Below are 72,089 nucleotides of genomic sequence, written 5' to 3' on the forward strand. Positions count from 1 at the left end.
TTGTTTTATTTCAGATATAAGACAACTTGCCTTCTGAGGTCACAATTAGGGTCATGCAATCACCTCAACAAATCTATCTTTTTTTTTTCTAAATGTAAAGTGTAATGAGTCGTTGCTATAAAAGACTGCCTTGGTGCAGAGACCAGTGAAAGAATCTTAGAGAAGGAAGTTTTACAGTTCATGTTTCCTTGATTAAGAAACATTACATGGCCGCCTGGAATTAAAATGTCCTCACAGACTAATTTAACAAATATGATGACCCGTTTTCCCTGCCTCATTTTAAAAGTAAATTCTTGCCTTTTTTTTTTTTTTCCAAGTTTTCTGTATCAACCATACCCAGCTTCACCCACAGATGGAAGCCTTAACACAGTTTCAGGCTAGTTTCCATGTAAAGGTCATTTAAGGATTCCTGCTGGTTGCCACATCGCCTTGGTGATGAAATACTGTTGCCATTGCTCCCGGGGAAGCACAGGTGGGACGGGTTTTTGGCAACCTCGGTCCCAGTCCACAGAGGACTCTTCCCTGAGCTGCATGCCTTGCTCTTCCAAATGGAAAAGTTCTCCCTTCACAACCATTATCAGCAGATTTCACACAAAGTGTTCAGGCATCTCTCACTCTCACTCACACATACACCAAAGGATGAGGCGAGGAGCTATTTGCCAAAGAGAAAATATCATGCTGTTTTCTCCCAGCCAAAAAAAAATGTCAAAGGGAGCCTGTTTTTAATTTCTTGCTTTGGTTTCCATTTAGACATGGGGAATAGTCCTTGAAAGTTGTATCATTGGGGATTCTGGATACGAAGGAGAAAGACTAGCCTGTGCAACGCTGGCATGGTTCAGATACCTCCCATGATTTGAATACCTCCCATATTTCATCTTCCAGCTCACAGCCCATTTTGCATGCATTTTCTCAGGTTGGCCTCCACACCGATGCTGTTGGAAGGCAAGGCAGGCAATTAGTATCGCTCTCTGTCAGTACAGAGGATCTGATTTGCCCACGATTGAAAGTTAGCCACTGGTAGAGTTGAGACTCAACCCCAGGTCTTGTACAACATTGCTCTGGTTTTCACTATCGCACATCACACACTGCTTCTTAATCACTTTTGCTCACTTGATATTCATCAATTGCCTTCAGCTCTTCATGGATATGTGTAGTCTCTGTCCAACTAAATTTTAAGTTTACAGACAGTGACTAGGTCTAATAAACTCACTGTTGCCACAAAAACTTACATATATAATAAATAATTAATGGTTAGATCCTTATTCTGTAAAGAATGAGAGTATTAAATGTGTTTTATTTATACACCCTTAAATCTAAATAAAACGGAATGCTTAGATTCTCCTTTTATGAAAGGGAAAAACACATCAGGACTGAAAAATGGACAACTTTTTCAAATTCATTTAAAATGGAAGAAGTATGTCAATTCAGGGCAGACTCATTTCCTATTCTATATCCATTGTGGGTTTAGGTTATAATTTTGATGACAGCAAAGACACTGGGGTGTTTTTCTGTTTTCCTTTGCTAAATGACATGATTTGGATACACGTAAAATTGTGTTTCTGTGGGTTCGCCTCCATATTTACTCTCTGCCTGACTCCCATTTTCCAGTGTTTCATAGTCTGGAGAGGAAGTGTGGTCTAGTGGTCAGAAAAATAGTTTAGGAGACTGGAGTCGTGGTTTCTATTCCTGTTTTGCTTCCTGACTCATCATGAGATTCTAAGAGAGTCACTATATCCTATTCACTTTTTTTCCTACCTGGAGATATTGCTCATAAGTAATCAGATCATCCAACAATGAACATGAAATGAGAAATAAGTTTGGCTCTAAAAAGAAACAGTAGAATCTGAATACAAGTCTTCATGAAATGGATAGTAATGGCTGCTGAAGACAAACAGGATCCTCCAGTTAATGTTACCAACTGACTGGAATGATCCAAGGCCCCTCTAGTAAGTATTGGTTCAGCTGGTTAAACCTGTCTGAACTAGTATCTAAAAAGCAATTTATGATGGGAAGAAAATCGAAGAACCCAGAATCGAAGGGAGAGGAGTGTCAGGAATTTGGTGATCTTGCACCTGGCCTCCAGGGGAAAGTGACTGAGCAGAAGAACTCAACCTTCACTTGCGGAATCACACTCTTAGGCATCCCAATACTTCCCATCTGGTCACACTACAAATTCGAGATCTACTTGAGATCCTGGTTTCTCTCCACTCTTCATTCTCATGGCATTCTTCTTCAAGTAGCAAAGCTACAGTGGATGTTATCCCTTGTTGAATTAAAAGGGTAGGACTCTTGCAAAATGAAAATCAAACCCCCAACTACTCACACATAGAGAATATTATTTATTCCATCACATAGTCTACTGGCTGGTTGATCAACTCAGGAATTCTCAGCCTCCAGTAGCTGACCAAGAGCAGGTTGTCTTCAGAACTTCCCTGTTGGTTCAATGACTACTTGTCATTACATTAGGAGTTGCTGTCATCTTTGTAAGATGAATCGACAGCTCACTATAATTCTGACACTGAAACTAATAATATTATTATAAGAATAACAGCTATTTACTAATATATACTAATTGCCAGAAACAATGCTCAACATATTCTATATATGACCTCATTTAACTTTCCCCTAGATCTGATAAGGTAAGATTTCCCCTATTTCCAAGGAAACTTAGACTTAGAAATAAAGTAACATGCTTGAGGCCACAGAATGAGGAATGAAACCCAATGCTGTCAGACAAGGTCATGATCTTGACCACTGAGATGTGCTGCCTTCCTCAACTAGAACAGGTGAAAGGGAAGCTTGCTCTAGGGCAGTGATGGCGAACCTTTTGAGCTCGACGTGTCAGCATTTTGAAAAACCCTAACTTAACTCTGGTGCCGTGTCACATATAGAATTTTTTTGATATTTGCAACCATAGTAAAACAAAGACTTATATTTTTGATATTTATTTTATCTATTTAAATGCCATTTAACAAAGAAAAATCAACCAAAAAAATGGGTTTGCGTGTCACCTCTGACACGCGTGTCATAGGTTTGCCATCACTGCCCTAGGGTGTGCTAGGGGAGAAGCAAAGGACTTAATACTCACTACAACTTATTTTCTAAGAAGTAGAGAAGCAAATAGGACTGTTTTTATAACTTGTGGGGATTTTCTGGGTTTCTTTTGGGGCTGGCAGCCCTAATTGGCCAAGGTGTTCTCCCTGTTTGAAGAGCAGGTAAAAAGGTAGAGCCAACTTCTGTCTGCATGTCTGCTTATTACAAAAAAAACAAGTGTTCTGTGGGGGTGGGGGAGAATGAAGAAAATAATTCCGGATACAAAATATTCTTAAAATACAGCTTGTTGGAAAAATAAGAGAAGAAGAAAAATAAGAAAAGACACTTGGAACCAGTTCACCTACACAACAGGTATAGCTCTTTCTCACATGGGCCATGAATCAGGACCTGCTGAGCATTATCCATAACCACACATGTTGCAGGAAAAAATATAGGAATCAGCACATTGAAACTAAGGGGTTGATGATCCAAGCGGGCAGGGGGAAGCCATGAGGATGGATGACACAGTCTGGTCATACGTGGATTTGACTTAGCCAGGAGCATGTGACTGGAAAAATCCCCCAAAGCTGGAAGTGCTGGTCAGGAAATTAAAGAGCCAGGGACACAGATGTTGTTTTTATCTTTATTTCCAACTTAGGATTTAGACTTCGAGAGAGGATACAGAATGTGAAAAGAAAACGTCAATAGGGTGATCATATAATTTAGAGCTCAAACTAGCTCATTTTGAAAACAAAAATAGGGAGGTGTTAGTTATTAACTACCCCAAGAACAACAGATAGACCAGGCAAACTGGGACATATGGTCACTCTAGCCTTTGGGGAAATCTATCAGTAAAATATTAGTAGAGCAATCTTGGTAACAGTAAATTATCTACACACACATAGACATATAAAAGTGTATATGACATAGGTAGAGAGCAACACAAGAGGAAATGTAATGATGAGAGCATGCTGAAGATATTGGTTAATCCTGACACTGATCATAAAATTAGCACATTGGCAACTTATGGAAGTAAGGAAAGACTTTAATTACCTGGAAATACTAGAAATTTCCATCTGAAAATCATGTTATCTGATGAATGAACTTAATTTGTCTTGCTTACAATTTCACTTCTGAGAAAGTAAAGGAAGTGGCAAAGGAACAGCTACTTTGGACATGATTCTCTTTAATAAAGAGGAACTTCTAGGAGATGAGAGATCTAATGCATGCTCAGATCTGTGTCCTGCTGCCCATCCCAACAGTTTCCAAGGAAAGAGAGGTAGGGTCTCTCAGACTGAGATTGTTCAAGAGGGAAGAGAAGCCCATGAAAATGAAAATCATACATCAAAGTCACAAATTATCTCTATACAGTAAAGGGCACAATACAAAAAAAAAATCAAATAAACATAGAGCCAGAGATGTCATATCTAAAACAGGTAAGGCTGTTGGAAAAAGTTCAAAGTCATAAAGGAGACTTTCTTTGGAGCACAATGGAAGACATTCTCAAACATGTCTCCCCTTGGCAAACCCCTCTCATATTGAATGAGCACAGTAGGTAGAAGAGATGAGTGTTGATCTTCATGATTTTGTTAATTTCCATATTTTTCAAGCCATGACAATTTATTAACTTATTTCCACTGAAGAATTCCCACTCTGAAGTTAGTCATCTCTCTCTCTCTCTCTCTCAAAAATCAAAACAAAAACCAAACAAACAAACAAGGAGAATTTAAGCAGAAGTCAGCCAGTAGGGATAAATTAGAGAAGAGATGTAAGGCAACTGACAATAGCAATGGGGCTTATGGGACTTGAATATGCTTTGATATGTGGAAGTTCTTCCCATAAAATTGAAAAAAAAATAGTGTATGAGATAAACTGAATGTGGAATATTTAAATAGAAGACTTCCAGGAACTGTATTGCATCATGCATTACCACATTCTCAGGTTCTTGAAGTCTTGCATTTTCCTGCTGTCACACAGTGCCATTCACATAGTAGTATTCTATAAGTATTTGCTCAATAATGTAGGGGTGATACTCTAAGATCAACATTCATCAATGTGGTACAACAATATCTGTAGTACAGTCCTCAAAGGACTTACCACTTTATTAGCAATCCAAAGAACCTTGAGTAAACATTATTTTTAAAAGATTCAGCCTGATCAGCATACCTCAGTGGTTGAGTGTCAACCTATGAACCAGGAAGTCACAGTTCGATTCCAAGTCAGGGCATATGCCCAAGTTGCAGGCTCCATCCCCAGTGGGGGTCGACAGAAGGCAGCTGATCAATGATTCTCTCTCATCATTGATGTTTCTGTATCTCTTTCCTCTCCCTTCCTCTCTGAAATCAATAAAATATTTATACTTATAATAGGGTGATATGCAAATTGGTTGAGACGCCATCATGTAACAACCAATCAGCAGGCTGCAAGCGCTTCAGGCACAGATGGGCAGGGACTTGCAGCATCAGGGACGGGGGCGGGGACTTGTGCCACCCGGGACATGAGGCTGCCTCCCAGCCCGGCACCTGGCCGGGGACCTAAGGCTGCCTCATTGGCTCCTCATGTGAAATGTGAGCTCAGATCCTCATTCTTACTCATTGTAGTGGAGCGTGGGAATTGGTTTATAGGATCTAGTCCCACTTAGGGAAATGTTACTACAGTCTGAGAGTAGATGTAAAATGGGGATCATATTTATTCACTCACAAGAACAGACAGAGTCACCATCCTCACAGAATTCAGGATGCCCCACATGCAAACATAGAATGAAAAGTCAGCAATACCCCACATGGCCAAGAACTAGAAACTGCCCTTTGAAAGGAGCATATGCAACAGAACTGTGATTCCCAGGAGGGTTAAGAGGAAAGATGTCCTTGTGGTTAATTTAAGAGTTTAAGGTGCAAAAATAGCATCAAAAAGTAGTGGCATAACACTGAGGCCATGCAGCACATGGCAACACTGAGATCATGGGACCCTTGATACAAGCGGTTATCAACGCCGTGAGAACCCCCTGCTCCCACCCTGGCCTCTGGGTGCCAGTTACAGACAACCACATGCACAGGGATGTGGGCTCCGGGCTTGCAGTGGTGGGGTTAGGGGACAGAGGACCTCCTCCCATAAAGTCTTCCCTAGCCTGCACAGCATCAGGCTGTGTGGCGTGGGTGCCCGCTGATGGCATCACCAGGTGACATCACCTAGAGGGGCCGCTCAGGCAGTTTCCCTGAAGAGGGGTGCGTGCCCAGCTCAGAGGCAAGGAGGTACAGGCTTGGGGGCCACGTGACTCTCTGCAGCCCTTGCAGCATGGCCAGAGCTGAAGCTGCAGGTCCGTCTGACTGTCGCGGGCCTGGACAGTGCAGTGTCAGCAAGTTCTGGGCTCCTGAATCCAGGGAGCCACCCAGACCCACAGGCCTTCCCAGCTAGACCGCTCCCCTCCTGCATCCCTCACCAAACCAGGGTCTGACCCTCATCCTCCCACCAGACCCTAGGGACCCAACCTCCCAAATGGTGACCTTTGACTGTGCGCCCTCACCCTAACATTTCAGTCTCAGAACCTAACACCTCCCTTAACCCCCTCACCTCTGATCTAACCTTTAACAGGAGGCATCGCCAACCACATCAAGTCCAGCACCACTCTCCCTCTTCTAGCCCCCAACCTTCCTCCATGGAAGCTGCTATTGCTTCTTGTGAACTCAAACAAAATAGGATTAATCAAAGAAGAATATGTCTGAGCAAAGACCTTGAATTAAAAAAGAAATAAAGTAACTAATAAACATGAGAAAAGTTAACTTCAAAGGTAATCAAGTACTTGCAAAGGAAAGATACCTGGAACATTTAAAAAATCACAATATTCAGTACTGGAGAGGGTGTGATGAAACAGAAACCTGATAGCACTGCTCCGGAGTATAGGGGACAACATTTCTGGAGACAGTTTGACAGGATGTAGCAAATATTCAGGCTCCTGGGCTGGATGATTACATTCCCAGGAATTTATCACACATCATAATCAAAAAGTTGGGCCAGATATCATGATAATAATAAAAGGCTAATATGCAAATAGTCATCACGGCATGACACCATAACAACCGAACAGCAGGTGGCTACATGCAAGGCAGGTGCGGGTAGGCGGGGCCTTGCAGCGTCGGTGGATGGGGACTTGTGCCGGCCCGGGATGTGAAGCTGCCTCCCAGCCCAGGGCTTGGCTGGGGGTATGTAAATAGCAATATTAAAATATTTCCTCTAATTAATTCCCTTTTACTGTGCACAAATTTCGTGCACCGGGCCACTAGTGTGTGTGTGTGTGTGTGTGTGTGTAACTTATGTGCCCATAAAACTGGGATCTGAGTGCATCAAGTAACTATAAAGTAAGAAAGTAAAACATAAGATGGGCAAAGTATACAGAATTTTTGAGAATAAATTGACTATCTCACTTGGAACAAAACCAGGTCCTAACAGTGGCCCCATGGAATGGGATGTGGGTCTCCCTCATCTCTCTATCTGCATTTCCTTTTACCCCTTCTCACACTTTCCACTCCAGCCACACTGTAGGGCCTTTGACCTTGCCATTGTCTCCTCTACCTGGAATTCTCCCCTCGCAATTACTGAATGACTGCTTCTTCTCTTCTTTAGGTCTTTGCTCAAATGCACCTTCTCCGTGATACCTTCCCTGGAAGCTCCATTTATATTTACAAGACCATCCTAACCACTGCTTCTCCGTCTTGGCTTGGGGTCCCGAAAGCAGAGCCTGAGCGAAGGCTTGCATGCAGGGAGTTATTTGAGAATGTGATCCTAGGGAGCAGAAGGGCAGGACCAGCCAAATGAAAGAGGCAATGAAGGAAGGGCCATTAAGGATGTGCAATCTAGCTAGCTGTCTCCATGTGATGACTATTCCTTCCAGGCACCTCCAGAGGGACCTTAGGAAATGTGTATCAGAACCGTCTCTCTGGGGAACAATAACAAGAAGTATTTATAGACCCCTCCTGCCTCTCTGGGCGCTAACTGCCTGTACTTCGGAGTGGTGTATCTCTGAGTATAGATGTAGTCCCAAAAGAGTGTCCCAGGCTCACCATCAGGTTCTGTGGAGAGCTGGCCAAAGTCTGGTGTTGGCAGCAGTGTCTGGAGTGAAAGGGAGGACAGTGAAGCAGTGCATAAAAGGAGTTCCATGCGGTCATGAATGGAAGACTTCCACCCCCACCAACAAGGTGTCACCCTTAGACCCGAGCCCCATCTCTCTTCCTTCCTCTGCGTTTCTCCATTGCTCTTGCCAGCATCTGGATCTTGTGCTAAGTATGTAATTATTCAGTATCTGTCTCTCCCCACTCCTGTGTATGCTCCACACAGGCAAGAATTGTTACAGATTTACTTAATGACTGTATCCCCAATACCCAGAAGTCTACCTGGCATTGAGTGAGCACTTTATATATAATCAATGAATGATAAGTGAATGAATTAATGCATTCATTTTGAAATATTGTGAGAGATTATATCTTAGTGAGATTTCATCAACAGAAACTCACAGGTGATGTTTATCATCACACATTATCATATTATATTCAAAATTTAACCATAAGTAATTCTTTTTTAATATATTTTTATTGATTTCAGAGAGGAAGGGAGAGGGAGAGAGAGATAGGAACATCAATGATGACAGAGAGTTATTGATTGGCTGCCTCCTGCATGCCCCCACTGGGGATTGAGCCGGCAACCTAGGCATGTGCCCTGACCAGGAATTGAACTGTGACCTCCTTGTTCATAGGTTGACACTCAACCACGAGCCATGATGGCCGGGCCATAGTAATTCTTCATTTTTTCATGCCATAACCAAGCACTGGCCATAATTAAAACCACAGAGACAGTAGACAAAAGCAACCAAAAATTCTTCAAAAGAAAATAGAAACATTTTTAGTACTTTCATTTCTCTAATTTTCTATCCAACTTCACCCAACCATATGCCATTTTGAGATGGCTAAGGGCAGCCACAAAACCTAGTTCCCTTTGCCAAATATTGTCCATGGCTTCCAACAAATATAGCATTCAGCCTTAATTGGCTTAATCAGCTTACATTTAATATATGTATGTCTAATATATATATTTATGTATAAACATTTTTATTTTTATATATAAATATAGTCACACAGATGCAAATTTTATGTCTTATTACCTTATTTTGCAAATTAATATCTCTTGCTTTCCTTTCTTCTTCCCACACCAGTTCATATTTCTAAGCCCTTTCCTCCATGTAGGACACATTTAAAAGGTCACCCAAAATATATTCAGCTAAACAATCCTGTGACTAGTAATTTAGGCACTGACCTCTTTGTGCCACATTTTTCACATCTTTGTGCTTTCTGTTGTGATTTTGTTGTTTATGGCCCTAAATATAAACATAGCACTGAAGTGCTTTCTAGTGTTCCTAAGATCAGGAAGGTTGTGATGTGCTTTATGAGGAACATACAAGTGTTAGGCAAGCTTCCTCAGGCATGAGCGATAATGCTGTTGGCCTTGAGTCCAATATTAATTAACAATATATATTAAATAAGCTGTCTTTCAAAAGAAACACATAAAACAAGGTTATGTATTAACATGTTGACTCGTGGCTCACAGGCCCCTAACCCTGGATTTCCTCTGAGAGCACTGAGGCAGCATTCACTAATTTAGTGTTCATAGTGACTTCCTAGAACATAACTACCACAACTAATGAGAATCAGCTGTATGAGGTACTCTAAAAGCACACAACAGAGATCTTCCCTGCTAGAGTGAATTGGTCAGTCCTCTGTCATATCCCCACAGACCCCACCTCTACATGTGGAAGGCTGCCTAGTGCAGTGCCGGTGACTCTGAGGCCTTCTATCTGACCTCAGGACATGCAGAGAAGCAGGTACAAGCAAGTTCAGGCCTCTGGAATGACGCTCAACCAATGACTTCTGGGGACTTATGACAGATACTGCCCAACTTCCTGGAGCTTTAACTGGGCTAACTCCGAGGCATACTCCCAGAGTTCCCCAGAGGAAGTGGACTCCAATGGCTTTGTTCCTTGCCTGTCCCACGCACCTGGGACCATCACTCAGATACTTGCACTCAAATCCTTGTCTCAAGGCCTGCTACATGTGGGAACCCAAAGACACATGATTACCTCAAGCATCTCAGCGGAGGTGAGGCCACAGCTAAGCCACCACCAATTCAATGACACCCCATACCCCACACCAAGCAAAGTATTACATGACTTAGAGATACACATAGCCCACAACACAAGGAGGGCACCATCACAAGGCTCCAGAACCCCACACTAGGGACCAATCTGCAGGCTAATCCCTTCTCAACCCTCTGGAGCTGCAGGAGAGTCTATGACAAGAGAGCGCCTGACAGTGTCTGGCATGTGACATGTGCTCCAAATCAGTTGTTCAGTGAATGAACATACAGAAGACTCTTTTTAGCATCATCGTGTGAGTAATGCAAAATCACTGTGGGATTTTGAGCAATGAAATAGTAATACAAATTGTGTTTCAGAAAAATTAATTTGATGTTGGCATAGAGGACGGGTAGGAAGCGAGATGCACTCTTATTTTCCAGTTAAATGAGAAAATAAAGCATTCATTTACATAATCAAAAGTAAGAGATCAAATTTTAAATGGAGAGAGAAAGAAAAGGGTGAGAAATGAAGGGAAGAAAAAGAGAAGAGAGGAGAGGAGAGGAAAGGAGAGAGTCAACATGAAAGGATAGAGGGGGGAGGGGGGGAAGCAGAGAGAAAGAGAGAGAAATCCGAGTTCTATAATGAGCCCAGCAAAGACTTCCACCCCCACCAACAATGTGTCGCTCTTAGACCCGAGCCACGTAAATAAACCTACAAAACAAAGGTCCAGTCAAAGCAGGGTCGGTGGGAGCAGCGAGTTCAGCCTGCACGGGGCTGTTGATAGCACACACAGCAGCAGACAGCTTCCTGTGCAAGGGGCAAACCACGGCGGGAAGCAGCCCCTGTCTTCATTCCTTTCTAAGATATTTATACACTCCACTGTGGCCAGCAAACATAACTGGTATAACTTGGACGAAATGTTAATTATACGGGATTTTAATGATTTAAGTTGCTGTGGGTGGACAGGGGAAGCCAATAAGGAGACAGCAAAGGTTCACCCAAGTGCAGCTGCCTGTTTCCCTCAGCCCTGTAAAAAACCAGCATTCCGGAGGAAGGTCTCAAGGTTCATGCGTAAGGTAGGAGAGAGCCACATAATTCTAGCTACTGGCTAGGGCACTGGCTTTGTCAATACTCAGTCTCACCACAACACGTCAACAAGTTTACAGATCTGGACTTGATAATCTTGCTATAAAAAGAAATTATGGGGATAATTGTCATCTCCATTGTCCCCATTCTATACCCACAATTTTCTTCTAGACCTTTTTCCCTTCTCTCCATTTCTGCTCTATTCTTTTGGACAACGCCTGTCCACACTCCTCTCCACTGTTAGGAGCTAAACCATGGGGAGACCACTCTGTTCTGCCCAGAATATGCTCATCCTTATCTTGCAAACAGTGAGAACAAGGTTGGCTAGACTGGCCTTACTATAGAGCTATAGATGGGGCTGGGTGAGACTTTCACCCGGCACTCACACTACAGACCCGTGCCTGGCCTGGGTTGGAACGAGGTCAGCACTTGCTCCAGTGGTACCTACCAAGGAGTTGAAAGGCCCTTTTAAAATTATTATGGAATCCTATTCTCAGATCTACACATCAGACTGCTCTGAACAGGTTTGCAAGATGAACAAGTTCACCACACAGTAATAAAGTATGTGTTTTCATTCATTCAACCATTTACAAATGATTAACTATTGTTCCAAATGCCTTGATGGCTACAATAAAGAATATGACTGAGATTAGATGTTCACATTGTTGATAATTTGTCAGGAAGCAACACATATTCTCAAACAATACAACATAGACAGCATCCTGACAGAGAAGTTGAAGTAAGACAACTCTCGGCTGCGAGTTCAGAAAGCATCACAGGCAGCATTTGAACTTGGCCTTGGAGGATGAATGGGGTTTCATATAGAAAAACAAAAGATTCCAGGTGGAATTAACAGAAGTAGGAATGTACACGTTGGAGTCAAGGAGGCATTCAGGCACAAAAAGTATTTCATTTTGGCCAAGATATACATATGTTAAAGGAGTTAAGGTTGAAAGAGTTAGATTAGGGCTAGAATTTTTTTTTACAGACAGTGAAGAGGCAATGAATTCAGAGCATCTAGTCCAACCCCTCACCTAGAGATTAGAACCCTGCACCTAGAGTGCTGCAAGTCTTTCCCAAGATTCCACAACAAGTTAGAGCTGGCTCTGGTTCCCAGTCCCAGGCTCCCTCACTGTGTGTGGCTATTTCACAATCAGAACTGAGCTTTAGGACAAATAATCTGGCAGCAGAATAAAACAGAGATGACAGAAGTGAAAGGCCGTAGGCACAGCAGCAGCCAGGAGGCCTTCACAGATGCCAGGAAAGGACTACGGGGCACCTGGACCAAGTTTTTGGCAGAGAGAATGTGAAGGAAGGTACGAGTCCAAGAGTAATTGTGGGGGGAGAATTTACAGGACACGGTGACTGTTTAGATGCGTGGGTTGTGGCAGGGGGAGGCGGGAGAGTTGCTTCCAAGGTCTCAAGCCCAAGTGAGTAGGAGTCCCTTTTATGGAAAAAGCAACTCGCCCACTCTTTCCTTCACTCCTGGCTGTGCACCTTCCACTCCTCCCCTCTGCTGCCAAGAGCACTCCCTCTCAGTCTTTCCTGGGCCCTAAGTCAAAGCTTCTATGTAGAGCCCTTGCTCCTAGACCCATGATGACATCGACATTGTTATCTGCCTCTCCTTTCTGTTAGCCTCCCCCTTCATGGATTTCTTGTCTCCATAGGCTTTTATTACTTGTTCTTTAATTTTTCATCAGCCCTATAAAAGTAATTGTTTTCTAAGTTTATATTCTTTTCTCTTTTCATAATACTAGGATATGACAGAAACCCAATTCAAGCTAGTTCAAGTAAAAAGGAAATTTATTGGCTTCAGAAACCGAAAAGCTCAGAGATATGTATGGCTGTAGGTACATCTGGATTAGAGGTCTAAATTGTTGTATTTCCTCTCTCTCTCTCTCTCTCTCTCTCTCTCTCTCTCTCTCTCTCTCTTTCTCTCTCTCACGCGCACACACACACACACTCACACACACACACACACACTCACACACACACTTTTGTGTCTGTTGGCTCTGCTCCTAGGCTGATTCCACTGGTAAGATGGCCTCCAGCAGCTCAGTGGCCTCCCAGCTCAGCTGCTGCAGCGGAAGGGAACACTCCAATAGTTCCAACAAAAGTGCTGGAATTTAGTTTTATTGGACCTAATTTCTAACCCAGTCATTGTGACCAGAGGGATGGAATGTGCTGATTGGCCAGGCCTGGGTGGCAAGTGGCCAGGGTTAGCTTCATCCAAGTCATATGAACTAAGAGTTGGAAGGGGATCCCCTAAAGGAAATCACATCATTGCCATCACCAGAGAAGAGTAGATGCTTGCTGGGGAAAACAACAGGTTTTTGTTGTTGTTTACATCTATTCCCGCCCCAAGTATGTAGTTTTGGTTTGTTTTTTTAATTTCTGGGCTCTTTACTTTCTCCTAAAGATCCCACTTCAAGCTCTATACTTTCTAAGGTGAGTGTTTCTCCCACTATATTTCCTATTTATCTATATCATGCCACTATATTCTAACTCATCTGCAATCATGACTTTGGAGTTATTTTTTATTCTCCCCTCCTTTACACCAGACACAGTTCCGCCCCCCAAAATGTGGTCCTTGCATATACAAACACACATAAACACATCCAGTCTTCTAATGCCTGCTCTGCTTCAGCTCTCACATCAGCCATCTCACCCAGTGTGATGGATTATAAAAAATGGCCAAGTATTTAATTCTTCTCTATCCACACCCTCTTTAATGTGATCTTCCACCTCTTCCTATCAATATGTAGAGTTTATTTCTAACTCAGTGCATCTGGGTTAACTTGCAGCTTTCTTTTGGCCAATCTGGCTGGTCTTCCTGATTTTGCTTATTACCTGCTCCCCTGTCTTCACCATGAAACTGGCTATGGAGCAGAGATAAACTGTCCCAGCTGAGCCTGGCCTAGACTAGCCAGGTACCAGATGACCTAGCAGTTGGTCACAGATGCTTGAGAACAGAGCCAAAAGCAGAAAAACTGCCAGGCTGAGCATAGTCTAACTTGATGACCCATAAAATCATGAGCTATAAAGAGTGTTATTTTTAAAGCACTAAATTTTGGATTTCTGTGTTACACAGCAAATGCTAACTGATACACCTTTCCTCCTTCTGACACTAATTTAATCCATACTTTCCATTTTCATCATACCTGGTTGGTGAGTTGTTTAAGCTGGTCTTGGAATGATTAGTAATAATTATTTCTAACATTTGAATCTAGACAGGATTCTAAGCATCTACATATAATAACTCATTAAAAGTTTCATAGCGGTAGACTGTGTCACTGTCCGGGATACAGGGAAACCAGAGTGCATGTGATAGAAAATCATTGGAAACATTATTCATTCCGGAAACAGAAGCCAAACACTCAGGAATATTAGGTCATCCAGGAGGCATCATGGACTTCCATGACCAATTTCATCTGATGTATACTATCTCTCTCCAGTATAAAACTGCCAGTCCAAGCATGCACTCTTCTTTAAAAACACACACACACATTAAGCCTTTCATCACTCTTAAAATACACAAGAATTGCATACAAATCAATGGGAATTGCCTATGTATCTCTGGGGACTAAATTGATCTTTATTAATTAATAAACCCACTCAAATGAAATATTATAGTACTAAAAGAAGGATTGCATTACTGTATTTTCTTGCAATGTTTATCAAAGTGGTTCTGCTTAACAGGCAAATTTAATCAACAAAATTACATGTTTTAAAATAGCAATAACAATTCTACTTTAAATAAATAGTTCAAAATAATAGAGATTGCCCCAGACACTCCTGCCTGTTCAATTAATCTGCCATTGTCCCCAAAATAACTCATATCCAAAATGCATACAGTGACCATTCTACCATGACAAGGTCTCCGTTGTAAAAGAATTCCCAGAGTAATGATGGAGGGGGGCAAGAAAGAGTTGGAAGTGTTTTAGAAAAATGCAGCATTTTAAAAAACTAAGTTAAGAATCAAATCTGAGAGATATTTGAGAATCTTACACAATTTAAGACTAGACTCAGCAGTGCCTTCAATGGTCCCGGATCTGTCTCTTGCTTCAACAGTGTTTGGACAAAACAGATCCAGGGATGCCCCTTCTTCCAGCCTCGGATCACTCTCCTGTCTTTATCCAGTCACCACCTTCAGACCCACCTCCAGGACCAGCCAACACACCAGTTGTTTTTTTTCTATCTTAACTCCTTATTGCCGAACAACCATGAGCTCCCAAATTCATCAGAATTATTCCACCCAGGTGGAGGCTGCTATCAACCGCCTGGCCAACCTGTGTCTGCGGACCCCACACCTACCTCTCTCTGGGCTTCTGTTTTGACCTGACCATGTGACTCTCGAGGGCGTTGGCCACCTCTTCTGAGAGCTGGTGAAAAAGAAGCCAAGGTTGCTGGGCATCTCTTAAAGATGCAAAACCAGCATGGTGGCGACATTCTCTTCCAGGACGTGCTGAAGCCTTTCCAGGATGAATGGGCAAAACTCAGGACACCAGGGAAGCTGCCCTGGCCTTGGAGAGGAACCTGAACCAGGTCTTCTTGGAGATGCAGGCCCTGGGGTCTACCCCTGCAGGCCCTCATCTCTGTGACTTCCTGCAGAACCACTTCCGGGGTGAGGAGGTGAAACTCATCGAGAAGATGTGCGACACCTGACTCACCTCCGCAGGCTGCTGGCCCCCAGGCTGGGCTGAGCGAGGATCTCTTAGAAAGGCTCACCCTCAAGTACAGCCAGGAGCCTTTGGAGCCCAGAGGCCTTTGAGGGGCCCCTCAGCATCCCTTGGTGTCCTGCTTTTACCTTAGCCTCTCCCCCAAACCACTAGCCATTCTTCTAACCACCCTGGAGCCCTCTCCCATGCATTGGACCAAATGAAACAAAGCTTTTTGCAGCAAGAAAACAAAACAAAACAAAACAAACAAAGAGACTAGACTCAATACTTTTTCTAGTTAATCCGATATTTCTAGTAGCTACATTTGTTGTTTTTATTCAATTCATCCAAGTATAGAAGAGAAGAAGAGCTGTTAACAGCCCTCTGTTAACAGGAAGGGTTGAAAATAAAAATTTTATAGCCAGTCATGAAAATGAGCCCAGTTAAGAATTTTATTTTTGTCAGAAAAAAAACCCACAGATAGATAGAGGTCAACATTAACAAGATCATAAAATAAGAAAAAGTTGCAGAATCAGTCTGGCCCTGATTCCCAGCACAAAAGAACTCATTGTGCTTGCCCTGCTCTCGAAATACGAGGTAGGCATTCTGTGGCCTGGAAAACATCATTTCAGTGTTGTTCTTGGAGCCTGTTTCATAATCTTTGTGCTGAAACACACACAACGTTCATTAAACATATATGAGCAGAGGAGCAATGAGGAAATAGAAATGGGGCAAAGATGACCTGATTTTGAAGGAATAAAATGAAACCTAAAATGATCTAATGTCACAAAACCATTAAATATATGTCACACAACTTGCCAGGTGTGTAATTATTTAGAATTATTTACTGTCCTATTGAGATATTCTTGTTATATGGCTTTTTTTTAAGTGTCATTTCATTTCTCATTATCGGTAATTGCAAAATGCAAGTGTTAAAAAAAAAAAAAACTTCCATAATGACTAAAACATTAAAAATGCCAAATAAGAAAAATCTCCTGGCTAAGGTGAGAAAAAGTGATGGTGGCAATGTAATGTCTTATTGACAGTCCAGCAAGCATTGAAACATGTTATAAATAGACAAGTTCCATTCTGTTTTACTCTACAATACTTTGAAAGAGCATACCAGGAAAACAAGGTAATCCTGCTTTCCACTTATTATCTATATCACATTGCTGGGTATACTTTATTGTTTCAAAATGCAACCTTGGGGTGATTTTTTAACCATTTCTTAGTAACTCTTAAAGACAAACTTAAAGCAAACTTAGCTCTAAAGGAGTTTTACTTTTCTAATCGCACAGCTCAGTGAATGCCCACAGTTAGACAATCTCCAAGACTTGCCCCAGCATCATTGCAGGGACTTCCTCTTCAGAGCAGAGCCGCTCTCTAACCATTTCTTAGTGGTTAAAATGGATCCTGCCAGCTACAAAAATAATAGCTGGTGAACAGGCTAGTCTTGCCAGCCATTGAGAAGGTATTCATCATTTCAAAACCCTAATGCTCCCCACACCCTCAATTTCCCATGTGGGTAAGAAAGTTTTAAGTTTCCATTGGTATAGCTATATAAATATTGCCTTATCATGTTGCTCTTGATTGATAGTGCTAGGCTTGGACATGCCCCCAGAGACCATCAGTCCTCATTTCATAAATGAAAAAATGGAAACCTGAAGAAAAAAAAGGGGGAGGGTGGTATTTTCCCCAGGACCACACTCCCAGCCAATTGCAGAGCAAGGATGAAAACTCAGATCTCTAGACTTTCAGTGCTCTTTCAAATTATGAGAAATAAGTGACCTTGAAGCTTCTGAAATGCACATGTGTTTCCTTGTAGCAAAGTTGATAATGCCCGACTGTGGAAAACAGGTATGTGCTTAGGAGAGCTGTGCTTTCTCAACATTTCAGAACATCTTGTAGAACACTTCTGTGGTTGAGTTAAAGAGAGCATCATTGAAAGTCATTGCAGGCATCCAAAAACGTTAAGAATTCTTGCTGCAGCCCAGCCAGCATGACTCAGTGGTTGAGCATCGACCTATGAACCAGGAGGTCACAGTTTGATTTCCAGTCAGGGCACATGCCTGAGTTGCAGGCTCGATCCCCAGAGTGGGGTGTGCAAGAGGCAGCCGATCAGTTATTCTCTCTCATCATTGATGTTTTTATCTCTTTCTCCTTCTCTCTTCCTCTCTGAAATCAATTAAAAAATATTTTTTAAAAATAAAAAGAACTCTTACTACAAAGGATATTCTGATAAGGGTAATCAAGGCCCCATGATGCTTAGACCACCTGACAGCATTGGTCACACGATAAATTGCTTCATAGAGTACCAGAAAGACCAGTGAATATTGCATAAGACTGCCAGGCATTCTTGTCATTCCTTTGGTTTTTCCCATCCACTCATATTATAAATTCTGGGATGGTCATCACTATCCTTGAGTTTCATGTGACTTGCTTGTCCTCCGAATACCGTTTTACACCAAAAGTTAATATACGGTGGACATTTCTATAAGTGACATAATAGCTCTGACAATTAAGTTAACATAAACTTGACCATCATTTAATAAACATCTGCTCAGTACCTGCATTACGCCAGGTACTGTATTAGGTGCTAAAAGTAATACAAAAAATAATAGCTTTGAAGCTTTGCCCTCAAGAATTTCACAAACTTTAACAAACTGTTAAGTGCTAGAAAAATAAATAAAATGCTAAGGGAACACAGAGAAGAGCTATTAATTCTGAGCAAGGGAGAAAACCAAGAGGTCGAAAGGGTGACCTTATAGAGGAGGTGTTTCCACTATTTATTATTGTTTAACAGACTGCCCACAACTTAGCAGCTTAAGACAATGATGACATTTACATTGCTCTCAAATCTGCAATTTGCTCAGGAGTCAGTGGGGACGACTTTGCTCTATTCTACTCAGCATCAGCCGAGGCTGTTGGAAGGCTTGGAACTGGAGTCATTTAAATATTCATCCACTCACTTTCCTGAAGATTGATGCTGATTACTGCCTGGGGCCTTACCTAAGACTGTTAATTAAAACACTTATATGCAGCATCTCCATGTTACCTGGGATCCCTCACAACATGGTGGCTGGATTTTAAGAAAGGGGGAGAGAGCCTGCCTGGTGTGGCTCAGTGGTTGAGCATCAATCTATGAACCAGGAGGTCGTGGTTTGATTCCTGGTCAAAGCGCATGCCTGGGTTGCGTGCTTGATCCCCAGTGTGGGGCGTGCAGGAGGCAGCTGATCAATGATTCTCTCTCATCATTGATGTTTCTATCTCTTTCTCTCTCTCACTTCCTCTCTGAAATCAATAAAAAATATATTTTTTAAAATAATAATCCTATCTAATAAAAGAGAAAAATGGTAATTGGTGTACGACGATACCCTTTTCATTGGCTAATCAGGGCTATATGCAAATTAACTGCCAACTAAGATTGGCAGTTAAATGCCAACTAAGATTGGCAGTTAACTGCCAACAAGATGGCGGCTAATTTGCATATGTAGGCACAATGCAGGGAGGCGAAAGGGAAAGCAGGAAGAAGCCCCCTGCCACTGACAGTGATCGGATACCCAGGGGGGATCTAAGAGCTGGGGGGCAGGGCAAAGGCGGCCCTGGGGCCGCCTTTGCCCTGCCCCCCAGCCATGATCGGAGAATCAGGCGCCTTTGCCGCCCTGGCCAGTGATAGCAGGAAGTAGGGGTGGAGCCAGCAATGGGAGCTGGACACGGTCGAAGCTGGCAGTCCTGGGAGCTAGGGGTCCCTTGCCTGGGCCTAAAGCGGAGCCCACGATCGCGGGGCCGCTGAAGCTGCGGGTCCCCGCTGCCCAGGCCGGACGCCTCGGCCAGAGGTGTTAGGCCTGGGCAGGGGTGGAGCCTGCAACTGCGGGGAGCTGGGGGGTCCCCTGCCCAGGCCTGACACCTCTGCCGGAGGCCTCAGGCCTGGTCAAGGGGCCGATCCGGTGATTGGTGATTGGAGGGTGATGAGGGTCAACTCCTCTGGCCGAGGCATCAGGCCTGGGTGGGGGGCGGAGCCAGGGATTGGGAGGATATGATGGTCCCCTTGCCCAGGCCTGAAGCCTGGGTCAGAGGCGTCAGGCTTGGGCGGGGGGTGGAGCAAGCGATCAGAGGGAGATGGGGGTCCCCTGCCCAGGCATGATTCCTGGGCCAGAGGCCTCAGGCCTGGGCGGGGGCCAGAGCCAGTGATCGGGGGGAGATGGGGGTCCCCTGTCCAAGCCTGACACCTCTGGCGGAGGCGTCAGGCCTGGGCAAGGGGCCGATCAGGCGATCGGAGGGTGATGGGGGTCTACGCCTCTGGCCGAGGCATCAGGCCTGGGCAAGGGGCAGAGCCAGCAATCAGAGGGGTCTGGGGGTCCCCTGCCCAGGCCTGACGCCTGGGCCAGAGGCATCAGGCCTGGGCTGGGGGCAGAACCAGTGATGGGGGGAAATGAGGGTCCCCTGCCCAGGCCCGACACCTCTGTCAGAGGCGTCAGGCCTGGGCAAGGGGCCGATCCTGCGATTGGAGGGTGATGGGGGTCAATGCCTGAGGGCTCCCAGTATGTGAGAGGGGGCAGACTGGGCTGAGGGACACTCCCGCCCCCGTACACCCAGTGCACGAATTTCGTGCACCGGGCCCCTAGTAATTATATAAAGAAAGAGAGGGAGGGAGGGAGGAAAAGGGGGGGGGCGGTGAATGAGAGAGCCATATGACCTAGACTCAGAAATCATGCATCATCAATGCCACTTTCTAGTTATTGACATGGTCACAAAGTCCTGTCCACCACTTGATGGAGAAATATTATGATTGCTGGAAGAGCTTGTGAGATCAGAAATATTGCTGTGGCCATATCTACCACAGCAGGTAATTTTTGAGCTAGACCTTGAAGGAGATAACTTGAGAGAGAATGATGTCATGGAGCCAAAAGATTGAGTGACCTATATCACAGAGGGCTAGAGTAAGATAGAACATAATGTGTCCTCTGGATTCGACATGTGGATGGTGATGAAGCAGAGGCCAGGTTACATGCAGCAGTTGGGTAGAAATTAAGAATGAGTGCAGCTAGCAAATGTGGAGTACTCTTTAGCAGGGGTCCTCAAACTCTTTAAACAGGGGGCCAGTTCACTGTCCCTCAGATCGTTGGAGGGCTGGACTATAGTTTTAAAAAAAAACTATGAACAAATTCCTATGCACACAGCGGCGGCAAAAACACCTGGCGGGCCAGATAAATGCTTTCAGTGGGCCGCATGTGGCCCGCGGGCTGTAGTTTGAGGACCCCTGCTTTAGAGTGTTGGGTCTCAAGCTGGTTCTCCAACCATCAACATCACCTGCGAACTTGTTAGAAATGCACACTCTTGGATCCTACCTCAAACCTATTGAATCAGAAACTCTTGGAATGGAGACCAGTAATCTGTGCTTTAACAAGTTCTCTAGATGATTCTGGTGCACATCAAAGCTTGACAAACACAGACCTGGCGAAGTTTATACCTGGAGAGAAGGAGAAGTAACTGTTGGTGAGGAAGAGGAGGAGAGTCAAGGAAGGGTTTTGTTTTCCAAAATGGGAAAGATTTTAAACATGTTTGCATACAAGGAAGAAAAGAATCTGTATTTAAAAAGAATGAACTGGATATACTGTACAGAAAAAGAAAAGTATTGGGGCCAAGTCTTGGGAGAACCAGAAAGTAGATGGTGACTATTTTGAGATATAAAGAGAGACAAGCAGCCCAGGAATTATATCCCAGTGTTGGTACCCACCTATCCATTAGGCAAAGCAAAGATGACAACGGATGTTTGTTTTGACAAGCCTGCTTCTAATACTTCAACCACTGCCTCCTCCAGGAATCTCTGTATTTTCATTTACTGAGTGACTAACAGCTGCAGAGCTTTGAGCATTTCACTTCATCTGAGTTTTAAAGTCTAGGCAGGTGACCAGCCCAGCTAGACCAGGTCTCAGGGCTATTGAAACACATGAGCTGGAATCCATCGTGCTCCGGCACCCTGGCCAAGGCCTTTGTCTCCACACTGGGTATGCTCCATACTTGGCCATGGAGCTCCAGCACTCAGAGTCATGGCCCAGCAAGGCTGGGAAGGGCAGTATTTTCCTAGGGCAGGGGCAAAATGACAAGGGATGTCTGGGACTTTTTCCAGACAAAGTAGGCAGGAGACGCTTACCCGGTGGCTTCAACAAAAACAATATTCCATCTTCTAGGGTGATTCAAAATGTCAAATACAGACAAAATTTTAAAGGGGAAAAAAGAGGTTTGTCTGATGGGGGAAGAAGGGAGGCTGCCGGTTATGACAGCCACCATTGGTGAAGTTTACCTGGTTTTTCCTCTGGTCGAGCTGGTCTGCAATGACCTGGCACACCAGGTGAGAGACAGTAGCAAAACAAGTGTCTGCACAGAGTCCTACAGGGAGAGTCAAAGGTTTTTAACTTTCATTAACCCCCATTTGACTTTCTTTTTCTTAAAAACATGGCACTAAGTCTTTGTGGTTAAAATCTTAGGTTCACAGCCTTTAATAAAGAAGTCCAGACACGGGGAACCCCAAAATAAATAGAACTCTGGACCAAATGACATTCCCCTTTGAAAGTTGCTTTTGAAAACGCAAGGGAGCACCATTTAGACACAGGAAAAGAAAAGTAGGCAATTAATTTCCTTTCAAGGGGTTTTTGGAATGTCTACCAGAATTGACCATGGAGAGAGAATTAATGCCACATCAAGATATTAATCCAGATCACCAATTAGTCAGTCTACCCAAAGTTCTGTCTGGTGGTAACTTCTGTTTACCACTAACATGGAGGAGGCATGAGAGCTGTAAAAAGAGCCCCTCTTCCCAGCACCACTCTGTGCACTGTCCAGTTTCAGCTGACACTAGTTTTTTTTCTTTCCCTTTCCCATCCACTTCAAGGAAAGGAAAGTCAAGTTTAGAGGCTACACATGGTAAATAAAATAAGAAGAAGAAGAAAGAAAGTAATGCATTCATCCCTGTCTGTATCTGAAGGTGAAAAAGGACACCTTCAACTCTTCTCTTTAGCCTTCTGACTATGGGGAGGCCGGGGGGGGGGGGGGAAGAGCTGGGCATGTTGTCATAAATCAGTGTGTCTGTAGGCCCGACTGCTCAGTACAGAAGAACTTCTTTCATTGTCAATGTTCATGAAAATGTACCACCACTGACTTTATTTTCTAGGAGTAGATCCAGTGTTGTTATTTTTTTTAACCAGAGATTAAAGTGTCATAAAATTAATTTAATGAATCACGGCTAGTATTTTGGATACGGATGGGATGGGATAGGATAGAATAAGATGGAATGGGATAGGACAGGATATGATGGGACAGGATACAAAATATCAGAACAAATCAAAGGGAACAAGGAGGAGAACTGGTCTCTGGAGCTTCTATTTAGCTTTGGTGGGCAAGTGTGTATGCACATACACAAGTGCATTTGTGTTGTACGTTACAATGTAAAATGGATCGTTCATAATCAAAAGTTTGAACACTACTGTAATAGAAATGAGACTCTCCACCTAACCCCCAGTATTGCCAGTTTCCTCCTGTAAATAAAGAACTGCTTACATTGGCTTAGCTTGTCGGCAAAATATTCATTGAGCAGTGTTTGAAGTCAAGAGTGGGCCCATCCAGGGGATTGTTAAGGGCGAAAAAAAAAAGGAGACATATGTAATACTCTTTGTAATACTTTAAGCAATAAATAAAATAAAAAGAAGAGTGGGCCCATCCTCGCTGAACATGGGCTCCCCAGCACTGTGACACTCCGAAGCGAGACCTCATTGGGATACTGTGGGGACAAATGTCCTGGAGGTGAAAGCAGAAAACTGTGGGGCTTCTTTCCAAGGTTTCTCAGAAAGAATGTGTCCAGGCCTATCCACACCTCAGCACCCCACAAAGGCAAACACCCAAACTCTGAAGACCACCCATCAATAAACTCATGAGCCCCAGGGTTTGCACTTTCAATTTCAAATGGTGTTTTAAGAAAACACTTAAGTATTACTTTCCAAGGTAATGGTTACAAGAGGCTCAAATACAAACACTCCCTGTATTTCACCCTCAGTCAAGACAAAAAGGACGGGGACAAAAATTTTCCTCTCCAGGCAGCAGAGTCCCAGCCCTGAGTTTTTCCACCACAAGCTGAACGATGTCCTGGTTGAGAAGCATGACCGCCCTCGCTGCCCCCAAATGGCTCTCCTTGTGGGTCCCGCTCCAGTTAGCTCACTGGATGTGCACGGGGGTCACTCCCACGTGCTCAAAATGTGGACAACATTGCTTTTTATTCTGGCAATAAATACTATTGCAAAGTTGCTTGGGTTTTGTTTTTTTCCCCCTTGGAATTATCTCAAGATAATTTTATTTTGAAAATAAAAATCAAAATATTTAAACTTTCCTTTTCCTCTTCACTGACAGTAACAGATTTGGAGGCCTTAAGACAGTAAAAAGCTAAGGGTTTTTACAAGGAATATCTGTCACGCTCAGGGAACATCAAAGCATCTTAGTGTGTGTTTAATGTATTCATATCAGCAGAACTTGTATTTTAAAAGTTACATTTGATGAAGTGCAGGCTACCCAAGAGATGAAAAGATCAAAAAAGCTTTTGGTAGAAGAAGAATTTGTATAACACCATCCGACAAACTCCACTTACCAAATAAATTGGATAACTATTCCCCTTTGTATTTCACCTTTGATGGGTCCATGTTTAGTGAGCAAGGAATCCACACCTATTCCTTTGAACTTAGACCTAAGTTCAAAGTTTCTTTCTTACTAGATATACGTTGCATTCATTCTCATTTCATTCATTTTGTATATTCTAGCATAATATATACTTAAAAGTATAAAATTTCTCAACAAACAAAAGGAACTATACGCATCAAATTTAACTTTTTTTCAGCTATAAAAAAATATAAAGTCACTATGAAAATCTCTAAGAATAAATATTGATGGACCAAGTGCACACTGTTCTAACAGAAACATTACCCATAAGTAAAGAACCTGTACCTACACAAATTATACTCATTCTGGTATCTTTTGAACGAAGAATCCTTCAGAACTAAACACAAATTACGAATTCTCAAAGACCTTTCTCTAAACCCCATTCTCCAGCAGCAAAGGCAAAGCGGCAAGGACAGCGAGAGTGTGGATATTCATTCTGTGACGCTTATATGACAAATAAGGAAGTTCTGCCTTGGAGTCTAGTGTCCTATCCAAGTATTAGGAACCGTGAGAGAGGGCAGCATGATCTGGGCTTTGTCTCACAGGCCGGTGAAGGACTCCACTTCGGATGAGAGAGCAGACCCTGCAGGCCTCTCAGGCTGGAGCCCTTACAATGAATCCACGGCATGGTCCTCCCAGATCGTTCCTTTTAAACCAGAGGCGAGTTTTTCATGACCAACGTTTAGTCTTAGGTGTCAACGCATCAAGGCAACATTACTCAGTGATTCAACCCCGCACTGGTCTGTTTTGTAGATGTGGCTAACACTACAGTCAGTTAACTTTAAAGAAAGGAAACCACCCTTGAGGGTGTGCGTGGACCTTTCCCAGTCTACCAAGGCCTTAAGCATAAAACTAAGTTTTTCCCCTGAGAGTTTCCATACAGTTCTTCCTGATGGCCTGTCTTCATAATACCACACTCGCTAGCCCTCATAGCGCTGGTTCTGTTCACCTGATAGAATCCTGACCGATATACCGGTAGACTGGTCTGGGACGGTGTCAATCTAAGTTCATCTGGGAATACAGGGCCTCATCATACCCTAAATTTTAGTCAGCTGACAAACCCCAAAACACTGGTCTTATAAACTGTGGAGCATACAGTAGCAGACCTTTAAAATGATTTGCGGCTGTGTTCTAAAATGTTCTTGAAAGATGGGAATAGTTCAGAATACACTCTATTAAACAACTAGTTAATCCCAATTTCTAGCAAGTTGAAGAGACACTTGAAATTGGCGCTTGCACCGGTTCAGTTTCCATTGTTAAGTGGCGGCTGCCCTTCAAGGCAGAAAGAAACCCACAGTTTCTGAAACGTTACCAAAACCAAAGTCATCTAAAATAAGTCGGACTTGGTGAATGTTAAAATGCAGTTGAGATTGGTTTCATCCCATTTCCTAAATTGCAGCTGTTATGATTCTACCTCACCTGCCTTATTTTGGTAGTTTCCTGAGGGCTGTTTTTATTTTTTTTAGTCCACATCTATGAAAGGATCTGTATTCTAAATCTTTCACGCAAACTATCACTGATGAGTCTTAACACCACAAAAGACTACAAATTTTCTTCCTCTGACATTCCTCTTTTGCCAAAATAGGCCCCTCTGACTGGGTGGTTTGGTTTTGTTCCATCATAAGGGAGTTTAATATCAGCCTGTCAAAAACAAGGGAGACAGCAATGACAGTTCAATGAAAAGTGGCACCAATTAACGTATTTATAGAACACCACAGGCAAACAGACAACAGATGAGGAGAGAACATTTATAAAGCAGAAGCGTACCAGCTTCAGCATTAATCAATTTTTCAGAAAGGCTGTACCCCTGACCTATTAATCAAAGAAAAACCTCAAAGTTCTAAACGAGGTCATTTGTCCTGCCACCTGACACTCCCTGGGGGGAAGTGGCACAGGGGTAAAGGTCATCAGAGAATGAATGGACTGACACCCTCTCAGTTACCCATTTGCTGAGGACTGTGGTCCATGTAGGAGATACAGGCCATCAAGCCACCTGGCCCCTCTGGTTTTCGTGGCAATAGATGGACCACTTGCCCCTGTGCTCTAGACACAGACAGACATTTACAAAACGTTGGCCGACTGTGCTCCTCTTTCCTGTCTTTTTCCCTCTGTCATAGCCTCTCCCTTCACCTCAGTCCTGCTCTTAAGAAAAAAATCTGACATCTGTCACTCATGGAAATTAATTATTTCCTATTCTGTGCTCTCAGACTTTTAAAAAGTTTAAACAGATTCCTCTAGCTGTGGAATCTGTTCCTTCTTGAAGGGATCTCTGGCATCAACATCGGGCAGGGTGAGGGAGAGTAAGAAGGCACTAAGGTAGGGCTCTCCTGGGTTCCTGAATGACACTCAGGCAGTCGCTCCCTGCATGGTGTGTGTCCCTCTGGAGCAGCGGGGGTGGTGAGAGGTGGCTCCAGTAGAGTGAGGTGCTCTCTCCGCACCACAGGCCACTTCAGAAGGAGGAGGGTCTGGAGTTGGCAATGGATTCACTGGGACAAAGCAGCCTCTCTACTGCTTCTCTCCATATACAGGCACTTTAAATACCTCAAATGCTATAGACTGAATGTCTGTGTGCCCCTAAAATTCCTATCTTGAAACTGAATCCCCAAGGTGATGGTCTTTGGAGGTATGGGAGCTGCCAAGCAACTAGGCAGAATTTGGGCACCAGATCCAAGAAAAAAGGGAAACCTACACGGGTGAGACTAACTTTCTGCATGCCCATTTCACGTTCAGGGTATGTGCCAATTCCTGGTACTGAGCCACAGACTGAGAAGCCGGGCAAAGGGCAGCTGCTAAGGCGCAGAGGAGGCAGCAGAGCTTTAAGCAATTTTATAGTTTAGGAAGACAGAATGGGATTGGAGGCTACAAAAGTGGCCTTGAAAGGCCAGGGGACCAAAGGGAAGGAGAGCACCAAGAATGAGTCCAGTATTCAGCAGTGATATACTCCAATGCGCCATGCAGAAGACTATAACACGAAAATACATAGGAATAATGGGCAATGTACATGTACAAAAATCTAAATGAATATGGATTGTACAAAACAGTAATAATATTGTCTTGTGGAAATGAGATTTAAATATGTGTAGAATTAAACAAGTATGACAAAAATCACAAATAGAGTGGGTAAATCGAGTTAAGTTGTTCTAAGGACAGCATTAACTTATGAGGGATAAAGAGCAAGGATAATTGTTTTAATTCTAGGATAGCTTCCAAACAAATAGCGTAAGACCTTTTTTTTTTAAAAGAAAAAACAGTAGAAGGAAATACTGAGCAATAAAAAAGTAGATGCCGAAACCGGTTTGGCTCACTGGATAGAGCGTTGGCCTGTGGACTGAAAGGTCCCAGGTTCGATTCCCGTCAAGGGCATGTGGGCACATCCCCAGTAGGAGATGTGCAGGAGGCAGCTGATCGATGTTTCTCTCTCATCGGTGTTTCTAACTCTCTATCTCTCTCCCTTCCTCTCTGTAAAAAATCAATAAAATATATATTTTTTTAAAAGTAGCTGATTAATCCAAAAGAAACAAAACAAAACAAAAAAAAACAACAAAAAAAGAACATAAAGATAAAGCAAGCATAACAAATAATACAATAATAGATTAAAAACTTACCTATTAGTAATTACATAAAATATAAATGGTCGTAAAAATAAAAGACTAGGAACCTACATTAAATAATAAAACCCAACTAATGATGTTTACAAGATCTACATGTTAGCCCTAGCTGGTTTGGCTCAGTGGATAGAGCATCAGCCATGTTCAAGTACGTTCAAGGGCACGTACCTCAGTTGAAGGCTCCTCTCCAGCCCTGGCCTTGGTCGGGGCTTGTGCAGGAGGCAACCAATCAACGTGTTTCTCTGACATCGATATTTCTCTCTGTCTTTCCCTCTCTCTTCCACTCTCTCTAAAAATCAATGGAAAAATATCCTCTGGTCTTTGGTTGAGGATTTAAAAAAAAAAAGATACACATGTTAAATATGAAAAGACACAAAGGCTCAAAGTAAACGGTTGGTAAATGTGTATCATGTAAACAGCAAAATAAAGCTTATGTAACCGTAGTAATATCAGACATGGTACAATTTAAAGCAAGAAACAAACACTAGAGTTAAAACAAAACATTTCATAATAACAAAAGCGTTAATCCACCAAGAAAATATAACAGCTATAAATGTGCATGTATCTAACATCATTGAGTAAAAAACTTAAAGCTACAAGAAAAAATAGAGACGTCCACAATATAGTGGAAAACTTTAACACGCCTGACTCTCTCAACAACTGGCAGACTGGAGGGAGGGGGATCAGTAAGGACATAAAAGATATGAATGTAACGATGAATAAGGTTGATCTAATTGCTATAGAGACAGCATGGCATCCAATAACGGAAGAATACACATTGTTTTCTAGTGCACTTGGAGCATTTACCAAAATGAGCCATATGCTGGGTCACAAATCAAATCCCAACAAATACAAGAAATTGAAATAAATTACAGTGTGTTTTCTGACCACAGTAGAATTAGACCAGCTATCAATAACAAGATGACCAGAATATCCCAACTGTTTGGAAATTGAGATTTTTAAATAGCTGTTAAGATATATGAAGATTCTCCCAGTTCATGACACACACATTTATTTTCTCAGCTGCTAGGGACACCATACTCCTGCCAGTACCACTCTTGTCTAAAGTTATACTCCCACCCTAGGGACATCCTGCATCTGGTGATGCACAGCTACAAAAGCCTTTGTCTTCATCAGACAACCCTGGAGTTCTCCGCAGTCCAAAGCTCTGCAGGAGATTGGCCAAGATCTCTGTTGCTAAGTCTGTTCGTCATCTTCTTCTGAACAATCTTACATCTCTCTCGCACAGCTATAGATCTTGAGAGCACTCTCCAATAAATCTCCTACATATAACTCTCCATCTCAGAATCTGTTTCCCATGGATCTAATTTAAGATCACTACTATGGATCCAAGAACAAATCACAATGACAACTGGACAATACTTTTAGTTTAATGGTAGTGAAAATATGATATATCAAACTTTGAGGGATGTGGCTAAAGCGGTGCTTAAGAGGATTGTGTCTTTAAAAATATGCTAGAAAAGAAGGGCTGAAATCTTAGGAAGTTAGAAAAGGAAGACCAAATTAAACTCAAAGAGACATGAAGGGGAGAAAATCAGAAAACAATGTATAATAGATACTATCAGCAAATTTAATAAACTTCTAACCAGACTGATTAAAAGAAAAATGCTACAAAATATAAATATAAGGAATGAGAAAAGGCATATCATTCCCTATTACAAGTATGTAAACAGATCTTAAGTGGGTCTTACAAACTTTATTCCAAAAATGTTTTTTGAAAATGCAGATAAAAGGACAGATTCTTTTTTTAAAACCCTAAAACTGACAATAAAATAAATATAAAATCTGAATAGTTATATTTATAATAAAGAAATTGAAACTGTATTCATAATGTTAACCCCATGAAGATTATCTCCAGGCTGATAAGAGAAAACCAGAGCCAGAAAATGGTTAGAACAGATTTTGTTCAGGAATTATTATAATTGGGGAAAAGAGACTTCAGTATAGAACTGGACTCAATTCTGAATATAGTAAAGCCATCTGGAAATTTGATTTTTTATAAAAATGGCACATGGGTAAGGAAAGAATGGCCTTTTTGATAAACTGTACTGGAGTAAATTGGAAATCTATATGGAAAGAAAAAAATACTAAACCCCTACCTCACATCAAACATAATTAATTCCATGTGGACTGTAGCTATAAAATACATAGAAAAAAATGAAGATTTTGGGGAATAAAAAAAGGAGAGTATCTTTATGACTTTGGGGTAGGTGAAAAAAATGCTTAAGAAAACACAACATCAATAACCATATATAAAATGATGGATTAAATTGACTAAACTTGAAAGTAAGAATTTTAGTTCAGCAAAAAGATACTATTAAGAAAGTGAAAAGACATATAACAGATTGGGGAGGGTTGCTATTCAGATATCCAATAAAGGACTTATATTCAATGTATTTCAAAACCCCCACAAGTTAATGAGACAACAAGGCCATTCAATAGAAAAATAGGCAATAGACTTGAACAGACACTTAGCAACAACAAAAACCACACATCCAAATGGCCATCTAACATATGCAGTCATTTATCATTAGTCATCAGGAAAATGCAAACTAAAACCACAATGAAATACTACTATGTACCCTTGACTATATGCTTCCTTCATGTCCAGCAATTCTACTCCTGAGTATAATCCCCAAAAGACAATGAGTACATGTGTACCAAAAGACATGTACAAAAATGCTCATAGCAGCACTCTGAATAGTAGCCAGAAACTGGAAACAACTTACTAGTTCATCAACCACAAATGGATAGTGTTTTGTTCATATAATGGAATGGTATGTGGTAATGGGACTGCACAAACCCACTAGATCAAGCCTGTTAAACTCGAGGCCCGTGGACTGCATGTGGCTCACAATGAATATTTTTGCAGCCCAGCCAATATAATGGTATATAAAAAACGTTTTAATAAAAATTTCGTAACTTAATTTTTACAATATCCTGTTATAAATAATTATTAATAACAAGCTACAATGTTCACTAATGACTGATTACTATAATCATGTTGCATTCATTTCCCTTATGCGCCTTACATGCAGGTGCACCATTTCTCTGCACTAATACTAGCAGCGAATATTTTAGCAGACAACTGCCACATCATTAGTCTTGGACTGACTTGTTTGGTGTGTGCAACAGGAAATATTTCACTTTCGGAGAACAAGAAAAATAGGTTTATTTGCATTATGCTTATTAATTTGTGCAGTTACTCAGTGTCTGGTAAGTTAATGTTTAAGAAAAAATATTAATTTTTATTAAAATGTTCTATTATTTTATGTTAACTACTACTCATTTATTTCACCCCTTGGTATTCAGCATGTCTCTATCGAAATAAGCCTACATTTCTACGAAAATTAAAGCTTTTAACCCTAGCTGGTTTGGCTCAGTGGATAGAGCCATGGTCAGCAAACCGCGGCTCGCGAACCACATGCGGCTCTTTGGCCCCTTGGGTGTGGCTCTTCCACAAAATACCACATGCGGGCGCACATGTACAGTGCAATTGAAACTTCGTGGCCCATGCACAGAAGTCAGTATTTTGTGGAAGAGCCACATTCAAGGATCCAAAGAGCCGCATGTGGCTTGTGAGCCGCGGTTTGCCAAGCCGCAGTTTGCCGACCAGTGGGATAGAGCATCAGCCTCTGGACTGAAGGGTCCCGGGTTCGGTACTAGTCAAAGGCACATGACTGGGTTGTGGGCTCAATCCCCACTAGGGAGGTACAGGAGGAGGCAGCCGATCAATGATTCTCTCTCATCATTGATGTTTCTATCTCTCGCTCCCTCTCCCTTCCTCTCTGAAATCAATAAAAATATTTTAAAAAGAAAAAGAAAATTGAAGCTTTTGTGTTTTTGAAGCTCACATAAACTTAACCTTGTTTATTTGGCCCGTGTTAGCCTTTGAGTTTGACATGCTTGCACTAGATTAACAACATAAATGAATCTCAAGGACAAATGTTGACTAACAGAAACCAGACACCAGAGAGCATTCTATCATTTCATTTATATTAAGTTCCAAAACGTGCGAAACCAACCATTACTGATTGAAGTCAGGATATTGTTACCTTTTGGGGAAGAAGAGGATTTACTGAGAAGGGTCCTGAGGAGGGCTTCGGAGTTGCCAGTAACGTTTTACATCTTGGCTTGGATGGCACTTACAATTTGTATTCACATTGTGAAAACCAACACATAATTTTCTTTACTTTTGTTATATTTTAATTAAACATTTATTTTTATTGTGTAAAAACATACAATAGTAAAAGTACATGTTCATTCTTATACAATGGTAAATGTGGAGGTTATTTCTTCAAAAATGTGTAGGTGTGTAGGACTACGTAAGGGGTTGAATTTGCCTGGGATTGCCCTGGGAGTTTAAGAAGGCTAGAAGACTACACAGATGCTTAAATTACTTGCAAAGACATTAGACAACTTGTTTGTGCATTTATAATAACCTCTTGTTACTGTATGTCTCATTCTATTCTTTCCACTCAATTTTCTAAATGCCCTAAAGAAAACTACATAATACGACAAATCGTGCTGTGTTTTCCTGGCCCATTGACATCCCGTTAAAGCTTAAGCTAAAAGAATTAAAATCTGAAACCCCCATCGTCTCACTTGATATCACTGCCACAGGAAGCACACAATGGCCCAGAAGTGGAAGCAAGCGTCTTGACCGGTTCCCTGAGGAAGGACGACCACAAAGGCTCATTGTGGCATTGCAAAGGACAAGGCTTCCAGGGCCAAACCCCTCAACAGGAAAAATGTGCCTCGCCCGGCTGTTCCAGCACAGCTTGGGCAGATTACACTGCAGAAGTGAGTCCTTCCTGCTAGGGGCTAGTCAATAACGATCAGAGGAGAGCATAAGAAAAGGAAGTAGGTAGCAGTATAGTGGAAAAGCACTACTGAATTTAATGTTTAGCTCTGTTTCTAACCAGTTGTTTAGTGCTGGCCAACTCATGAAACCTATCAATTTCTGAATGTCTTTGTGGATATATATGATTGGATGGTCACTAAGCCCCTTCCCAGTGCAAACATTGTTGGATACTCAGGTGAATCCCTTAAAGTGAATTTTGAAAATAATAATAAAAATTAAAAGCCCCGTCTTGCTACCATGGTTCTAAAGCTGGACTACCCGCTGGTGCCCTCCAGTGGATGGCATATGCCAATGCTTTGTTACACATAACGGAACGGGGGCATGTTGTAAAGTAGCCATTCTTCATTCATTCCCAGCCAGTGAACTTGTGTTGTGAGAACCTAATATTGTATTCCCCCTGCTAGAGTCTCAACCAGGCAATTGTACTATTTAAGCTCATGACTCCTAGTTCTTTGTTTTTTACATATCAGTGAATAAAATAGTACACAGTAGCAAATAGAATTCTTAAATGGGGCCAAAACCCAGGACAACAATTCTCTTTCTCTCTCTCTCTCTCTCTCTCTCTCTCTCTCTCTCTCTCTCTCTATATATATATATATATATATATATATATATATATATATATATATATATATATATTATATATATTAGAGGCTCAGTGCACGGATTCGTACACATTGAAAGGAAATTAATTAGAAGGTGGCTGGCAGGGCAGGACTGGGCAAGATGGGCTGGACACACCCTGGAGCCAACCTCCCACAGTGCCTCCTCAGCTGGCTGCACCAGGGGCAGCAGTGCATCTGTGGAGTGAGCAGAGTCCCTCTGGCAGGTGGGGGTCCCTCGACCTGGCCTGCGGGGATCGGCCAAAACCGGCAGTCTGACATCCCCCAAGGGGTCCCGGAGAGTGAGAGGGCCCTCTGCAAAGTTGCTGTCGCTTGGCAGCTCCTGCGTTGAGCGCCTGCCTCCTGGTGGTCAGTGCACATCAGACCTACCGGCTGGTCGGCCAGTCGGCCAGTCACTTAGCCTATATATAATCTAATCTATTATATATATATTATATATATTAGATTTCTTATATATATATTATATATATTAGATTTCTAATATATATATTAGATTTCAGAGAGGAAGGGAGAGAGAGAAAGAGATACAAACATCAATGATGAGAGAGAATCATTGATTGGCCTCCTGCACACTCTACACTGGAGATTAAGCCCACAACCCAGGCATGTGCCCTGACCGGGAATTGAACCCTGACCTCTTGGTTTATAGGTCTCCACTCAACCACTGAGCCACATCAGCCAAGCCCAGCACAATTCTCTTAATCCACCAGTCAGATGGCCATACACAGGGAGTTTTTACTTCCCTTAACTTAAAGTTATATATTTGCTAATCATAAACAACAACAACAAAAACAACCCCAGCTCTAATGACAGCTGTATTTTTATAAAGATACAACACTGGGCTTTGAGTTGGACAGCAAAGCCCTGCAATGGAGATAGGGAGTCACTTTCAAGGCTGTGTACCTTGAAGTCAGCTATCATTTCAGTAGAAGGGGTTTTTTAACTTTCGGAAGTAGCAATGAGAGATCAAGAGACAAGCAATTTGCATAAATAACAGAGATGCTTTGTTATCTGGTGAAAGCTAACAGTACTGGCAGCTTTGATAACCTGTGACATTTTCCACAGGAAAGTCCTGCTTGGCTCCATGACCCTGACATATCTATCTATCTATCTATCCTTGATGCATGGTTGTATGTACTGAAATAAGGCAGGACTGGTGAAAATGAGAATTTTGAACAATGTATTATAACATGTAGCTCTAAATGCAACTTTGCATCATTGGTTACAGGGTCTAATTAATGCATGTGGTTTTGAAGCCATCATGTTTTTCAGATACATCATTTAGAGTTGATTAAATAGGAGGTCTTGTCATTTCTATGAAAATTTGATCATCAGCATAATCCTCTCTCATACCAATATTTCCAAGTACAAGTCACTTCAGATAATAGCCCCTTTCCTGAATGTAAACTCCCCTAAATGGTGTGTATGTGTATTGGCAGACCCTCTTTTAACTCTAAACAAATAGAAAGACATCTAAAGTTAACCTTCATTATTTTCAGTCGATCTTAGGAGTCCATTAAATAATGCAATCTTGTCATTCTCTCCAACCTACACTTTTGTGTGAGGATTTGATAAATGTCACATCGGTGAGTAAGGTAAAGAAACGGAACTATATTTAACGTGACAGATATAAGTAGCTGTCAGGTTGGGGATTTCAGGTGAGGTAATCCTTTAGTTCCTGCCTCTATGAATATCTACAGAGCATGTAATTCCCCTGAGACCATGAAATTGGGAGGAAAGAGATTAATAAATATGGAGATTCTGATTTGTATTGTCTAGTAGACTTCAGGTTTCTTTATTTGTCTTAACTGTTGTTTATTTTTATTTCGGATACCTAATAGAATTAAAGCAGAGAATAAAAATATACCACAGCACCCATTTGCTCAAATCCTTATGAAATAGGAAAGGGATAATGAATTCCAAAGGTTATTTTGGAACCACGCTGATGTCACAGTTTCTAACCTGCTGAGCTGCCATATATGCTGAGAAGCAAAAAGATAACCCAGAAATAATGCTTAAGATAAAAGTATTATCTGATTTGATTTGGTTTGACAGGTTAGTTTTCCACAGAAAATGTATTCCGTTCCTTTAAGACCCGGGGGTCTGTGAGCATAGGAGGCAGGTTTTCCAGCTCGCTGAGGTCTCTTCATCTTTCCACAGAGGTGCTGGGAAAAACAGCGTGCAGGTGGCTGTTTCAGGATATTACACCAGCTACTTCACTTCCTTGTACCTTCAACCCGAAATGTGCTCTGGGAGGAATTAATTTTCCCCTCAAGAGATGGCTGCAGTCCATGAAAGAAATATCTACCACTTGTATCTTTTTTAATTCCAATGCCTAATGGAAGAACAGTCTCTATCGGAGATCTCTGCCTGCTCTAACTATATTAAAAACAAAAATATGAGGCAAGAATCATGCTCTGAAATTGAACTTTCAGAAAATCTTTTCACAAAAGCCTATAATATAGCTGCTATTCCCGGGGCAGGGGGAGTGGGGGGGGGGGCTAATGACATCAGTGACTTGAGTGGGCAGCATTTAAAAATGTTCTCTGTTGACTAATTTGGTCAACCTCAAGCTTCTTTTCATTTCTCTATAACATACTGTTTCTGAACACAGTTTTATAAGGCTTCTCAAAAGGAATTCTTCTAAGGCATATAAAAGGGTTCTTGCTAAGTAGTTTGAGATTTAGGGTAAAGGTTCTATGAAAGAGAGAGGAAAGAGCCATTCCATTGCCACTGCTAGGAAACACTGACCACTTTTTTCCTATGGACTTCTTGGAGCCATTACCCTTAATTCCACTTAGATAACTATTAGTCATGGTTCATGATTGCGTGATCAGTAGATACTTTTCTAGACGATATTTTGTGCTTTGTCATAAGCATAATGAGCTGTTCTTGTCGCAACATCAAACGTTCATTCAAATGTAAGAAGAGGGACCGAAGTCAGTAGAAGAAAAAGGCAGAGGCTAAGGGCTATTTGATAAGCAGATTCCAGTCATCCAGGGAAACTGGTTTAGGTAGGTTGTCCAGACCAGGAATGTACCAGAAGATTATCTCAGTTGACATTGGAAGCTTCAGGTCCTCAAATATTTCCTTCAGAGGATCCAGTAATAGAAATGGGTCTTCATTCAAGGGCAGCCTTAATAATAAGCACTGTCTTTGTGGGTTTGTAGGTGAAGACACAAAATAAATAAGGATTTGTCTTATTCCAACAAGCTTTCATCAGGAAAGCACTTTCCATTACATCACAACACACACTATCTAGCTCATTGTTCCCTTCTCATAAAATCAGAATTGTTTTCTTTCTCAAGGAACGGATAGGGATGTCCTTATCTAGGTAGTTGTCCTTTTGACAATGGGCAATGGTGTTCCAGTCTCCATTGACTGCAAGCTGGTACAAGAATAGCATTTAAAATAGACTCTGTAAATTGCCAGGAAAGAGATGCAGAATTTTAGAGCTGCCATTTCTCTCTTGTCAAGAACTTGAAGCTCATATTTTTCTGCAAAAGTCATTATAAGGTATAACCAATAACCTCTTGGCTTTCCCTTGCCAATCCAAAAAGAGTAGAAATTTCCTTGCATCTCAATGTCATTTGGAATTATAGACTCAGTTTAATTGAAAAACAGAGAATGGGTGGGTAGTTTAAAATATATTACTACAGTACTTTGTCTATCTGCACATGGAAATAAGGCTTCCATTCCTTGGTTTCACCTCACTTTCCTATTCTTATTTCCTCAAAGAAATAATGAGCTCAATAGTACTTTCCTCACTTCAACCTCAGCTCCACCAGAATACACTAATCTCACATTGTGCTTTTTTTTCCTGTTGTTCAGAACAGCACACCCATTGGTACATAGTAAAAGCTGTGGTGGTGATAGCAGTAATAGTAATAGTAGTAGTGATTAACATTAATTAGGAAGATTCATTATAAAATTTAATTAATATCTTCTTTCTACATGCCAGTCACTGGGCTAGGTACCATCCATACATTATCTAATCAAACCCTCACAACAAACTTACAAGGCAAGTAGTATTATTATACTTAATTTTCCATAGTGGATATTTAGGTATGAGAACCTATTTATGTTGTTCAAGGTCACATGGCTGATAATCAATAAAACACCAACATTTGAAGCCAGGTAGACTAACCCCAGAGCACCCCACTTTTAAGGGTTTTGATGTAGTACTTTGAGCGAATTAATAAATAAAGAGAAAGAAGAACCTACCAGATGCCATTCCCAGAGACTCCCTTATTATTATCAATGTTCTTTGAATTTCCAGGATGCTAACATTATCAAAGTACTGTTAATACTAACACTTAGAAACATATTAGAATCTCACATATATTTTTGGAAGCTAAGAAATAATTTCCCAAAAGGCCTACTTTGTAATTTGCATGCAAAATTATTGTAATGAATATATTTGCATTGGGATGGATACTCCAATTAGAAAAACAGAGAAAGTACATTCCGGCCTTCACATATCTCCCCAGAAACTACATAGAAATCTCAGAATAAAACAATTTAATGACAACATATAATAAACAATGTCAACAAAATAGGCACTAGACTATTGATTTTTTCGTACTGGTCATGGCCTACCTGAGTGGCTATATGTGCAAAAGGCCAAGACTTTGCCATCTCCATCAATGAAGCAGCCTTAGAAAGAGTCTACTTCGAAGAGTTTCCCTGAAAGTTACATACTGTCAGATGTCTTAATCCTTCCAATCACTTATTATAGTAATTTTGATGGTTGACTCCTCAAAATCTATCCCACCCCAAATGGCCAGCTATGGTGACCCCGACCCCATTCCTCTTGCTGGCAATTGGCTTAGAAGTGACATCCAATTAAATCTTGGCAAAACAAAACAAAACAAACAAACAAACAAAAAACCTTTGGGGAAAGTTTACCTTTCTTGCTTTAAATAATGCCTTGTATACTTCAATACCTGAATTGCAGCCATGAGGTCAACCCACGGTGAAAGTCAAAGTAAATAGAATTTACAGAAATGTATGAGAGACTCTAATGTGCTTCCAAGTGTTGCTATTAACAAGATTTTGTTACTGTTGTCATTCTGGAAATTCAAAGAACTCAGAAAGCAGAGCTAGGGCTCTGAGATAACACAGCAGGAGCCAACCTACCTATGAAATTCTTGTCAAGAAACATGAAAAAGTTCCTTACATTTCCTAACATTTAAATCAGTTTGAGTTGGAGATTTCTGTTACTTAAAACCTCAGTTGTTCTAACAGCTTCTCTTAATATTTAAAACCTCAGAAATCCTTTTTAAAAAAAAAACACTCATAAATTCTTTTTTTTTTCATTTAACACTCATAAATTCTTAATAATCACTGAGGATGTAGAAGGCATTCAGAACTGTACTTATTTATGAAGAAATTAATACCTGCAAAAAACTCACAGACTAGCCAGCCAAAGGCACCTTCATAGAAACTATTGAGAAATGGGATGAATGAGGAGTGGGGAAAATCCTTTTTCTCCCTATCTTTTGCACATCTAAATACAAAGAAAAAAATCAAACCAAGGAAAATGTCACAAGTATGACTGAAACAGTCTTTTTACTAATTCTTTTCACAGAGCTTTACACCATGAAAAGTGTCTTTAAAGTACTTCCCGTGCATCACATTTGATGTTCACCACCACCCTGAGATTCAGGTGGGATCTGTATTGATACTTGTGCCTAGTACTTCGTAGATGCTCACAGGTGACTCTCATTACTTTTATCATTGTTCCAATATATTGTCCTCAATGTCTTCATCAGAGGGATGAACAAGCAATCTTGCACTGGAGAGTGATCATTAAATGTAAGGTCTTGCTACAGTTGACAAGTAACTTTTGCCACGTTTACCTAAACTGAATCATATCTGATTTTTAACCATCATTACTTTTAGCCCTTGGAATCATAAATGACATTCATATGATTGAGTATGTTCCTGTAATAGCTTTCCTTATAGTGGTGACTGCTTTGATGTGAAATTACTTATCAACAAAATGACAGAGAGTAAAACCATTCCTAATGAGAAGGGTTATCTTTCTCAGTTTCTGCTAATCCCTGGAGACTAGTCCAGACCAAATCTCAGGTCTTTTCCACATTGTGTGGGCCCCGGTGGAACTGAGATGGTCCCAGGCTGCCTTGTTTTTCTGTGAAGTCTGAGGGGGACACAAGAATGGCCAAAAAGATCTGAGCTGAAGCCAACTCCCCTTCACCCTGGTCTCTGCATGGACCTAAACCCACCAGCTCTGTCTGGGCCACACTCAGTATCAAATGGATTTGGGTTGACCTTCATGTAGCCTCACATCACCAGGACAAGCGACTCTAGGAAAGAATATAGGAAAACTGGAAAGGGCTACCACTATAACAATGAACTATAACCTCACTTTCCTCTCCATAGAAAATCTGACTTAAAGCTTTGAAGAATAAAAATTTATCTTGTTACTAATTTTTTTCCAGGATAACACAGTGGTAATAATTAGGAAAAACACTCACGTGGTCTTAGTGATCTCAGTTAGAATGACCAGCCATCTCAGTTTGTCCAAGACAATACTGGTTTATGGCTGTTGTCCTGGCAAAATTAATAGTGCATCCCTTCTTTCTCAGAAATGTACTGATTTGGACAATAAATTATGTGGTTCCTAAGATTTAGTTGCTAGGGAAATGACCATCTGTCTCTTGGTCTAAATATTTATTGGTAAAACTATACCCAAATCACCCCCACGAAGCTCTTGTAGAAGAAATATGTCAGAGAACTCTGCTTTAAAAGTTGTTTTATCATTTCTTATAATGACTAATTGCTCTAGCATTGGCAAGGAACAAGATATGCAATGTAAGTATAAAATTAATGAAATTGAAACTTTCTTTTCTGAAGACTTTTTAATTTTATGTTTGATTTCATGTTTAAATGTACTGAATGGCTTACATTAAACATAACTTGATTTCTCATTGCTAACTCAAGGTCATCATAAACGTTATTGATTGCATTGATATGGTCACTGAAGTAATTAGCATTTCACTTGCCCTGTTACTGAACTCCTAACTCTGTTTTTCTTCCACATTCTTCCTTGTTGTCAATTGTCATTTCCCTAAGTGTTAGCTGATGGCAATTCCCAACTCTCTCACTGCTTTTAATTCATTATCTATACCAAAAAAAGGGTAATATGCTAATTAGACCAGACATCTTCTGGATATCCTTCTGAACGTCCTTCCAGACAAAGCCTTGGTAGTGGAGGCTGAGGCAGAGGCAGTTAGGGGCAACCAGGCCAGCAGGGGAGAGCAGTTAGAGGTGACCAGGCCAGCAGGGGAGGGCAGTTAGGGGCAATCAGGCAGGCAGGCAGAGGCAGTTAGGGGCAATCAAGCAGGCAGGCAAGCAGGGTGGTTAGGGGCAATCAGGCAATCAGGCAGGCAGGTGAGCAGTTAGGAGCCAGCAGTCCCAGATTTCGAGAAGGATGTCTGACTGCCGGTTTAGGCCTAATCCCACAGGAGTTCCGGATTGGAGAGGGTGCAGGCTGGGCCGAGGGATCCCCACCTCCCCCGCACAAATTTTGTGCACTGGGCCTCTAGTATGTTATAAAGTAGAAAAAATACACATGCCTATTGAAAACATCAACCTGACTAAATCAGTAACCCTAATTTTAGAAATGATTCTTAGTTAATTGGTTCTTACCAGAAAGTAAATCTCATCAATAAGACACAGCTTTGTTCCTTCTAAGAGAACTATTCCAATTTTTCTGTGTTCTTAGATATGTTCAAGATAGCAATTTGCCAAAACACCTAACCTCAAAAAGGGTGGGGCATTATTAAACCGCTGCCTTTAGTTTGTGAAATGGAATAAATGAAAAATGTTCTGCAAAATCCATTACTTTTGGTAGAATGTTGACTAGAAATGATGAAAATGGGCATTCTTGTCTTGTTCCCATTTTCACCACTATTATTCAAACTTGTACTGGATGTCCTACCCAGAGTAATTTGGCAAGAAAAGTAATAAGAAAAGGCATCCAATTTGGAAAGAAAAAATTAAAACTGTATTTACTTGCTGATGGCATGTATTCATATAAAGAAAATCTCAAAGAGTCTACCCAAAAATGACCAGCAAAGTTGCAGGGTATAAAACCAACACACAAGAGTATCTGTATCTTTATATATTAGTAATGAACAATTCAAGGAAAAAAACTAAGAAAACAACTCTATTTACAATAGTACACAAAATAATAAAACCTAGAAATAAAATTAACCAATTAATTTTGAAAGAAAACCTAAATAAGTGAAAAGACATCCTGTGTTCCTGGTTAGGGAAACTTAATATTGTTAAGATGACAATACACCTCAAAGCAATCTATAGATTAATTGCAATTCCTATTAAAATTCCAATAGCCAAAATAAAAAAATTAAATAAATAATTCCAGTAGCCTTTTTTAGAGAAATGCAAAAGCCATATCGGAAGTGCAAGTGGCTCTGAATTGCCAAGACAATATTGAAAAAGAAAAAAACTTAAAAGACTCACACTTCCTGATTTCACAACTAACTATAAAGCTACAGTAATCTAAACAGTATAGTACTGGCATGAAGATAGACATATAGACCAATGGACTAGAACTAATAGTCTAGAAATAAACCTAAGCATCTATGGCCAACTGACTTTTCTTATTATTAGTTAAATTCTTTACTGTTTAAAGTATTATGTAAGTCTCCTTTTCCCCTCATTGACCTCTCCCCGGCCATCCCCACCTCCCAGCACATGCCCTCACCACCACACCCCCTGTCTGTGTCCATTGGTTATGCTCATATGCATGCATACAAGTCCTTTGGTTGATCTCTTACCTCCTCACCCCCTCCCCCCCCCCGCCTTCCCTCATAGGTTGGACAGTCTGTTCGATGCTTCTATGACTCTGGTTCTATTTTTGTTCATCAGTTTATGTTGTTCATTATATTCAACAAATGAGAGAGATCATGTGATATTTATATTTCTCTGACTGGCTTATTTCACTTAGCATAATGTTCTCCAGTTCCATCCATGCTGTTGCAAATTGTAAGAATTCTTTCTTTTTTACAGCAGCATAGTATTTCATTGTGTATATGTACCAGTTTTCTAATCCTACTCATCTGCTGATGGGCTCTTAGGCTATTTCCAAATCTTAGCTATTACAACTTGTGCTTCTATGAACATAGGGTGCATATATCCTTTCTGACTGGTGTTTCTGTTATCTTGGGATATATTCCTAAAAGTGGGATTACTGGGTCAAATGGAAGTTTTTAATTTTTTGAGGAAACGCCATACTGTTTTCCACAGTGGCTGTACCATTCTGCATTCCCACCAGCGGTACAAGAGGGTTCCTTTTTCTCCAAATTCTCGCCAGCACTTGTCATTTGTTAATTTGTTGATGATAGCCATTCTGAGAGGTGTGAGATGGTACCTGATTGTTGTTTTGATTTGCATCTCTCAGATGATTAGTGACTTTGAGCATGTTTTCATGTGTCTCTTGGCCTTCTGTATGTCCTCTTTCTAAAAGTGTCTATTTAGGACCTTTGCCCATTTTTTTTATTGGATTGTTTATCTTCCTTTTGTTAAGTTGTATGAGTTCCCTATGCCAACTGCTTTTTGACAAGGGTGCTGAGATCATTCAATGGGGCAAGTTTTTGGGTCCATTTCATAGTCTTTAGAAAGAATTTTCAACAAATATAATTTTAAAATTTTGTTTTCTACCTATTATTTATGTTCTGCACTATTTACAACAGCAAAAAGTAAGAAACAACTTAAATGTCAAACTATATGACACTGTTTAAATCAAACATGGTATATAATGTCATAGAAAAGTCTTTTTTCCATTTTCTTACTACTGTATCTAGTAATTTTTTAATCTCTCTCTTTCTCACTTTTTTATTTTTAAATCTTTACTATTGAAAGTATTACATATGTCCCCCTTTTTCCCCACTGTCCCTTTCTAAAACACACACACACACACACACACACACACACACACACACATACACACTTCCCACCCCAGGCCTTTACCACCCTATTGTCTGTATCCATGGGTTATACATATATGCATAGAAGTTCTTTGGTCGATATCTTCCCACCCAACCACCCACCCCTACTTTCCCTCTAAGATTCAACAGTCTGTTCCATGTCTCTGCCTCTAATATAGATAAATGACAGCTTATCTCACCACTTCCCAAGATCATTTGACCAAGAAACAGTCTTAAATCCTAATAGGATTAAGATAAAATACTATCTTGAGTTGCTATACAAAATGATCCCAAATTTATTTGAGATTTGTAACCTTTCTCTAAATATATTTTTTAATTGATTTCAGAGAGGAAGGGAGTGGGATAGAAAGATAGAAACATCAATGATAAAAAAAAATCATTGATTGGCTGCCTCCTGCCTGCCCCACCCTGGGAATCAAGCCCACACCTAAGCATGTGCCCTGACCAGGTATCGAACTGTGACTTCCTGTTTCATAGGTCGACACTCAACTACTGAGCCACACCAGCTGTGCAAGATTTGTAAACTTTTTATGGGACAAAACTAAATTGAGAAATAAAAATGTTTTTATTTGCTAAAGGACGAATGATGTTGTTAAAATCAAGCTTGATGTAAGAGGCAGCATGAATAAAAAGTAATAAAAATAGCTACTCTGCCCTGGCCACTTACTGCATACCAGACACTGCCTTAAACACTTTACATTTCAGCCTTGGAACAAACCTTTGAGGCATCTGCTACTGACTTTTTCATTCTGTAAGTGAGAAAACAAGTTTAGTGGGCTTAAGTCATGCCCAAAGTGAAAGTAAGTCACTGGAGTCTGGATTTGAATTCATTTTGTTATACTATATCCCAGGATCTCAATAACTATGCAGTTCCCCCAAGTTTACGAATCTCGTTTTCACTAAAATGTGGTATTATGAAAAAGTCTTTCTCACAAGTACACTGTAGCAAATCAGAGATGTGAACTGCTGAGGTTATAAAAAATATGGGTAATCATGAATTAGGCTGCTTTAAAATGCATAGGTTATAATTTTATAGAAACCAAAGACACTGATTACTAATATTCTCTTTAATCCTGTTTCAGCTCCTGTAGAGTGAACATAGTTTGAATATCCCAATAGCTCACTTTTCTGTTTAAATTTTCTCTGTCATCTACAGACCCTGGGAAGTGAGTTTCTGTGATGTAATTGGTAACTAGCCTTCATGCATGGAATAACATGACTAATGTATATTGTAAGTGAGAGTCAGGGTACAAGGCATAGATCACTGATCGTCTGAGAAAGTGTTCACGTTAAGTGGACATCTGCCTCCATGTCATTGGCAGGCAGAATGTCATGTGTGCTAAGCAGTCTTCTTACATCTAATTTTTCAATAGAATTTAAAGGGCAAAAATCCATCCACAGCTGGCATTTCCTTTCACAGAATGATGAAAAGGAAACTCAGATGCTGCCTCTAGCTAAGGCTTGCTTACATCTTTCATCGAAAACAAAGTGGTTAATACTTGCAATAACGGCTCTCTATTTCTGAAAGATTATTCCATTCACCATCTGTACCTGGTGGCTCCCGTCAAGCAGCTTTTGTTTGTTTGGAAAGCTACAGGAGAAGAGAGAATGTAGCTTACTTTCCGATTTTTTGAAGTAAAGAGAAAGCATAGGAAAGTCCTTTAGCCCATTTAGAATTTAAACTAGTTATGAAGAAATTTAATTCCACCTAAATCCTGATGAAGTTGTCACAATTTAGTATTATCCAGAATTAGAAGTCTGTTTTCCTTCATTTGGGTAATGAAAATATTGCAGGCAAGAACGGCTAAAAGGAGTTGAGCAGCTAATATGACTGGAAGCCTTAATGATCCCAAAGTACCAATAATAATATTTTGTCTCCATGAAGCAGCTCTCAGGCACGACGCTCACAGCTGAATGTAGTCAGAGATAGGAGAACCCCTAAATGTTCCTGAGATGCACAGACTAGCATTTCGGGGTGGTGAAGCTGCTGGTGAGGACTGGGTGTCTGAGCAGGTTTGGACGGGGAAAGCCCCAGAAGGAACAGTGGCAGTCCAGTTCCCTGCCCCTGCTCTTACCAGCTCACCAGACCAGTGCCTCACAACCCAGATGAAATCTTACCTCACTCGACAGAAGTACCGTACCCTCAGCACCCTGACTTATAGCCATCTTCTGTAACAAGGTGGGTGACTGACCACTTTGCACTCATGTTGACCATGATTCCACTTCTCCTAAGGTAACGACTGGAGTAATTCCAAAGGGGTTGGTCTCCCATCGGGAGAATCAGAGCTTCATAGGGGAGTGAGCCCAGTGGGGTAAAAAGGACAGAGATCCAGAGCATAGAAAATGGGAAGTGGGACCCACTTAGGACTTGACCACTGAACAATCTCCTTGAGCCTCAATGTCATCAACAGCAAAGCAAGGAGGATAAGGGATGGCCCCCAAGGTCTCTCCTAACGCCAGCAGCTGAAAGCCCCGAGAGAACTGCGGCCTCTGCCCAGCACGGTGAGCCAGCTGGGACCCAGCCCTGCCTGTGGGGCACATAATGCAGAGACGGGATATGACTAGGTCGCAAGCACAGGGTGAGTCAGCCTGGAGGTTAGGGAAGGCCGGCTGTCCGGAACTCAGCCCACACTGGGTAAGGATGTGTGGGAGGTGGAGAAGCTCTCTCACACCAGATCTCTCACCACGGCTGCCTGCGTTCCACCTTCTTTGCCATCCCCGGAGATGAGATGCAACGCTAGAAAAACATTCAGAAGGCAAGGGTGGTGATTAAGCCCTGTCAGCACTAAGGGGACTCCACTGCTCTCTACGGGCTTTACCCAAGCCTCAGGTCCCCTTTTAAGTCTCTTGACTGTGAGCTGAGGATGCCCTGGCTTTTGTCCAGAGTCCAGTGGCTGAAACAGTAAAGAGAATATTGGGCAGCTTCTCGGGTAATTCTGGTTCTTATTCCTGCAAAGAAGTAAGTAACATTTTTGTTTTTAAAAAATCAGCCTAATCCATCATACACTACACATTGTCTGTGTGACTGAAGACTTGTGTTCCACATTCGCAAACCTCTTGGTGCACACACCTGGTTTTAAACTTGAGCTTATGAGTAAAAGTTTTATGATGTGCTTGTTTGTAATAGTGACAAGTTTATGAGAGTGGGTGAGTATGTTTCACAATTCTTGTTTATAAGAGAAGCCACGGGTAGATATTTAAAGCAAAAGTGACAGGCTGACAACCTCTCCTTCCTATAGTTAGAATGATAGGAAGTGATTTAAACAGTGTCGTCAGAGTTAACTTGGCTAAGCAATACTGGCTTTTATCTCATTTAGCTGGCATGGTTTTAAACTCTTGGCAAACTAAAATAAAAAGTATAATCTTCCTCTATTGTCAAACAATGAGAATCACAACTCAAAAAAGTTTTTAAAAAAATTAAATGGGGGTTTATATGTATATAACCTTTCAAAACTTTGGCCTTAGATATATAACGAAGTTATCTCAGTCAGGTATGGGCGGTCTATAACTCATATCTTTGGGGGCATGAGCTAATTCCTAGAGAGATCAGGAGAGTTTGACAATAAGAAGCTAATATGATTTTACTACTCTCTAAATGTCAGATGTGGTCTGCACTTGAATGCAAAATATCAGTAACAACTGCAATGGAAATATCAATAAAAGAGTAAAAACTTCATTGCTTTCGGATGATCAAGCCTCCTTTCCAACAATTAATTCAGACACAAGTTACCACCTTTGTTATTTCGGCCCAATTTTCATTCCTCCACAGAAATCCCTGGCACACCTCTGAGGCAAACCACTAATTAAAGTGAGGTTTGTATCTTACATAATAGAGATTCTCTAATATTTGTTCATTTATTGTCCTACAACTTTACTTCATACCATTCACATTAACCAAGGATTATTGTCTTAACCCTAAAATAGAATAACATATTTGAATGTCATTAGAAGTAAGTGGATAAAAATCTCAGTGTATTACCTTAGCTGGTTTAGCTCAGTGGATAGTGTTAACCTTTGGCCTGAAGAGTCCTGAGTTCAGTTCCAGTCAAGGGCACATACCTCAGCTGCAGGTTTGATCCCCGGTCCCATTCAAGGCACATGTGGGAGGCAACTAGTCCATGTGTCTCTCTCACACTGATGTTTCTGTCTTTCTCTCCCTCCCTTCCACTCTCTCTAAAAATCAATGGGGGAAAACATATCCTCTGGTGAGTATTAACAAAACAAAATAAAAACATCTCAGTGTAGTAACAACATCTTATTAATAAAACTTCATTGTTAAATTTATTTAAAATTTAAGACATATAAGCTTTCAAATGACAGTGGCCAAATAGCCCCCATCAGTAAAAATTAAGAATTGTTCAAAAATCTCACGGATGGATGTATGAATTATAATATGACAACACCATAGAATATTAACACAGAGCCATTAAAAACAAATTGGAAATAAATAAAAATAAAGTAAATAAATATATAAATTTTAAAAGTGAATTGGAGCCTAGCCGGTGTGGCTCAGTGTTGAGTGTCGACCCATGAACCAGGAGGTCACGGTTCAATTCTGGGTCAGAGCACATGCCCAAGTTGCAGCCTTGAGCCCCAGTGGGGGAGCATGGAGGAGGTAGCCAATCAATGTTTCTATCAATCCTTCTCCCTTCCTCTCTCTAAAATCAATAAAAGTATATATTTTTAAATGAATTGGATTTATTCCAATTGACTGGGGAGGGGAGACTTTCCAGGAGGTATAGTAAGTCCAAAAAATAAAATGCAGAAACATGTTCCTAGTATGATCCCATCACACACAAAAAAATTTTGTAAATGTATTTACATATGTATATATCTAAATGTTTGTATGCAGGCATATGATGTATATATGTCTATATGCATATTCAAATATATTTCTATATGGTCACATAGTAAAAAGTACTAATGAGGTTACTAACATTTTACCTGAGAGAGTAGAAGGTGGGTGATAAGGGAGAGGGTAAAAGATAGAAGAAAAATTTAAAAGAAAACAAAGACCAAAAAAGTGTGATTTTACTTGTGTGAAGTTATATGAGTATGTGGCTTAGGAATACTAAAAGTTAAGTTGCAGGCCTGGCTGGCATGGCTCAGTGATTGAGCATCGACCTGTGAATCAGGAGGTCAGGGCTCAATCCCCAGTCGGGGCACATGCCCGGCTTGCGGGCTCTATCCCCAGTGTGGGGCTGCAGGAGGCAGCCGATCAATGAATCTCTCTCTCATCATGGATGTTTCTATCTCTCTCCCTCTCCCTTCCTCTCTGAAATCAATTTAAAATTTTAAAAATAATAACAATAAAAGTTAAGTTGCAAAGTAATGTGTCTGGTATGCTTCCTGAGCATTTTCTCACAACAAAATATATTAGATGGAAAAAGTCAAGATTATCTGTAATTCTAATAACCAGTGCAGCCACCATCAAATTCTTGTCCCTTCCAAGTTTTCCAGCTTTTGTATTAAGGAAATATGACCATGTGCATGACACTCTAATCTTCCTTTACTGGGTCAAAATAAATCACTAGTAACACGTGGTCAGGTGTTCCTCCTCGCTGGATTCTGTCTAGCACATCCTCCTTTAGCTCTCAGCCTTGTTGGCTCTTCTTTGGCCTCTGCTGAAGGGCCACTTCCTGCTCTCCTACTGGCCTGAAACTCAGTTCCTTTTGCATGTCCGCCCCCCCCCCCTCCATCACTAGGAGCTCCAGGGAAATTCTAGGCCCCATTCATGCCCCTCCAGAACAAGAACAACTCAGGCAAATGAAGTCCTGGCCCACTCTGTGTTTCCAAGGTTACTTCCACGTGGATGTCCCCAAGACAACCTCCTCCTAGACCTCCAAACACAAAGTTGGAGCAAAGACCCAACAGTTTCAGCGTTGCCTCAACGTAGTAACACCCCTTCTTTCTCTGGAATCTCTCCCAGAAAGATGCAATCAAGACAATGTGGAGTAAGGGGAACCTTTGTGCATTGTCATAATCTGGTGCAGCCACTATGGAAAACATAGAGAGGTTCCTCAAAAATTAAAAATAGAACTGTGGTGGCAGTTAGATGGACATGAGCAGAGCAAGGACCATGGGCCTGGTACAGAAGGTCACCAGGGTGAAAAGCCCCAGTTAATTGTCCATTGCTAGGCACCTGGGGGACTTTCCTGGCTTAATACCTTCTGTACCTGGCACATCATCCTTGCTCTGCTCATCCAAAGTCTAGTGTACGACCCGTACCATATATTTGTCCCCCTTTCCCCACTTCCCCCACCCTCTACCTAGTCTCCTCTGGTAACCATCCTTTTATCTGTATCCATGAGTTTTTTGTTTTGTTTTGCTAGTTCATTAGTTACTTCTTGTTTTTTATTCCACAGATGAATGAAATTATGTGGTTTTGGGGTTTTTCTGCCTGATTTATTTTACTTAGCATAATATATACAATTTTTAATTGTCAATTATTCTTCAAAAAAAGCTGGAAGTAAGGAAAGACTACAGCCTTATTTCTTCCTTTTCTTGGCCTTTCTCTCCCTCTTCTTCCCACAAAGGCTCGGGTACAAAAGGGCTGGGTTTCAGACTTTGATAACTTAGGATCTTCTGTCAGCAAACCCTGGCCTTCGAGCCTGTTGTTTGGCAGTAAGAAACTATTTGGACTGTCAGAAGTTGAGGATTAATTTTTAAATTTCTGTTGACATTTCTGTTGTAATGGCAACAGAAATCCCCTTACTTACCCCAGTACACACCCATGAGGCAGATGGATACTTCAGGGTCATTAGCAAGAAGGTAACTTACCCAAAAGTTCAGAAGAGAAAGTACATTAATTTTTTCCTAATATTACTTTCATTTCACAAGGAAATAACCTTTCAGTAATCGATATCCTTAATATTCTCTAAATGTATTCCCAATCCTATATAATAAAAGGCTAATATGCAAATCGACCAAACAGTGGAACAACCAGTCACTATGACACACACTGACCACCAGGGGGCAGATGCTCAATGCAGGAACTGCCTCCTGGTGGTCAGTGTGCTCCCACAGGGGGAGCACCACTCAGCCAGAAGCCTGGCTCTCAGCTGGCGAGAACAGTGGTGGTGGCAGGAGCCTCTCCTGCCTCTATGGCAGCACTAAGGACATCGGGGGATGTCCGGGCTGAGGGAACCCCCCTTGCCCCTCAGTGCACAAATGTCATGCACTGGGCCTCTAGTTGCTTTATATTCTTAGTGACATTGGTTATACTACAACAGTAATTTAAACCGAAAACTAACTCCTTCAAGAGTAAAAACAGAAGATACCCAACAAAGCAGATATGACCCGTTAAACACAGACCAAGAGCACAGCTTTAATCTAAAAGGTATAATCAAAGTATACCAAAGTATACGTTCATTGAATGACATTTCTGGATAGGAGGTTGGATTTTCATATTTTGATGAATGATGGGAGAGAGAGAACTTAGAAATCTTGGGTTCAGTGTGGAATGACTGAATGGTGTAGGGGTCATGAAACAATGTCAGGAATGAGGGCACCACTTCTTTTAGCCAAACAGGCTCAAGTCAGGCAGCCAGGCCAAGGACAGGACCCACAGGGAAAAGGCAATGGTTGGGTCCCCAGACCAAACCAGAGAAGGTTCCAAGTCAAAACATGACATCCAGAGGCCCAAGCTGGGCAGTGGGCGGTAGATTTAAACCTGGACAAAGCTGAGGCCAGAAAGCCAGCACCCAAGAGTCCACATTAAGCAGGGAGGCACAGATCCAAAGAGGCTGGAACCCAGCACAGAAAACTGGTAAGAGCAAAAAGGCAGGTCCTCAGAGGATGGCACAAAGGGGACCCTCCAAGGTGACTGTGGTCTGCCCTCTGCCTGGCTGAAGCAGTCTCCTGGTGGGGCAGACAATGGCTGGCAGGCAGGTGTTATTCATCAGAGCAAGGACGGGCCCTGAAGCTGTTCGTGATTGCAGCACATCTCTGGGGAAAGAAATACAGACTTCACAGGAGGAACATCGGAACAAGTGAGAACCTGCCTTTAGAATGACATGGGGCTCTGACACCAGATATGCCCTCTCTCTGCCAGAGCCTCCATCTACTGCAACTCACAGGGTGGGGGCAAGAAAATTATTAATGAAATGTAGGGGTGCCTCCAAGCTACAAAAGTTTTACCTCCATGGGATCAGAAGCAGTTACAGGGGAGGGTGCTTCTGCAATACGTAGAATGAATCATGGTTAAAGAAGAAAGATGAAAGAGACAGAGACAGAGAAACAGAGATGGGGGGCTAGCTCCAAAGCTACGGTAGTAGAAAAAGGTACAGACCTCTGAGATGCAAAAATTCTGAATTAAGTGCCATTTTAATAGATCTCTATTAAATATAGAAAGAAACACACGGTAGAGCCAAACAGATGGTACTCAGAAATTCAAATACAGTGAACATCGTGGCCATTCTAAAAACACCAGTTCCTAGCAACAGCTGGTGCCTGGCCAACATTCTCAGCTGGAAACCATAAACTCACTTTATTTGGGGACATCTAAGGCCTCAGGGCAGGATATGATGAGTCCAATAAGTGCCCACGATCCTCCCTACAAATATTTCCAGAATACATCACCTCCAGGCCATTCTCACCACCTGGGTTTGAATGTAAGCCCTCACCGGTTCTCACCTGAATTACTAACACAGCCTCCTCCCCAGGCTTGCTGTGCCAAGCTCATGCCTCCACCCCCATCGCCAGATGAATGCCACAATGTGCTTTTTATTAAGGCTCCAGGAGCCACTCTGACCCAGGGAAGTGAAAAATGGATGTGCCAGGGGTTTTCTCTCCTTGGGTGTCCTGACACCCCTGTGGGTCCCGTGTGGGTGGATCCACATCCAGGTACTACCGCCTGCTGGGGAGAGGTGGAGGGAAGAATATAGGGGCTCTGTAGAGAAACCACCATTCACATGGGCACCTTCTGGGGCTCACATTTGGCCCTCGCTAGGAGGCTACTGGATGGGGCTTATTAAAGCTATTCCCTGACCTCCTTCATCATGAAAAAAGTTTACTCATTGATACATCTCTTCCTTCTCTCCTCCATCCATCCATTTACCCATTCATTTAATAACTGTTCAGCAAGCACCAAGTAGGGTGCAGGCACTGCTCTAGGACCCGGACATAGACCACTGAACAAACATTGAAGGGACTGTGACTGCCCGCATCCTTCATGGCCCATGGCTATGACCCACATGCTTCTCAGCAGAGAAAATGGCTTCACACTTTAAACACAAGAATGATGGGCCCAGAGAGAAAAAATATTTCAAAATTGGCCTGCATCGAAGCCACATGCCTGCAGAGTGGGATCTCACATGGGTCTGGATTTTAACGTTGACTCTTGCCTTTGGCACCGTAAACTTGTCCCTGGTTCCCCCTGGTCTAACAGTGAGGTCCTCTGGGCAGTCCTGGGGTGGCCTCACCAGCACTCCCTTTTTAGACACAAAGTATCACTGGGGACATCAGCGGAGCATTGTTAGCTTTTACAGCAGCTCTCCTGGCTCCCTCTTCTCTGCCCATAAAAGAGGAATGAGGTTTGGATTTGGGAAGACCTGGGTTCCACTCCCAGTCACTCACTTGCTAGCTGTGTGGTCCTAGACAAGTTAATCCACACCTCTGAGCCTCTGAAAAATTAGAATTGTAATAATTGCTATTAACATATACATGGTATACCTTGTGGAAAGCCCCGATCTAAGTTCTTCACATATGTTACCTGACCCAGGGCTCACAACCACCCCTCAGATGCCCACGCTTGTTATTGTCATTTCATAGTGTGGGGGGCGGGAGGGAAAGGAACTTTTCCCTACCCTCTAATTCTTCCGGCTGCTCTAATAATCAAATGAGACAGATTAGCAAGAGAAGATGACCAAATCTACACTAATAAAAGAGAAAAATGGTAATTGGCGTACGACGATACCCTTTTCATTGGCTAATCAGGGATATATGCAAATTAACTGCCAACTATGATTGGCAGTTAACTGCCAACAAGATGGCAGTTAATTTGCATATGTAGGCACAATGCAGGGAGGCGAAAGGGAAAGCAGGAAGAAGCCCCCTGCCACTGACAGTGATCAGAAACCCAGGGGGGAGCTAAGAGCCGGGGGGCAGGGCAAAGGCGGCCCCGGGGCCACCTTTGCCCTGCCCCCCAGCCATGATCAGAGAATCAGGCGCCTTTTCCGCCCTGGCCAGTGATAGCAGGAAGTAGGGGTGGAGCCAGCGATGGGAGCTGGGCACGGTCAAAGCTGGCAGTCCCAGGAGCTAGGGGTCCCTTGCCTGGGCCTAAAGCGGAGCCCACGATCGCGGGGCCGCTGCATCTGCGGGTCCCCGCTGCCCAAGCCGGACGCCTCAGCCAGAGGCGTTAGGCCTGGGCAGGGGCGGAGCCTGCAACCACGGGGAGCTGGGGGTCCCCTGCCCAGGCCTGACACCTCTGCTGGAGGCCTCAGGCCTGGTCAAGGGGCCGATCCGGTGATTGGTGATCGGAGGGTGATGAGGGTCAACTCCTCTGGCCGAGGCATCACGCCTGGGCGGGGGCTGAGCCGGGGATTGGGGGGATATGATGGTCCCCTTGCCCAGGCCTGAAGCCTGGGTCAGAGGCGTCAGGCTTGGGCGGGGGGTGGAGCAAGCGATCAGAGGGAGATGGGGGTCCCCTGCCCAGGCATGATTCCTGGGCCAGAGGCCTCAGGCCTGGGCGGGGGCCAGAGCCAGTGATCGGGGGGAGATGGGGGTCCCCTGTCCAAGCCTGACACCTCTGGCGGAGGCGTCAGGCCTGGGCAAGGGGTCGATCAGATGATCAGAGGGTGATGGGGGTCTACGCCTCTGGCTGAGGCATCAGGCCTGGGCTGGGGGCAGAACCAGTGATGGGGGGAAATGAGGGTCCCTAGCCCAGGCCTGATGCCTCTGTCAGAGGCGTCAGGCCTGGGCAAGGGGCCGATCCTGCGATTGGAGGGTGATGGGGGTCAACGCCTGAGGGCTCCCAGTATGTTAGAGGGGGCAGGCTGGGCTGAGGGACACTCCCACACACACACACACACACACACACACACACACACACACACACACCCAGTGCACGAATTTCGTGCACCGGGCCCCTAGTTTAATCATATATGTAGATGTTCATCCTGCCCTATAGATAGCTCATGAAAAGTAATCTCTGGTTAGAACTCTTATTATGCTCAAAGGCCCTAGTTTAGATTCTTTTTTTCTTTTTAATATATTACTGATTTCAGAGAGGAAAGGAGAGCGGGAGAGATAGAAACATCAATGATGAGAATCATTGATTGGCTGCCTCCTGCACACACCACATTGGGGATCGAGCCCGCAACCCAGGCATGTGCCCTGAACCGGAATCAAACCCAGGGCTCTTCAGTGCACAGTCAGACGCTCTATCTACTGGGCCAAACCAGCTAGGGCTAGTTTAGATTCTTTAGGAAAGAGGTAGAAGCTTCTCAGTTGCCTTCAGCTCAGAATAATCCACTTGCCAAAGTGAATCACTGTTCCGTGGGAAAGTCACTTCCCATATTTCTAGAAATGTTTTTTAATACATTTTATTTATTCAATACCTCTTTATTTCATGTCTACTTGAAAAGAGAAACCAACATCTGGGGAAAGCCAATTCTGAACCCCTCCAGCAGGCAGGGAAACTGAGGCACAAAGAGGTAAGTGACAGGGACAAGATAGGAAGCCAGGCAGTCTCTCTCCAGAGCCTCTGCTCCCAATTCTACTGCTTCCCTGGCTTGTCGGCCAGCAGCAGCAGACTCCCAGTGAAGGACAGGCACATACACACCAACACACTGGCTCTGGCGTGCCACCCTGCTCCTCCGCCACTGCCCGCCACATCCACCAGGCTATCCCGATGCACTGCCCAGGCTTGAGTCACCCTCCAGGACTTAACACCTACTCAGATATAAGTCTGAGGAACAGAGGCTATTGAAAAATAAGCCTTTATTTTATCTCCTCACACAGAGCCTGTTGCCTTGTTTATGGAACATGAAAAATAAAAATTGCCTTTTGCCTGCTGAGGGTAGTCTACTATTTTGAGACAGGTCTTTAAGAGTAAGTAAAAATTATTGCTTTCATTATAAGTATTCCCCTCCATCTCTAAAACTCTCTGCTTCAATACACGGCATTGTGAGTGATTACCTAGACAGGTGGCTTCCCATCACTTCCTCAGGTGAAAAGTTCAAGGCTAGGATCTCACAGTGCACTGACTGCAGGCCGTTATCGTGAAGGATGGTCTTGCCCACTAATGTGGGTGCACTATGCCATTGCAGTGGGTAATGACACGCGACGCTGCCTGAAACACGAGAATCAGTTCCACCTAGAAGCAAAAACAGAAAGAAAAGTACCAATGGCTGTCGCCAACTAGGATTAACCTCGTTGGGATCCCTCACAACCATGAACACTCAGAAAAGCCAGAATTTCCATTCAACAATCCTCAAAATGGCAATTGGGCTAGTGAAAGAATATGTACTGCAGACTCAAACAGACCTGGCCTCTAGTCCAGGCTTTGCCCCCTTTCCAGGAGTGTGATCTGGCATGTTCACTCACCTTCTCTAAGCCTATTTCTTCATCTATAAAACAGGTAATAAAATCCATTTTGTTGGGTTGCCCTGATGATGAAAGGAAATGCAGTAAACACACCATAATAGTGTCTGGAAAGTAGGAGACAATCAATAAATATTTCTGACTTTATTTTAAAAATATAAAGTACTTTTAAAAGTATAAAACACTTTTAAAATGGGGTCATTTTTCTGAGTCTCTGTTTTATTAGTAGCTTGGCAGTGTTCATAGGGGATTTCTATAGTAGACACATATAAGATTATTATACCCAAAGTTTAGAAAATTCTTCTCTTTGTTATTCTATTAACCAGACTTTCCACACATCTTTAGCACAATTATCATTGTTACTCATAGTCATGGCTCCTGAGACACTGCTATATACGAAAAGATCTTCTGAATCATTAAGAAACAGATGGAATTACGTTTTAAATGGCACTTTTTCAAATGTATTTTATTTTATTCTTAATACACATTTGACAAAGAAAAGATACTCTTTTCTTTTATTTGAAGATATAGTGAAATATCTCTCCCTCCATTTCTTGTGAATTTCTAATTAGATGAGGATGCATATAGCAAGAGTTAATGAAGTTGCCTCACTCATTCATCTATTAAAGGTTGGAAAATACGTAAACCTTCAAAAAGTTGTTTAGCCATCAGGATCACAGCAGGAACTAGGGGGCACACACAGACCAAGAGTATTAAAGGCACCCCACCTCACTCTTCTCGCACCCTCGGATCCCCTCTTTTACCTCCCATTGGCTGGACCCAACCTGGGGCCAGTTGGCAAGAGAGTTGCCATTGATGTATGCAGATAAACCCAGTCTCTCAGGGCACAGAACATGATGGAGAAGGGAGAAGAGTGGATTAAGAGGGTACCCGGTGATATACTTCTATCATGGGGGGGGAAAGATCTGTTTTACCCTGGCCAGTTTGGCTCAGTTGATAGAGCATTGGCCTGTGGACTGAAAGGTCAGGGTTCAATTCTGGTCAAGGGCACATGCCTGGGTTGTGGGCTCGATCCCTAGTAGGGGGCATGCAGGGGGTAACCAATCAATGATTCTCTTTTATCATTGCTGTTTCTATCTCTCTCTCCCTCTCCCTTCCTCTCTGAAATCAATAAAAATATATTTTTTAAAAGTTTTTTTTTAATTTAGCTATAGTGTGAGTGCTTTAAATCTTCCCTGACATAAAGTTTTTTTAAAAAAATAATCACACTATTATGTGGATAAATCACTTCCCCTTATTCATTAAAAACCTCACTTCACATCTACTTAAAAGGAGACACAAACATTTCTGCTAGATTGCGACATATGCAGACACCTCACACAAAAAATCATAGCGCTTATGAGAAAAATAGGGTAGGGCAGATCATTCCAAAACTATGTAACTGTGTAATCAGAGTCCTCACAAAAAAACAATAATTGACCCTGGCCAGTTTGGCTCAGTGGATAGAGTGTAAGCCCTCGGACCGAAGGGTCCCAGGTTCCATTCCAGTCAAGGGCATGTACCTTGGTTGCAGGCTCAATCCCCAGCCCTGGTCAGGGTGCTCATGAGTGGCAACCAATCGATGGGTCTCTCTCATTTTGATATTTCTCTCTCTCTCTCTCTCTCTCTCTCTCTCTCTCTCTCTCTCTCTCTCTCTGTTTCTCCCCCTCCCTTCTACTGTCTCTATAAATCAATAGAAAAATATCCTCCAGTGAAGATTGACAACAACAACAAAATAACAATAATTGGTTCCTGGGGAGATGAACCTGCAACCCAGGTATGTGGCCTTGACCTGGAATTGAACCTGAGTCTCATCTGTGCCAGGTTGATGCTCAAACCACCGAGAACGCAGCCAGGGCAGAAGCTATGTTCTTAATAAATACATAAGACAGAGATCCACAAAACATATGAATACTTATTCTCACCTGACTCTCCATAGCAACCAGTGCATATTGGAATGATTTTAATGCATATTTCTCCATATCACTCTCTGCCTGAAGCCTTGGTAATTCTTCAGTTTTTCGTGGTGTGTTAAATCCATGTTCCATAATTTAGCACACAGGTCAACTTTTCAGAGATTGCCCTTTTTAAGGGCATCTTTTCCAAATCAATAGTTCTCGACTGCCTGTCTCCACTTTTCTGCTCTCCATTCCCCCTGTCTCTCTCCAATGCCCCCTTCTGCTGTGAGGACTAGGGATGATGGCTGAGGTTGGCAAAAAGTGAAAGGGTTAAGGCTGTTGGTAAAGAGATTACTATCTCACTATGATAATCATCCCTGAATTACCCGGACAAACAGCATTTGGTTTCATAAAAGTTATGCAGCTTGACAGTTACCCTGATCCACCTAGAATGTCACATTCCTGAAAGGCGACTTCAGAAAGTTTTTATCAAGTAATATCATATTTCCATGCCTTTCTGCCCTCAGACAGGTACTCATTAAGTTTTCCAGAAATGTGGGGCTAAAGATGCTTCATTATTTCCTTGAGTTGAAAAAGAAATCATAAGCCCATGAATATGCAAGTGGAAAAAGAGCGGCTGTGTTGTATGACTTTACTTACCATCCATCCCCTTTCTCTTTGTCAGGGCAACATGACCGGGAAATGAACCATGACCTCTTGGTTCATAGTTTGACGTTCAACCACTGAGCCATGCTGGCTGGGATTGATTGTGTTCCTTAAACACTAGTATCCAGCAAGATGGTAATATGTTTTCCAAAAAGAAAAGGGGGGGAGGCTTCATGAGCAAATAAACCAGGGACAAATGGGGTTATAGAAACGTAAAAACTGCATCTTCACTGCAGGGCCTTTCTGTGAATGTGATCCTTCCTCCAAAAAGGGACTAACGCATGCAGTGTTCCCTTCCCCCATTTTTTAAAAATTTTTTGCCAGTATGATAGTTACTTTTATATGTCAACTTGGAGGGTGTTTTTGGATGGGATTAACATTTAAACTTTGAGTAGAGCAGATTGTCCTCCATAACGTGGGTGGGCCTCCTCCAATCAGATGAGGACCTGACTAGAACAAGAAGGGATCCTCCAGCCGAATGCCTTCAGACTTCAATGTCTCTGCTGAGCCTCCAGCCTGCCTGCCTTCAGACTTGGAGAACCCTGCCAAATACAGAAGTGCCAGAAGTGAGGTGATAAGCTAGCCAGGTTAGTCACATTGGACTGCTTGGGGGCTGGTTAATTACAGTGGACTGCTTCCATCATAGGAGGGGCAGTGTTTTGCTCTTGCTGAACAAAAACTAGACACTCTGGATATGGACTTTCCTTCCCTGCATGCAGTGCTTCTGCCAAAACTACCATCCATGAGTTTACAGAATGCCTTGTCCATCAGCCTGATATGCACACAGAATTGCTTTTGGTCAGGGAACTCACTTCACGGACTTCAAGGCAAATGAGATACAGCCATGGGCCCATGCCCAGGGACTTAACGGGCTTCCCACATTCCCCACCATCGTGAAGCAGCTGGATCACTGGAATAGCAGAATGCCCCTTTGAAGACTCAGTTACAGCGCCAGCTAGACGGCTATACCTCACAGGGCTATGGCGAGGTCCTCCAGAAGGTTGTATGTGCTCTGTGTTAGTTTGCATCATGTGCTGTTTCTCTGGTAGCCAGGATTTACAGGCCCAAGAATTGAGGTGGAAATGGGAGTGGCACCTCACACTATTACCCCTACTGATCCACCAGCAAAATTTTTGTTTCCTGCTCCCATGACCGTCTACTCTATGCCTGATGGCCAAGAGATCTTAGTTCCAAAGGGAGAAACGCTTCCACCGGGAGACACACAGTGATTCCACTGAACTGGAAGTTAAGATAGCCACCCGGCCACTTTGAGCTCCTCATGCCTCTGAATCAACAGGCAGAGAAGGGAGTTGCTGTGCTGGCCCAGGTGATGGATCCTGATGACCAAGGGGAAATTGGAGGGCTACTCCACAATGGCGCTAAGGAAGAGTATGTCAGGAACATGGGGGGTCCATTAAGGCAGTGGTTCTCACCCTTCCTAATGCCACGACCCTTTAATACAGTTCCTCATGTTGTGGTGACCCCCAATTTCATTGTTACAAATTGAACATAATTAAAGCATAGTGGTTAATCACAAAAACAATATGTAATTATATATGTGTTTTCCGATGGCCTTAGGCGACCCCTGTGAAAGGGTCATTCGACCCCCAAAGGGGTCACTACCCACAGGTTGAGAACTGCTGCCTTAAGGTGTCCCTTATAGTACCATGCCTTGTGATTAAGGTCAATATCAAATTACAACAATCAAAGCCAGGCAGGACTATTAATGGCCCATATCCTCCAGGATGAGATTAACATTTAAATCCAACATTTTGGATAGAGCAGATTTATCTCCATAACAGTGGTGGGCCTCATCCAGTCATTTGAAGTTCTGAATAGAACAAACAGATGGGCCCTCCCCAAGCATGAGGGGCTTTTCCAGAGACCTTCAGTCTACATGAGCACCATTGGCTCTCTGGGTCTCCAGCCTGCTGGTCCACACTGCAGATTTTGGACTTGCCAGCCTCCATATTCACATGAGCCAATTCTTTATAATAAACTAGAGGCCTGATGCATGAAATTCGTGCAAGAGTAGACCTTCCAACCCCCACTGCCAGCACTGGCTTCCCTCTGGCACCTGGGACCCAGGCTTCCCTCTGGCACCCAGGACCCGGGCTTCCCTCACAGCCCTGGCTTCGTCCAGAAGGACATCCAGTCTAATTAGCATATTACGCTTTTATTATTATAGATGTTTTTCTATTTATACACACTATCAGCTCTGTTTCTCTAGAGAAACCTGACTAACGTAGCCAGTAAAATCCTTTCTTTATGAAACAACTATTAACATTTTGAGAGACACGAGAGTTCCAAGAATAATTGATCAGGGAAAATGCCACCATAGGCCATAGCCTTCTAGAAGACCTACCATTGCACAAATGCAGAATATTGATAAGAACGGGATCTGGAAAAAAAGAAAAGTGAAGAAACCTAGAGTAAATATCACCATTGGTTGACAAGCATTCATGTTAATGGGTTCATTCCCAGGGTAATATTTATATAACTAAATAGCCATTTATTCACATACCTCTAGAAAAGAAATTGTAACACAAATATAAATATGATCTCAGGAATCTTTCAAAGATGTTCTTTCCATTTGACACACCTATATTCCATTACACACATGTCACAGCTTTTCTGGGAACACTAATTTGCAGGAGTGGCCACAGCAGCATCTATGATGCAACTGATGCTGACAGACATTCCATTTCAGTTCCAGATAGCTGGCGTACTGTCTCCACTCCCATCCCTAATGTGTTGAAAGAAAACTTGCGAAGGAATTTTAAAATGTTTTTCTGACACAAGCAACCAATTATCTTGTAAGCAGGACAAAACATGGACCAGTTGGGCAACAATACTAAGATGAATGTCAATTCTTTGCTAAAATGCATGATAAAAACATAAAGGACTGGCTATTTCCATGACGCAGTTACCATTAACTTCATTAAAATCTTAAGCAAATAAATTGACCATTTTTTGCTACAGATGGAAGAAATTATCTTGAAATGGATTGTTTCAGGTACTAATATCTGAGGACTAAAATAACTATGTATATTTAAAATATTATTAAAACCCAGGAAGTCCTTCCCATGGAGGAGAGGAAGAAATTAAATATCGACTCATCAACTATTTTTAAGTAAAAATATATCGGGTATAGAAAAGTCTATTTTGCTAGAACAAGCTCTATGGAGATTCTTTTTCTAACTGTACAGCTGATAATTTAATAGGTCGGTCATGTGAGTTTTCTTACTTTACATGTAAAACTGAAAAAGTATCTCCTGCAAAACAATTTTTAAAATATACATTTTTATTGATTTCAGAGAGGAAGGGAGAGGGAGAGAGAGACAGAAATATCAATGATGAGAGAGAGTCATTGGTCGGCAGCCTTCTGCACACCCCACACTGGAGATGGAGCCCGCAACCAGGGCATGTGCCCTGACAGGGAATGGAACTGTGACCTCCTATTTCATAGGTCAATGCTCAACCATTGTGCCATGCCGGCCAGTTAAGAACTTTAAATATTTTAAATAAAAGTTGCTGAAAGTCTACAAAGTATTATTTTTAAGGAATAAGATGTTTATTACACTGAAAAACTCTGACCATCTCCATCTTGGTGTTGGTGTTCCTTTTTTGCTTAATCCTACTGAGTTGTCATTAGCAATAATTTGCATACAACAAATAGTTTCCTAAATACAATAGCTGAATTATTTTATATATGCATTTTAAACATATTATGTATTTATGATTCAGAAGCAACCTTGAACATTTTTAGGCAGCCACACAGTATTATTTTAAGTGATGGCAGCATTTTAGCCAGACTAGAATGGTGCACAAAGCATAAATTAACACAGATCATCAGGTGACTCCCAAAGTTGGCAGTTCCAATGGATTAGACGGGCCTGTGAGCAAAGTTGCCACGCTTCAAAAATGGGCTTTTCTGATCCAGAAGAAAGGGCCTGAGATGCAGTACTCCACGAGTGCTTATGTGAGCTCTACCCTAACACTGGCAACTTTCATGTAAGTGAAAGAAAAAGGCAAATGAGAAAATGTGGCCTTAAGAAGCATTATCCACACAAAGCGGAGCTGAAGGACGGGTGCCTTCCAGGTAAGATAGACAGCATGGCCATCCTTCCTCCAGGAGACCAGGTCATTGGGCGTCATATGATGCTCTTCGCATAATGGAATGCCCTTGCCTCTCCAGTTCCAGCCGGAGTGACAGAGCATTTCTAAAAGAGCGCTGCAATACCATTACGGTGCCAGAGCCCTTTTCTTAGCACATCTGGATTCTACTAATATGGCATGAAGGTATGAAATAGTCACTGTGTATCATCACTTGTGAAGTTTATAGTGGTGAAAGGGTTCTTGAATAGGAGTTTAAAATATTTTTCTAATATTTTGAGCCTTCCAGGAAATGAAAATAACTACACAATGAGAAATGTATTATTTCAATTGGAAGTCTTTTACAGGAAAGTAATGGGTTTAGAAAAATCCTTAAGGCAAATAACTTTAAAAATCTGATAAAAATCACAAGACTCATCCTAGCTGGTGTGGCTCCGTTGGTTGGGCGTTGTCTCATGCACTGAAAGACTGCCAGTTCCATTCCTGGTCAGGGCACATGCCTAGGTGCTAGGTGCATTCCAGGTGGAAGGTATATAGGAGGCAGCCAATCAATGTTTTTCTCTCTCTCTCCCTCTCCCTTCCTCTATCTCTAAAAATCAATGAAAAATATTTTTTTAAAAAATCACAATACTCAAAAAGCCCTGAAGAATGACTTTTCTCATTGAACAGCTCTGCCTGAGAAATTTTCCGAAGCCCAATGAGAGGTCACGCACCTGCCGATTTCCATTAGCATCCGGTTAAAATAATGCAAGAATAATTAGATTCAGGAGAACCTCATGCCCTGGAGCACTTCTGTGGTTGACTGTTACCCGGGAGGCCAGTACCGTACAGGGAACCCCTTCCCCAGCACTGGGGACTGGCTCAGTGCTCACAGTGGACAGAAGTGACATGGAACACACAAACAGAATGGCCACTTACATGATGTCTGTCATTGAAAACAAGGCCATTTTTTGCAGTGCCTGATAATGAAGATAATGCAGAGAAGAAGGAAAAGGTAAATGATTTTTACAAACTAGTTTATGACAGATAAGCAACTTGTCACCAGTCACTGAGTAGAAATTTTTCAAAAAGGATCTACATAGAAATAATAGCACCTAAAAATGTCTTCGGCTTACTTCTTAAATCAACTGTATATATGGCCTTTTAGTCTAAGGATATGTTGCCATTTTATTTACTTCACATCTTTGAGGCGGTGGGAGGGGAGGGCTGTCATCTTTGTTTCTGTTCTATAGCTGGAGAGGCAGATAGAGAGAGAAGAAAATAACTTACTCAAATCATCAAGTTCAATCAACCTCAGGCTGAGGTGGGAACCCACACCTCCCAGTCCCTGAGCCCGTTCTAACATTTACCAGAGCTTTTTAGGGCTTTTCTTGTTGTTGTTATTGCTGTTTATTCAGAATTGCTATTTTGACTTTTTGATATATTTTTTTAAATCTGAAAATCACCTATCAGTAAAACCCTATTGTCAACACTTGGAAGCATATCTGCCCCAAGATAGAGATTTGAGTGTAATTTAGTCACTGAAAAAAAAGCAAAGGGTTTAGAAATTACAACTGTTCACACTTTTTTAAAATATGCAAAAAGACATTACTTTCAAAAGAACACCTGAAACTCAAGGGAACCATAAAACACAACATGGACTACCCAGCAGGCTATGTCACATGCAGGAGGATTTCGGTAGGGTGCCCTAAAACACCATGAACTTCCACGGCCAGACTGTCGGCTTGGAACAATTTCCTATGGCACCTACTTTGAAAGCTGGGAGAGTCAGCCCAGCTCTTAGGAATGAGAATGTTCAGGCACTGCTCTTGCCCCAGGAACTGGGGCTGAGAAGATGGCAGTTAGGGGAAACACAACCTTGCCCTACTGTGCCCGAAATCCAGGCCACGGATCCCATCTGCAGCTCCTAGTTCTCACCTCTGAATTCAACCCACCCTTCGCGTTGATTTAACCATCTATTCTGACCACATCCTGAGCATGGGCTACAGCATGAATGGACCCATGGCTACAACAGCACAATCTGTCAACATCTACCGCCCTCCTCTGCCCATCAAAGAAAAGAACAGCCCTTTTCCACCCTGAAATGAGTTCAAAGGCAGAACACACCAAAGAAGAAATGACTATTGCAAACAAACATCCCTTCACTAGGCACCTTCTCGTTTCTTCGGCAGTTTTAATTTATGTGACACATAATGGATACCTAAGTATTGATCCCTTTAATAGTTTAGTAACCAAGAAAGGCATTTACTCATTCCATGTGCACTGTATGTAAAAACTACAGTGCAAGCAGTTGACAGCCTGGGAAGGAAAGCAGCCATGTGCAGGTCTGACCGCATTCCACATGAGGAGCGCGGAGACATGGAGAGCTGCAGGATAAGCCCAGATAAGTGCGCTAAGGGTGGTCGAAGCGGAGGTCAGAGTGAGGGAGACTGGTCCAGAAGGCAGAGCAGACTGAGACCTAACTGGGTGCATGAGACTGGCAGGGAGTCAGGTACAAACCAGGGCTGACCAGAGGGAAGGCTGGGAAGTTAGAATGGGATCTGACGTGAGAAACATTCTGTGGGGAAGGAAAAAATACCATGCATTCTTCCCTTCTAAATTCTCCTGGCTGGACCAATAGTCAAATTACCCTGAAACGGAATATTGGGAAAATTCGTGTGTACCAATGTATTATGTATGTACACACAGGGGTTCCATAAGAGAGTAGGACCCAGGACAGACCCGGTAATTAGGGGTTATATGCCATCTTGAGCTAAGGAGGAGGGCAGGGGTGTGTGGTTTGGGCTTCAAAGGGGAGGAAGGCAATTCACATGGAGATGGGAAAGCAAATGTTTGGTAAATAAATGTTTGCTGGGCCATCTTTAACAGTGGGACACTGGGAGGACTGTGATCAAGGGGCCCTGGTTCCTCCCTCCCTATCACACACTAGTTCACATTAAACTATAGTTATCTATGATGGTATCTCCCTACCTGCAACAGGTCCTCTATCTAAATTCATTTTTTTTTTCAAAGAGGAAGGGAGAGGGAGAGAGAGATAGAAACATCAATAATGAGAGAGTCATGATTGACTGCCTCCTGCACAACCCCTGCTAGGGATCGACCTCACAACCCAGGCATGTGCCCTGACCGGAGTCGAACTGTGACCTCCTGGTGTCGAACTGTGACCTCCTGGTTCATAGTTTGACGCTCAACCACTGAGCCAAACCAGCCGGGCTACCTAAATTCTTTTAGGCAGTTAGGGGGGAGGTCAAAGTTTCTTTCTGACCCTTTTGTTTTTTTAAAAATAACCAGCTTAAAATACTCACTATCCCTTAAGTCATATTTTGAGTGGCAAACTGGGCTTCCCCTCAATACATACACCAGACTGTCTCAGGGGGTTGACTCTCTCCTCCACAGGTTTATGAGGATGATGCTTGACATGGCTCTGGGCCTCTACGGCTCAGCTAGACACTCCAGGGGAGTGAGAAGAGCGTGTCCAGACCTTAGGTGGTTGACTCCCATGACGGCACCTTGCTCATCTGTGCAGCACTGAATTAAGTCGGACCGCTTGCAGGGAGGAAAGTGTGGAGGCCTGTGGGAGGCAACTGCGTGGAGCAAACAAGAAGCGATGACGGCCTGGGAAGGGGGTGCAGCAGGACTGAAAACGCCCAGCAATGATCTCTTAGAATAAACATGCTCCCATGCTATTTCATGAAAACACAGAAAAGACAACAATAACATCCTGGCCACAACAGAGAGAGCAAAGGAGGCCCAGCAAACTGGGGTTTTTCTTTAGAAAAGGAGCTGGAGACTGAGCGTGACAGTCTGAGGACCAGCGCCCCACCCTCCGGCTTCTTTCCCTTCCCCGGAGCCCAGGCAGGAGGCAGGTCTAGAGCGGCTTTGGTCCTGGTGGTCTTTTATCTCCACTAGGACGCCTAGCGCGTGTTCACTGAACCTTACTAAACACTAGCGGGCACTGACTTTGTAAAGCGATGAAAGACATGGGCCCTTTACTCTCATTGGGGATGTACAACCCAGAGGCTAAAATCAAGTTAATAATTTCACACTAAAATGATCGCAATAATAGTAATAAACTCTCCCTGGCTGGTTTGGCTCAGTGGGTTGAGCGTGGGCCTGCGGACTGAAGGGTCCCAGGTTCGATTCTGGTCAAGGGCACATGCCCAGGTTGTGGGTTCAATTCCAGTATGGGGAGTGCAGGGGGCAGCCAATCAATGAGTCTCTCTCATCGTTGATGTTTCAATCTCTCTCTCCCTCTCCTGTCCTCTTTGAAATCAATAAAATATATATTTTTAAAATAATAAGAAACTCAATAGGCATCATTTGATTGAATGCTTACTGCATACCAGGCACTCGGTCAGACACTGAGCATGCATTCATCTCTTTAAATATTGACAACCATTCTGTATGGTAGGGACTTCCAAATTTGGTCTAAATTCTAAGCTGTTTATTTATTTATTTATATACTTACTTATTAACATGTTGGGTATGTTTTACAACCAATTTGCATATTTAATATGGGAGCAAAGTTGATTTGGGGTGGGGCATATGGTTTGGGTTTTTTCCCCACTAGGAAGTTATCATTAAATGATGGTCACCTTTTATTTATTTTTTTAATTTTTTAAAATATATATATTTTTTATTTTAGAGAGGAAGGGAGAGGAAGAGAAAGATAGAAACGTCAATGATGAGGGAGAATCATTGATTGGCTGCCTCCTGCATCCTCTCTCAGTGGGGATCAAGCCTGTAACCCAGGCATGTGCCCTTGGCCAGAATGGAACCCAGGGCCCTTCAGTCTGCAGGCTGACATTCTATCCACTGAGCTAAACCAGCTAGGGCAATGATGGTCATCTTAAAGTCAGTGGTGGCTTAGGATGGAGAAAATGTGAAGATATTGATCCCATTTTAAAATGAGCCTGTGGCAAAGGTAGTAACAAGGTCCCATCACTAGTAGGTGAGAAAGGTGTGAAACCTGCCCATCTGTCTTGAAAGCCTTTACTCAGAATGGCACACTTCTATGGCATAAGAAATAATTTGTCCCCTTGCAAGAAACTTGCATATGAGGGCACTCAGCCACCACACTTACTCAGCCAAGCCATCAGCCTCATTATGTCAGCATCAGTTTATTCATTTGACAAGCTTTGATCCAGCTCCCATAGGCCTCACACTGTGCCAGCAGCTATGCTCAGGGTGGTGAGAAAAGGTTGCTCCTTCCCACATAAAGCTCACAGATCAATGGGAGAGACAGACCTCAAACAATGACAACACAGATAAACACAGAGAATTGGAAACTACAAAGTATCACAGGCAAAAACACAACACACTATAACAGCATACATCGGAGGGACATGGGGCATGGGGCATCAGGAACAGCCTTTCCTAAAGATGTGTTTTTTTAGTCTCCACTAAGACTGAGCAAAGAAGGGTCCTAGTCTGGGACCTGCTGGGTCAAGAATAATTTCTAGGAGGAAGCAGACTATTCCAGGCAATGGAAATAGCATGTGCAAAGGCCCTCTGGCCAGAGGGAACATGCCGTGTTTATGGTCTAGAAATAAGGTCAAGGAGGTTTGATAGAACAACATCAGACAGGCTATGGGATATGGTGAGATTACAGCTATGTATCCTAAGAACAGTAGGAGGTAGCTACTCTTCTACTTTAAAATCTTGAATGGATGGAGCTCTTATGGTGACAGTTGGTATGCAAATAATTTCTGCTTTATGTCTATGTAAATTTAAAAGCAATATAGTATAACAAGGTAGAAGGCTCTATTAAAATAGTTGGGGCTTATGTCTACAAATGCTAACAGTGAACATGTTGGCTGTACCAAATACAGGGTGGGGCCAAAGTAGGTTTACAATTGTGAGTACACAAGACATAGAGTTTATTCTTGTATTAATATTTAGTAATTACTGTATTATTTTCCATATGAATAAGTGTAAACCTACTTTTGCCCCACCCTATACATGTTACATACCAATTAATAGGCTAGGACTAAACCACTAGTTCTCTCACTGGACCATTTGATACGCGTCCATAGCCCACTGATTAGAATCAATTTCGGATACAGAGAGGTGTTCCCAGACTAAAGGGATTTTTTTGCCTGCCATAGTGAGCATCGGGGCTGGATTATCACAGTTAGAAAGTGTGGACCAAAGGAGCCACATGCAAACCTAACAAGCTCAGGGAAGGCCTGCATGGCAGTCTTGCAAACTTAAAGACCTAAAGTAACCACAAAGGATGGTCTAAAATTAAACTTTAACTAACAGCAGTTATGGTGGGTAGTTACATCCTAGGCCGGTATCTTCCCTGTGAAGTTAACTTTTATATTAACTGAGCCTATCTGTCTTTTTGCATCTTTGATAACATATCGTTGAAATGTCTGGGTAACTTGTAACTTCCCTTTTTCCAGACCCCTTGGGGTCCTTTATTGTTATCATGTTAATTGTTGACCATTGACTGTCCTGTACCCACCTAAGTATGTGGCTATCATTTTACTTTTTATCTCCTCCCCTCCCCCGATTTGCTTTCTCCCACCTCTCTAATCTATCACCAATGGATTTCATGTAACCCACCTACTCTGATTGAAATGTATAAAAATGGATGAAAACCTGCCATTCTCTGGAGCATTATCTCAATCCATTGAAGTTCTGCTTCCTGGCAATTGTTGACAGTTTGGCTCAAATAAACTCACAAAAATTCTTTACAGGTTTCAATGTTTTTTATGTTAACAAAAGGACCATCACGCCCAGCCAGCATGGCTCAATTGTTGAGCATCAAACTATGAACCTGGAGGTCATGGTTCGATTCCCAGTCAGGGCACATGCCTGGGGTGTGGACTCAATCCCCACTGTGGGGTGTGCAGGAGGCAGCCGATCAATGATTCTCTTTCATCATTAATGTTTCTCTCTCTCCCTCTCCCTTCTTCTTTAAAATCAATAAAAATATATTTTTAAAAAAAGAAGAAGAAAGGGACAGTCCTTTAGGGTGACTCTGTTTGGGCTGAGAATATTGTCACTGGCTTCCTTTTGATATAAAATAGCAACAGCTGCAAAATAACAGGCTGTCCTTCCTCTATGAAGGAAGACTACAGTGTACGTGTTAGCCACAGAGTAGGAGGTGTAGGAGGTGGTATGCAATAATAAGATGCCCTCAACCTAATGACTGGAAGTGACTGAATTCATCTGAGGGAAGAGGTTGGCTCTGAGGTTCCCACAGGAGCAAATATTAGGGAAATCGCCCCCCTGGCCTGTCTTGCTGCCAGAAGCCACTCCCTTCCTGAGGCCTAAAGGCCCACTAGAGGAAATCCAAAAAAAAATAAGCCTGAGGACCAGGAAAAACAAATTTGCAAAAGACGTAGGGTGAGTTTGAAGTCTTATTATTGGATTAAAGGATCTTATAATCAGCTTGTATCCTATATTGGTACAGTACTAGTGGGAGTGTCAATTGTCCAAACTTTTGGAAAACCATTTTGGTAATGTGTATCAATAGGCTTAAAAATGCCCATACATTTTGAACCCATAATTCTATTCCTGGACATTTATCTTAATGGAATAATCAGAAATGTACGATGCTCACAGTCTCATTATTTACAGTGACTAATCACTGGAAATAGTTTATATATCTAGGTATGGGAAAATGATAGAATAAATTGTAATTTATACAGAAGAACGATTTTAAAGCCACTGAAAGTCATGTCTTTTTTTTTTTTTTCTGTTAATCCTCACCCCAGGATATTTTTTCATTGATTTCAGATAGATTGGAAGGGAGTGAGGAGGGGAGAGAGAAGAAGGGTGAGAGATACACACACATGAATGGTTGTCTCCCCCAACACCCTCACTGAGGCAGAAAGCAAACACAAAACCCAGGTATGTGCCCTTGACTGGGAATTGAACGTAGACCCTTCAGTGCAGAGAGAGGGGCAGAGGGCTCTAACCACTGAGAAACACTGGCCAGGGTGATAGTCATGTCTTTAGATGATGACAAAGGAAAATATAATACATTGACTTTAAAAAGCATTTTATAAAACTGTATATACAGTACAATTTTAAATATACCACCTATATACAGATCATGATAGGATAAAATGATGACAGCAATTATGAAACCGGACAACCAATGGGTCCAGGCTGCCTGTCACTACTTGAGCCAATTCAGCAGACAGGGCTGAATCATATATGAGCATTTATTCCAATACTGCTGGCAGTATGGGAGAGCATCAGGTCATCCACATCTGCAACCCCCCATAAACTACCTGCTTATATTAGGTAGGACAAAGATTACATGGGGAAGTAGGGATTACAGGCATGGGGAAATAGGCAATGCAGGCTGTGGGGGGCAGGGGGTGACTTCATTGTTTGGTCAACAAGGATTTTTTATCTTTCCATGATAATAGGCAGTTCTTGAATGAGAATGGACCACATTCCAAAGTTGACTCCCAGGTCCAAGGTTGACTCCCAAGTTCCAGGGGCATATAACTCCCAGCCAGGATATAATGTCCTTTCTTTAACCAGGACAAGGCAATCACAGTTAACAGAGCATGATTAATATTTCCCATAACCATAGCTAGTCCCCAATATTCTATTTTTACCCCTAACAATTATATCTGAATAGTTACTTGCTTCTTCTATGCTTTATTTTCTAGATTTTCTACAATGGGCACAAAAAAATTTTCCTACATAATAAAAGGCTAATATGCAAATCGACCAAACGACAGTATGACCGGTTGCTATGACGTGCATTGACCACCAGGGGGCACATGCTCAATGCAGGAACTGCCCCCTGGTGGTCAGTGTGTTCCCACAGGGGGAACGCTGCTCAGCCAGAAGCTGGGCTCATGGCTGGAGAGCTCAGTGTCGGTGGCAAGAGCCTCTCCTGCCTCCATGGCAGCACTAAGGATGTCGATTGATGGCTTAGGCCTGCTCCTGGACTGTGAGAGGGCACAGGACAGGCTGAGGGACCCCCCCACCACCAGTGCATTAATTCTGTGCAGTGGGCCTCTAGTCTATATATATAAAAGAGGTAATATGCAAATTAGGCCAGGATGCCATAACGGTCATGTCCAGCTCAGGAGGAGGGGCCTGGCACAGGCCAAGAGCCTGAGAGAACAACACACAGGGGGGCCAGCCCCCAGCCCCGTGGCTGTAACGCTGGGCTG

Source organism: Myotis daubentonii, chromosome 4, assembly GCF_963259705.1.
Source record: "Myotis daubentonii chromosome 4, mMyoDau2.1, whole genome shotgun sequence".
NCBI lineage: Eukaryota > Metazoa > Chordata > Mammalia > Chiroptera > Vespertilionidae > Myotis > Myotis daubentonii.